The 72,089-nt window shown below is 42.1% G+C and overlaps 2 protein-coding genes across 23 annotated transcripts in view; one reads left to right on the top strand and one right to left on the bottom strand.

Moving 5' to 3' along the window:
• Positions 1-7,469, top strand: part of dlg3 (discs, large homolog 3 (Drosophila)) — a 399,427-nt gene extending 391,958 nt beyond the window's left edge. For all 15 annotated transcript variants that reach the window (XM_061930678.1, XM_072912496.1, XM_072912493.1 and 12 more), the window contains one exon: positions 6,878-7,469. In XM_061930678.1, coding sequence (XP_061786662.1) covers positions 6,878-6,984 — 107 coding nt within the window. In that variant the 3' untranslated portion in view covers positions 6,985-7,469. The remainder of the gene's footprint in view (positions 1-6,877) is intronic.
• A 12,909-nt stretch (positions 7,470-20,378) lies between these two features.
• Positions 20,379-47,683, bottom strand: tex11 (testis expressed 11). 8 transcript variants are annotated; one of them, XM_061930482.1, is made up of 29 exons: positions 47,485-47,679; positions 39,953-40,065; positions 39,790-39,874; positions 39,647-39,726; positions 39,504-39,584; positions 39,305-39,424; positions 39,061-39,141; positions 32,347-32,432; positions 32,220-32,277; positions 31,921-32,016; positions 31,704-31,785; positions 29,777-29,855; positions 29,555-29,706; positions 29,390-29,475; positions 28,198-28,335; positions 28,028-28,130; positions 27,830-27,945; positions 27,238-27,323; positions 26,411-26,464; positions 26,309-26,349; positions 26,148-26,225; positions 25,986-26,056; positions 25,597-25,710; positions 22,765-22,837; positions 22,539-22,688; positions 22,371-22,479; positions 22,188-22,293; positions 21,643-21,810; positions 20,379-21,101 (listed from the first exon to the last, which is right to left on the bottom strand). In XM_061930482.1, exons 1-29 carry the CDS (start codon positions 47,510-47,512, stop codon positions 21,030-21,032), a joined length of 2,706 nt encoding a protein of 901 aa, XP_061786466.1. In that variant the 5' UTR covers positions 47,513-47,679; the 3' UTR covers positions 20,379-21,029. The 8 variants fall into 8 exon arrangements, 5 of the variants coding, with proteins under 5 accessions (XP_061786466.1, XP_061786467.1, XP_061786465.1 ...); XM_061930483.1 differs by having other exon boundaries at positions 22,188-22,308; positions 32,374-32,432; XM_061930481.1 differs by having other exon boundaries at positions 22,188-22,308; positions 47,485-47,677.
• Between the last annotated feature and the right edge of the window lie 24,406 nt (positions 47,684-72,089).

The raw sequence follows: 72,089 nt of genomic DNA, 5'->3' as shown, positions 1-72,089 counted from the left end.
TGTCCGTGTTGCACTCGTGCTGTTTATGTCCGTGTTGCACTCATGCTGTTTGTCCATGTTGCACTCATGCTGTTTATGTCCATGTTGCACTCATGCTGTTTGTCCATGTTGCACTCATGCTGTTTATGTCCATGTTGCACTCATGCTGTTTGTCCATGTTGCACTCATGCTGTTTATGTCCATGTTGCACTCATGCTGTTTGTCTATGTTGCACTCATGCTGTTTATGTCCATGTTGCACTCATGCTGTTTATGTCCATGTTGCACTCATGCTGTTTGTCCATGTTGCACTCATGCTGTTTATGTCCATGTTGCACTCATGCTGTTTGTCCATGTTGCACTCATGCTGTTTATGTCCATGTTGCACTCATGCTGTTTGTCTATGTTGCACTCATGCTGTTTATGTCCAGGTTGCACCCGTGCTGTTTATGTCCGTGTTGCACTCGTGCTGTTTATGTCCGTGTTGCACTCATGCTGTTTATGTCCGTGTTGCACACGTGCTGTTTATGTCCGTGTTGCACTCGTGCTGTTTATGTCCATGTTGCACCCGTGCTGTTTATGTCCGTGTTGCACTCGTGCTGTTTATGTCCAAAACTTAAATGATTAGTGATAAATAATTGTATTGCCATTATTTCAATGACACCAAATGAATGACTGATGTAATAATCCACATTAGTCATGTATTTGTATCCTTTGAAATGCAATAAACTAGTATTTCTCGTGTAATGTAGCAGTGAAATTGGAATACAAACTTTTAAATCCATCCATCCATCCATTTTCTACCGCTTATTCCCTTCGGGGTCGCGGGGGGCGCTGGAGCCTATCTCAGCTACAATCTCTAGGTTAAATAAAACAGACAATAACAATTTCTTAGCAAAATGTTGCACTTCAATAAAAATCACAACCCAAAACAATCACATATGTTGCTCAAAGATACTCCACTAAATCAATAAATAAAGTCTCGACAAAGTTGCACTTCAATAGGCAGATGTAGACTTGAACAGTACAAGTTAGACCTTTTTTTATAACAAAAGTGCAAAAGAGTAACAATATAAACATTACAGTACAAGAAGATGGATTAACAACTCATATTAAAATGAAATCTAACATATTTTGAGTGAAGAAACACTTGGCAAATGTTTGCAGTGTTTTTAGAAATACTAGTTTTTAACAAGTGCCCTGCCTTCGGATGCCGCCCAGCTCACAATGCACCCAACCTCTATGATCCCTCCTATGAGTGGTGACCCCATTGGAGGGGGCACCCACGTTGCCTCTTCGGGCTGAGCCCGGGCCGGGCCCTATGGGGACAGGACGGCCACCAGGCGCTCGCCATCGTGCCCCACCTCCGGAGGGGGGCCCCGGTGACTCGCGTCCGGAAATCGAGTTGTACTTTTCATAAAGGTCTTTGAGCTGCTCTTTGTCTGATCCCTCACCTAGGACCTGTTTGTCTTGGTAGACCCTACCAGGGGGCATAGAAGCCCCCGGACAACATAGCTCCTAGGATCATTGGGACACGCAAACTCCTCTACCACGATAAGTTGGCAGCTCAGAAAGGAGCAGGGCACTTGGCGGTCTGATCCTTGGCTACATAAGCTAGCTCTTGGGACGTGGAACGTCACCTCGCTGGGGTGGAAGGAGCCTGAGCTGGTGCGCGAGGTGGAGAAGTTCCGGCTGGATATAATTGGACTCACTTCGACGCACAGCAAGGGCTCTGGAACCAGTTCTCTTGAGAGGGGCTGGACTCTCTTCCACTCTGGCGTTGCAAGCAGTGTGAGGCGACGGGCTTGGGTGGCAATTCTTGTTCCCCCCCCCGGCTCAAAACCTACATGTTGGAGTTCAACCCAGTAGACGAGAGGGTAGCTTCCTTCCGCCTTTGGGTGGGGGGGACGGGTCCTGACTGTTGTTTGTGCTTTCGCACCAAACAGCAGCTCAGACTACCCGTCCTTTTTGGATTCCCTTGAGGGAGTACTGGAGAGTGCTCCCTCAGGTGATTCCCTCGTTCTACTGGGAGACTTCAACGCTCATGTTGGCAATGGATCTGAACCCACGTGGTGTTTTGTTATTGGACTTTTGTGCCCGTCACGGATTGTCCATAACAACCCCCATGTTCAAACATAAGGGTGTCCATATGTGCACTTGGTACCAAGACACCCTAGGCCGCAGTTCCATGATCTACTTTGTAGTTGTGTCATCGGATTTGCAGCGTCATGTTTTGGACACTCGGGTGAAGAGAGGGGCGGAGCTTTCTACCGATCACCACCTGGTGGTGAGTTGGCTGCGATGGTGACAGGCCCAAACGCATTGTGAGGGTCTGCTGGGAACGTCTGGCAGAGTCTCCTGTCAGAGTTTCAATTCCCACCTCCGAAAGAACTGTGAACATGTCATGAGAGAGGTGCTGGACATTGAGTCCGAGTGGACCATGTTCCGCACCTCTATTGTCGAGGTGGCTGATTGGAGCTGTGGCCGCAAGGTAGTTGGTGGCTGTCGTGGCGGTAGTCCTAGGACCGGCTGGTGGACATCAGCGGTGAGGGATGCTGTCAAGCTGAAGAAAGAGTCCTATCGGTTTTTTTTGGCTCATAGGACTCCTGAGGCAGTGGACAGGTACCGACAGGCCAAGCGGTGTGCGGCTTCAGCGGTCGCAAAGGCAAAAACTCGGACATGGGAGGAGTTCGGGGAAGCCATGGAAAACGACTTCCGGATGGCTTCGAAGGGATTCTGGTCCACCATCCGCCGCCTCAGGGGGGTGAAGCAGTGCACTGTCAACACCATGTATAGTGGGGATGGTGTAATGCTGACCTCTACTGCGGCTGTTGTGGATCGGTGGAGGGAATACTTCGAAGACCTCCTCAATCCTACCAACACATCTTCCTATGAGGAAGCAGTGCCTGGGGAATCTGTGGTGGTCTCCCCTAATTCTGGGGCTGAGGTTGCCAAGGTAGTTAAAACTCCGGGTTAGTTCCTTAAGGCTCTGGATGCTGTAGGGCTGTCTTGATTGACAAGACTCTGCAACATTGCGTGGACATCGGGGGCGGTACCTCTGGATTCTACAACAAACAGGAAGTCATAATCGCTCTCTTTTTTTGCTTCCTGTTAAAAGTTATGCTGCAGACTTCTGGACTAAATACTTGTTGGAATTGTGCTTGTTGTTAGCATAAAATTGGCAATAAAATCTAAAAAGAGTGTCTGACATATTACCGTATTTTTCGGACTATAAGTCGCAGTTTTTTTCATAGTTTGGCCGGGGGTGCGACTTATTCTCAGGAGCGACTTATGTGTGGAATTATTAGCACATTAGCGTAAAATATCAAATATTATTGATGTCATTCACGTAAGAGACTAGACGTATAAGATTTCATGGGATTTAGCGATTAGGAGTGACAGATTGTATAGCATGTTCTATATGTTATAGTTATTTGAATGACTCTTACCATAATATGTTACGTTAACATACCAGTTGGTTATTTATGCCTCATATAACGTACACTTATTCAGCCTGTTGTTCACTATTCTTTATTTATTTTAAATTGCCTTTCAAATGTCTATTCTTGGTGTTGGCTTTTATCAAATACATTTCCCCAAAAAATGCGACTTATACTCCAGTGTGACTTATGTTTTGTTTTCCTTCTTTATTATGCATTTTCGGCCGGTGCGACTTATACTCCGAAAAATACGGTACTTCATTTTGTTTTCATGTAAAAAAAAAAAAAAGCCTCACTTTAAGGTGTGGCCATGGTGCATCTCCACTATCAAATACTATTGCTGGAAACCCCAATGATCATTTTAGTGATTGATCTTCTAGACCACACTTCTACTACAGGCCAGCTACTTTTCAACTGACCTCATTCATATTTATCATTTATATTGATTGATTTATGAAAGAGAGGTTAACAAGTTAAAGGTGTTTAATGATAATGTTTAACATTCCTTTCTTTCATGAAGACAAGAATATAAGTTGATTGTGATGACTTGCATTGATTGGAATCAGGCAGTAGTGATGACAATGTCCACATTTTCAAATGAAGGAGAAAAAAAGTCCTCCTTTCTGTCCAACACCGCATGAAAGTCCAGCTTCCATACACTTTATAAGAAATATATTGGCGGCAAAACTCCGTCGCTTGCCAACTTGTGTGTGCCAGCTTTCTTAGACTCGTATTTTGTTAGCGCAGGTAGGATGAAGCAGGGCTTTTATTGTGAAGACAGGAAATGTGCAGTCGGTTTTAGGCTTTTGACGGCAGGTACGGTTGAAAAAAAAACAACTTTCTCGCCCTTCCTGTCGGTCATTTTTTCTTAATGATCTGGCAGCAGCCGGCGTCATCTCACAAGTCAATCAAGTGACGTTTTGGTGAAGATTGATCGATCATTTTTAGCTCTATTTTTTTAATGCCTGGCTGGCGATGGACTGACACACCTCCACCATCTACCGCTAGCTCGCCATCCACGTACGTAATGTTCTAAAACAGGGGTGTCAAAGTCAAGGCCCGTGAATGAATGATATTTGATTAGTATTAGAACACAGCCGCCTGCTGCTGTTTTGCACGCACCAATCAGTGTTGGAGCTAGGAATTTTCAAAATGGGCTCCCAGGGGCCCCATCAAGTCATAAAAATGGGGTCCCACAGTACATTTTTGGTTACTTAGTGGCAGTGTTGGGTTAGTTACTGAAAACCAGTAACTAGTTACAGTTACCAGTTACTTTATTTCAAAAGTAACTCAGTTACTTACACCAAAAAGTAATGCGTTACTGTGAAAAGTAACTAGTTCTTTTTTTCCCCTTTTTTTTTTAAAGGCTCCCATTTATGCCCTTTTAGCCTTCATTTCAGTACTGTTATTGCACTGGAGAATGATACATTGTGTTGATCAACTTGACATGCATTTGCATCACTCAACTCAGACAGCAATGTGGTCTACATACAACACACAAACAATGTGGTCTACATACAACACACAAAGACAAAGATATGTTTCAAAGGGCCAATTTATTTCAGGCCAGAACAAATTGACAAAACTATTTTAAATAGCTGCAACATAATGGCACTTTAACTTTAACTAGATAGGATCTTTGATCCAAGACACAACTTACATTTAACTAAAATGTTATTTTCTTTGTGCTCGACAAAAGAAAAGTATTGAGAATGTCTCCATGTTAAGAAACTCGACTTCTGGCTTCACCATGATGTCTTGTTAGTTATGTGAGTAGCGTATGTGTGTGTGTGTTTGGCCCTTTAAGATATGACAGCATGTGAGGTGAGTGACGTCAGTGGTCAGTGAGTGAGTGGGCGAGAGAGGTGAGGGAGCGGCAACCATGAGTGCGTGCAGGTGCTCTAGCTTGGTGGATGGCTGCGTCCAATAAAGTCACAAAGTAGCAACAAACCGCCGGCCTCATCATTCACCCTCAGCTGTAAAGACCCATTCCGGGTAAAGTGAAGGTTGTTAGCACCGAAGTACATTACTCCCCTGCGCCCCTCAACTACGGTCCGGGAGCCCCCCACCCGCCCCCACCCACACAAAGCACGCCTCTTCTTTTTCTTGTGACACAGAAGGAAGACACAGCAGCGCTGCAATAAAACACACTCAGATCTGTTTCTAGCTGATACTACATAAAAAATAACGCAGTAACGCATCATGTAGTAACGGTAACTGAGTTACTGAATATAAAAAATAACGCGTTAGATTACTAGTTACCGCGGAAACTAACGGTGTTACAGTAACGCGTTACTTTGTGATGCGTTAGTCCCAACACTGCTTAGTGGTTAGAGTGTCCGCCCTGAGATCGGTAGGTTGTGAGTTCAAACCCCGGCCGAGTCATACCAAAGACTATAAAAATGGGAGCCATTACCTCCCTGCTTGGCACTCAGCATCAAGGGTTGGAATTGGGGGTTAAATCACCAAAAACTGCTCACTGCTCCCCTCACCTCCCAGGAGGGGATCAAGGGAGATGATCTAATTTCACCTATTTGGGTTAAAAATATATTTTGCAAACCAGTAATTATAGTCTGAAAATTATCACCAAAAATGATTCCCGGACCGCTGCTGCCCACTGCTCCCCTCACCTCCCAGGGGGTGAACAAGGGTGATGGGTCAAATGCAGAGAATAATTTCGCCACACCTAGTGTGTGTGTGTGTGTGTGTGTGTGTGACAATCATTGGTACTTTAACTTAATTTGTGGTGTCCCACCTTTTTGTAAAAAAATAAATGTATGCATTATGCTGTTATATCTCACATTCTATATTGTTTTTTGGAAGAAGGTTGTCAAACGTTACTTGATTCATTTAAAAAAAAGCACAATTTTTATGCATATGTAAATGTATTCAGATATAAACATTCATTCACTTTCTTCTTTCCTTCAAGGATCTAAACTTTACCACTGCCACTAGTTTTTTTTCTATATTTTTATTGTAATATTTTCAGAATGTGTTTTTTTTTTTTTTGTCTTACTTTGGCCAAAAATAGAACAATCTGAATTTGTCTTTATTTGATAGTTTTAATGCCACGATTTGAATAGTCCGTGTGCACACATTTTCCTCCATGCTGAGCCAAAATGACTTTGACACCCCTGTTGGTAAATGAGAATATAATAAAAGCACATTGCAAGAAATGTTGCTTTTATTTTCAAAAGATTTATTTCGGGGGTTGCGTGGCAACATTCCGGAATGTGCCGTTCTATTTCTACATGTTAGCTTTTCAGTGCATAAAAACATTGCTATTTTAGAGACTTGTGTCCAACTGTGAACTAATTGTGTGTGTGTGTGTGTGTGTGTGTGTGTGTGTGTGTGTGTGTGTGTGTGTGTGTGTGTGTGTGTGTGTGTGTGTGTGTGTGTGTGTGTGTGTGTGTGTGTGTGTGTGTGTGTGTGTGTGTGTGTGTGTGTGTGTGTGTGTAGCTATTGTACAGGGTGACTCACTAGAGGAGATCTACAACAAAATCAAGCTCATCATTGAGGAGCAGTCTGGTCCTTACATCTGGATCCCCTCCCCTGAGAAGCTCTGAGCTGACCCACCATCGGTGCACCAGTTCCCCACCTGCCTCCTGGAGATCACACCCCACCCAGCCCTCACCAACACGCCCCAACGAGCCCCCCTTACCCCCACCACATCCTCGCCTCTTTTTACAGCTATGTTTCATCTAAAGTGTCATCATTATGTTATCTCAATGAAAAGAAGCCCCCTGCATGACTTGACTCAGACCCATCATCCAAGACTGGAGGAGGAGATAATAATATTAATAATAATAATCATGAAAGAAACTAAAGGAAAACGCTCCTTTTTGTGACTGACTGAAGATCAGAATGTTTCCACAGCCAGCAGGAAGAGGGGGGGAACAGAGACAAATCACACCGAGTGGGAACACTTTGTAAATGTTCATCCAATCACGTTTAAAGACAGAATGAAGATCGTTATGGAGTTTTTTTTTGTTTTTTTTTTGCTTTTCTTTTTCCAAAAGTGACTGGATGAAATAAAATGGAGCCCTGCTGACGGTACTGTTGTTTCTAACGGCTGAGGAAATAGAATTATTTATCTGCTGACAGGAACTAATGATTTATATTATCAGATCACAAGATGAGGAAAATCCTACTGAGATTTTACTACCATATATTATAAATATATATATATATATATATATTGAAAAAAGTAAAGTAGACTTTTACTAGACACGTCCATTTGGAGGGCTGTTTGATTTCACCTTAGTTTTTCATCTGTTGTTTGGGTTGTGCTCTGTGTGGAGAGGGGGTCCGGGGGTAGAGACGTGTAGGTGGGCTCTGCCAAACACCAAACTGCCTTACATCAAATACTCGCCACAACACAACCAAGACTTTTCTTTTTCCCAAAGCAGAACAAGAATCCATCCAATTAGCATTTGACTGGCTGCAGACCACCCCCTTACACGCTCTGCCTTCCTTCCAGGGGGGTTTATTTCTTCTGCTTGTACGCTAGAAGCAGACATTGTATTGGATGTCATGACCATTAAAACCAGGGGAAAAAAGAGCTGATCTAAGGACTTGTCCCTAACCCTCCTTACCAAAAAAAACACCCTAACTTAAAAGCTGAGGCCAGTGTATTTATAAATGACTGAGTGGGCCCTGAATGCAGCACGACAACCTTTTATTTGGTTTTGTTTTTGTCTTCCTTCGAGCCAACAGGAAGTGCCAACACGGACCTTTAGGTCTTACCCCCTTTCCCTCAGAGGACCGTTTTTTTTTTGGTTTTTTTGTCCAAGCCCCCATTGCCCCTCCCCTGCTAAACCAGCTGTCATCACCTGTGTCAACCCCGCCGCCCCCACACCCCCGAGTTCAGGGAAAAACCGAAGGGAACACAGCCATTAAAAAAAAACCTGTTTTCAGACTGTTTCAAAGGGTGTGGTAGCTGTACAATGTAAATAAGCCCCGCCCCCTTCTTTCTCCAGCAGATATACCACCGCTGCCCCCTCCCCACCCCCCTCTTACCTATGCTTCATGCATGTGTGATTCAAACTGGGACAAAAATCTGTTTTGTAGACCACAAATGTCAGGTAAGTGGAGTTGAAGACTTCAAAGATGTGCTGTATTCTTGCTATTTCTCTAAACACGCCCAGGGGAATTAGTCAGTGCAGGGGAGGGGGAGGAGCCAACCGGAGCCCCGCCCCAATTGATGGGGCTTGTCTACATGTGATGACTTGTGGAAAGTGTGTGGGTGTATAGATTGTGATGGAAGAGTTGCTGACTGTTAAAAAGAAATGTGCGGTACTCACACCTCAGTCAGCCATGTCCCAGCCCAAAGACTTCACTCTGCTCTTAACAGCACCTGTGCATCATGATGACATCATTATGTGTATCATGATGACATCATTATGTGTATCATGATGACATCATTATGTGTATCATGATGACAAGTGGTGACATCATTGTGTATCGTGATGGCAGAAGTGGTGACATCATTGTGTATCGTGATGACAGAAGTGGTGACGTGTATCACGATGACATCATTATGTGTATCATGATGACATCGTTATGTGTATCATGACAGAAGTGGTGACATCATTATGTGTATCGTGATGGCAGAAGTGGTGACATCATTATGTGTATCGTGATGGCATGTGTATCATGATGACATCATTATGTGTATCGTGATGACCAAAGTGGTGACTTCATTATGTGTATCATGATGACAGAAGTGGTGACATCATTATGTGTATCGTGATGACAGAAGTGGTGACATCATTATGTGTATCGTGATGACAGAAGTGGTGACATCATTATGCGTATCATGATGACAGGAGTGGTGACATGTGCATCGTGGTGACATCATTATGTGTATCATGATGACAGAAGTGGTGACATCATTATGTGTATCATGATGACAGAAGTGGTGACATGTGCATCGTGGTGACATCATTATGTGCATCATGATAACAGAAGTGGTGACATCATTATGTGTATCATGATGACAGAAGTGGTGACATCATTATGCGTATCATGATGACAGGAGTGGTGACATCATTATGTGTATCATGATGACAGAAGTGGTGACATTATGTGCATCGTGGTGACATCATTATGTGCATCATGATAACAGAAGTGGTGACATCATTATGTGTATCATGATGACAGAAGTGGTGACATCATTATGTGTATCATGATGACAGAAGTGGTGACATCATTATGTGTATCATGATGACAGAAGTGGTGACATCATTATGTGTATCATGATGACAGAAGTGGTGACATCATTATGTGTATCATGATGACAGAAGTGGTGACATCATTATGTGTATCAAGATGACACAAGTGGTGACATGTGTATAGTGGTGACATCATTGTGTATCATGATGACAAAAGTGGTGACATCATTAATTGTATCGTGATGACAGAAGTGGTGACATTATGTGTATCATGATGACAGAAGTGGTGACATTATGTGCATCGTGGTGACATCATTGTGTATCGTGATGACAGAAGTGGTGACATCATTATGTGTATCATGATGACAGAAGTGGTGACATCATTATGTGTATCAAGATGACACAAGTGGTGACATCATTATGTGTATCATGATGACAGAAGTGGTGACATCATTATGTGTATCATGACAGAAGTGGTGACATCATTATGTGTATCGTGATGACAGAAGTGGTGACATCATTATGTGTATCATGATGACACAAGTGGTGACATCATTATGAGTTTTTTCTGTTGCTATTCCAGTATTTATATTTTTCTGGTGAGGGAGGGGTCGAGGGCACACTTGTGCAGTAAGTGCTTGCAAACCCTTTTGATTGTACAGTAGTTTCCTTCCTGTCGCCGCAGGTGGTTCAGCCTATCAGGACGCTCGGCCTCCTTGGTCTTCCCTGTCCTAGTCATGAGCGCAATGCGGTCCTGCAAAACTTTTTTTTTCTTCTCGGGCTTTTATTTTGGGGGACTTGACAAGAGTTTTATTTGTTTGGAAATAAAATGTGACTCAGTTACTACTTTGGCACACTCGTTATTGCACCCGAACACCGCGCGGCTACCTTTGGTGGTGTTTTTTGTTGGGACTTAGTACAAATGAAAGGAAAAATAGAGAAGAAAAAAAAGGCTGATGTTGATACTAATAACAGATTTGTTTAGCCTTTTACAAAATAAAATATATAATTAAAATGTTTTAAAAAGTAAGTTCTCTATGTTGATTGCGCCACACAGTAGGGCACAGGTGCCAAACTCAAAGCCCAGGTGCCAAATCTGGCCTGCCACATTATTCCGGGTCCGCAAAAGCCTGGAAATAATATGCGTTAAAAAAATAGCCTATTATTTGGAGCAACATATAGAATACAATGGACTTTATTGTCATTATATTTGCATATAACGAGATTAAGGACTCCAACTGTTGCCGTCCAAGCAACGTTATAGACGCCCCTGCTTATTTCAGCAAGACCATGCCAAGCCACGTGTTAGAACAGCGTGGCTTCATAGTAAAAGAGTGCGGGTACTAGACTGGTCTGCCTGTAGTCCAGACCTGTCTCCCATTATTATTCTTACTGAATATATTTCCCTTTTGACATTAAAAATCATGTACTGCATGCAATTGCATATCTTTTAAAATTAGTATCAAAATAAGTATTCCAAAAATATTTTTTGTTAAAGATAGATACTGTACTTAAATATCTGCTTGACTTATGATTTCAAAACAAATTAATGAAATTGTAGACTCTAAAATTAACAATAGATTTTACGGTTAAATTCGTTTTTACCGTAAAATCAACTTTGGTATAGTTTTTTTCCTTATACCGGTACAGTAAGACACTAAAACATTAAAAAACAAAACTGTCAGCTCTGTTGCTTGAATTGTACCGCTAAAACAGTGCTATTGTTTCTCCATTCCATTTATTACATTTTTGTAAACCACTGCTTTTACTGTCAAAATCTGGTGACTGAGCTGCCAGTTTTAAAAGTAAAATTACTTTTTTTTTTTGCAGCTAATGTAAAAATATATAAAATATTATACACTATATTGCAAGAAGTATTTGGCCACCCATCCAAATGATGAGAATCAGGTGTCCTAATCACTTGGCCTGGCCACAGGTGTATAAAATCAAGCACTTAGGCATGGAGACTGGTTCTACAAACATTTGTGAAAGAATGGGCCGCTTTCAGTGATTTCCAGCGTGGAACTGTCATAGGAAGCCACCTGTGCAACAAATCCAGTCGTGAAATCTCCTCGCTCCTAAATATTCCAAAGTCAACTGTCGGCTTTATTATAAGAAAAGTGAAGAGTTTGGGAACAACAGCAACTCAGCACCAAGTGGTAGGCCACGTAAACTGACGCATAGTGCAAAGACTTTCTGTACAGTCAGTTGCTACAGAGCTCCAAACTTCATGTGACCTTCCAATTAACCCACGTACAGTACGCAGAGAGCTTTATGGAATGGGTCTCCATGGCTGAGCAGCTGCATCTAAGCCATACATCACCAAGTCCAATGCAAAGCGTGGAATGCAGTGGTGTAAAGCACGTCGCCACTGGACTCTAGAGCAGTGGAGACGCCTTCTCTGGAGTGATGAATCACGCTTTTCCATCTGGCAATCTGATGGACGAGTCTGGGTTTGGAGGTTGTCAGGAGAACGCTACATTTCGAACTGCATTGTGCAGAGTGTGAAATTTGGTGGAGGAGGAATTATGGTGTGGGGTTGTTTTTCAGGAGTTGGGCTTGCCCCCTTTAGTTCCAGTGAAAGGAACTTTGAATGCTCCAGGATAGACAATTCCATGCTCCCAACCTTGTGGGAACAGTTTGGAGCGGGCCCCTTCCTCTTCCAACATGACTGTGCACCGGTGCACAAAGCAAGGATCCATAAAGACATAGAAGACAGAGTCTGGTGTGGATGAACTTGACTGGCCTGCACAGAGTCCTGACCTGAACCCGATAGAACCCCTTTGGGATGAATTAGAACGCAGACCGAGAGCCATGCCTTCTCCACCAACATCAGTGTGTGACCTCACCAATGCGCTTTTGGAGGAATGGTGAAAAATTCCTATAAACACACTCCACAACCTTGTGTACAGCCTTCCCAGAAGAGTTGAAGCTGTAATAGCTGCAAAAGGTGGACGCACATCATATTGAACCCTATGGATTAGGAATGGTATGGCACTTCAAGTTCATAAACGCAGGTGGCCTAATACTTTTGGCAATATAGTGTATGTATACATGTATATGCATATATTACTCATTGTTATAAGCGGCCCTCTGAGGGCAACCATAACTGCGATGTGGCCCTCAATGAAAACCAGTTGGACACCCCTGCAGTAGCGGGTCTCAAACCAGCAGCTTGTGGGATTTAGGGAACTGACATAAAAACACATTCGAGCAAAAAGTGTTTATATAATATTTTATCAAATCATATTTTTTAAATATATTTTACAACATTTTTGCCATGAGTTAGGCATTTCCAAGCATAACAATGGCTAACCAAACTAAAAGTATCAATACTACAGTAGTATTGGCCATGAGAGGAGACCAAACCCTTGTTCAGTATTGTGGCCTCTGATTGGCTCAGGCTCAAGCAGCATGACTAGATTGGATTAAAAAAGATGTAAAGGTGGCTAAAGGATGTTTTTCCATGTCAGAGGTAGGGATGTCCCGATCCAGGTTTTTGCACTTCCGATCCGATACCGATATTGTTTTTGCATTTCCGATCCGATACTGACCGATACCGATACTGGCCTATCCGAGCATGTATTAAAGTTTAAAGTTATTTAGCCTACTTAGTTGTCAGAATCATGTTGAAAAGGGTTTTAGTACTCTTGATAACAACTAGCCAGCTGAATTAGGGGAGTTTGAATAATACACAATGGTTGGTAACAAGAAACTGACCTGTTTATTCAAGGATAAACACAAAATAGACAAAATTATACATGACAAACAGAAATGGCATCATTGAACTAGGGCTGGGCGATATGGCCTTTTTTTAATATTGCCATATTTTAAGGCCATATTGCGATACACAATATCCATCCATCCATCCATCTTCTTCCGCTTATCCGAGGTCGGGTCGCGGGGGCAGCAGCTTAAGCAGGGAAGCCCAGACTTCCCTCTCCCCAGCCACTTCGTCCAGCTCCTCCCGGGGGATCCCGAGGCGTTCCCAGGCCAGCCGGGAGAGATAGTCTTCCCAGCGTGTCCTGGGTCTTCCCTGTGGCCTCCTACCGGTCGGACGTGCCCGAAACACCTTCCTAGGGAGGCGTTCGGGTGGCATCCTGACCAGATGCCCGAACCACCTCATCTGGCTCCTCTCCATGTGGAGGAGCAGCGGCTTTACTTTGAGCTCCCCCCGAATGACAGAGCTTCTCACCCTATCTCTAAGGGAGAGCCCCGCCACCCGGCGGAGGAAACTCATTTCGGCCGCTTGTACCCGTGATCTTGTCCTTTCGGTCATGACCCAAAGCTCATGACCATAGGTGAGGATAGGAACGTAGATCGACCGGTAAATCGAGAGCTTTGCCTTCCGGCTCAGCTCCTTCTTCACCACAACGGATCGATACAGCGTCTGCATTACTGAAGATGCCGCACCGATCCGCCTGTCAATCTCACGATCCACTCTTCCCCCACTCGTGAACAAGACTCCGAGGTACTTGAACTCCTCCACTTGGGGCAAGATCTCCTCCCCAACCCGGAGATGGCACTCCACCCTTTTCCGGGAAAGAACCATGGACTCGGACTTGGAGGTGCTGATTCCCATCCCAGTCGCTTCACACTCGGCTGCGAACCGATCCAGCGAGAGCTGAAGATCTTGGCCAGAGGAAGCCATCAGGACCACATCATCTGCAAATAGCAGAGACCTAATCCTGCAGCCACCAAACCAGATCCCCTCAACGCCCTGACTGCGTTTAGAAATTCTGTCCATAAAGGTTATGAACAGAATCGGTGACAAAGGGCAGCCTTGGCGGAGTCCAACCCTCACTGGAAACGTGTCCGACTTACTGCCGGCAATGCGGACCAAGCTCTGGCACTGATTATACAGGGAGCGAACTGCCACAATAAGACAGTCCGTTACCCCATACTCTCTGAGCACTCACCACAGGACTTCCCGGGGTACACGGTCGAATGCCTTCTCCAAGTCCACAAAGCACATGTAGACTGGTTGGGCAAACTCCCATGCACCCTCAAGGACCCTGCCGAGAGTATAGAGCTGGTCCACAGTTCCACGACCAGGACGAAAACCACACTGTTCCTCCTGAATCCGAGGTTCGACTATCCGGCGTAGCCTTCTCTCCAGTACACCTGAATAGACCTTAGGCTGAGGAGTGTGATCCCACGATAGTTGGAACACACCCTCCGGTTCCCCTTTTTAAAGAGAGGAACCACCACCCCGGTCTGCCAATCCAGAGGTACCGCCCCCGATGTCCACGCGATGTTGCAGAGTCTTGTCAACCAAGACAGCCCCACAACATCCAGAGCCTTAAAGAACTCCGGGCGGATCTCATCCACCCCCGGGGCCTTGCCACCGAGGAGCTTTTTAACAACCTCGGCAACCTCAGCCCCAGAAATAGGAGAGCCCACCACAGATTCCCCAGGCCCTGCTTCCTCATAGGAAGACGTGCTGGTAGGATTGAGGAGGTCTTCGAAGTATTCCCTCCACCGATCCACAACATCCGCAGTCGAGGTCAGCAGAGCACCATCCCCACCATACACGGTGTTGACACTGCACTGCTTCCCCTTCCTGAGGCGGCGGATGGTGGTCCAGAATTGCTTCGAAGCCGTCCGGAAGTCTTTTTCCATGGCCTCCCCGAACTCCTCCCATGTCCGAGTTTTTGCCTCCGCCACCGCTGAAGCCGCACACCGCTTGGCCTGTCGGTACCTGTCTGCTGCCTCAGGAGTCCCATGAGCCAAAAGAACCCAATAGGACTCCTTCTTCAGCCTGACGGCATCCCTCACCGCCGGCGTCCACCAACGGGTTCTAGGATTACCGCCACGGTAGGCACCAACTACCTTGCGGCCACAGCTCCAATCGGCCGCCTCGACAACAGAGGTACGGAACATCGTCCACTCGGACTCAATGTCCAGCACCTCCCTCGTGACATGTTCAAAGTTCTTCCGGAGGTGGGAATTGAAACTCTCTCTGACAGGAGACTCTGCCAGGCGTTCCCAGCAAACCCTCACAATGCGTTTGGGCCTGCCAGGTCTGTCCGGCATCCTCCCCCACCATCGCAGCCAACTCACCACCAGGTGGTGATCGGTAGGAAGCTCCGCCCCTCTCTTCACCCGAGTGTCCAAAACATGAGGCCGCAAATCCGATGACACAACTACAAAGTCGATCATGGAACTGCGGCCTAGGGTGTCCTGGTGCCAAGTGCACATATGGACACCCTTATGTTTGAACATGGTGTTTGTTATCGACAATCTGTGACGAGCACAAAAGTCCAATAACAGAACACCACTCGGGTTCAGATCCGGGCGGCCATTCTTCCCAATCACACCTCTCCAGGTTTCACTGTCGCTGCCAACATGAGCGTTGAAGTCCCCCAGTAGAACGAGGGAATCACCCGGGGGAGCACTCTCCAGTACTCCCTCGAGTGAATCCAAAAAGGGTGGGTACTCTGAGCTGCCGTTTGGCGCGTAAACGCAAACAACAGTCAGGACCCGTCCCCCCACCCGAAGGCGGAGGGAAGCTACCCTCTCGTCCACCGGGTTGAACTCCAACGTGCAGGCTTTGAGCCGAGGGGCAACAAGAATTGCCACCCCAGCCCGTCGCCTCTCACTGCCGGCAACGCCAGAGTGGAAGAGAGTCCATCCCCTCTCAAGAGAAGTGGTTCCAGAGCCCTTGCTGTGCGTCGAAGTTAGTCCGACTATATCTAGCCGGAACTTCTCCACCTCACGCACTAGCTCAGGCTCCTTCCCCCCCAGCGAAGTGACGTTCCATGTCCCAAGAGCCAGCTTATGTAGCCGAGGATCGGACCGCCAAGCGCCCTGCCCTCGGCTGCCGCCCAGCTCACACTGCACCCGACCTCTATGGCCCCTGCTATGGGTGGTGAGCCCATTGGAGGGGGGACCCACGTTGCCTCTTCGGGCTGTGCCCGGCCGGGCCCCATGGGGACAGGCCCGGCCACCAGGCGCTCGCCATCGTGCCCCACCTCCGGGCCTGGCTCCAGAAGGGGGCCCCGGTGACCCGCGTCCGGGCGAGGGAAATCTGGGTCCTTTGTGTTTGTTCTTCATCGAGGTCTTCGAGCTGCTCTTTGTCTGATCCCTCACCTAGGACCAGTTTGCCTTGGGAGACCCTACCAGGGGGCATAGAAACCCCCGGACAACATAGCTCCTAGGATCATTGGGACACGCAAACTCCTCTACCACGGTAAGGTGGCAGCTCAGAGAGGAGCGATACACAATATATATCTCGATATTTTGCCTCAGCCTTGAATGAACACTTGATGCATATAATCACAGCAGTATGATGATTCTATGTGTTTTGATTGATTGATTGAGACTTTTATTAGTAGGTTGCACAGTGAAGTACATATTCCGTACAATTGACCACTAAATGGTAACACCCCAATAAGTTTTTCAACTTGTTTAAGTCGGGGTCCACTTAAATTGATTTATGATACAGATATATACTATCATCATAATACAGTCATCACACAAGATAATCACATTGAATTATTTACATTATTTATAATCCAGGGTGTGGAGGGGGGCGCCGGATGTAAGTGTCAAAAAGACAGCCAAAAGAGTTTGATATGAGAATAAATCTAAAGTTAAAATATAGGGTAGAAATGCACCCATTTGCAGGAAATGTAGTCTTGATTTTCAAAATTTTCTTTCAAGGCTTGCATGTCTACATTAAAACATTCTTCTTCATACTGCATTAATAAATGCTACTTTTAAACTTTCATGCAGAGAAGGAAATCACAACTAAAAAAATCACACATTTTTTCATACGGTGTTGATCTGGAAATGTTTGCCTCGCATTTTGATGGTGTGGGCGTGTGGCACCGAACGGAGATAAGCGTCTCGACAGATGTCACAATATTTGAACAATGATGACGAAAACTGTTTTCTCTGTCGTGTCCGTGTGTCGAAAATTGTTATGCGCTTATTTTTTTTATTTGATTTTGTGCGTGGCATAGATTTGCTATGCGCAGAGGACGCTTAAACAGTGCGCAATTGCACAGGCGAGCACCTTAGAGGGAGCGTTGCTCGCACGGCTGCGCTAGCATCACAGCTAACGTTAGCCATGCTGCTACCTCTCTGCTCGGGGAGGACGTATACGTATGTGACGTATGACGTGACACTATGTGACGTATGACGTGACAGTATGTGACGTGTGTAAGAAGGTGCGCTTGCTGTCTGTGAGAGGGAGACACAGGAAAGAGTGAGAAGAGCCTGTCGTGTAATGCTAGCAGCTAAAAGCAACTGCGTGAGAATTCACAGACCTGTGGATGTGTTGAAGGTGTGCTGGAAAATGCAAAACGGAAATTACGGAGCAGCAGAAAAGTGGAATGTATTATTTAAATCGGTGCGTTGGAAAACACTGACCGGAGTTTTTTTTTAAACTGGATCTGGATCGGCATTTTCCCATGCCTTGCCGATACGCAATTTTTGGCAAATATCGGCAGCCGATCCGATCCAAATATCGGATCGGGACATCCCTAGTCAGAGGGCTCTCATAGTGTTGAAAAAAGTATTTAGAAAGTCTTAAACAGTTTTTTTTTATGCTCTAGCTCTGAAAATATTAATTTGTAATTTAAGGGGAACTGCACTTTTGGGGGGAATTTAGCCTATTAATCACAATCCTTATGTAAGTATTTTTTAATGCATTCCAACTAGTAAATAAAGTCTGCTTACAATGTTGATAAAGCACTTAAAAAAACCTCCAAACACTTCCATCAAGGTTTTATATACATGCTGTAATGTAGAAATAGATACTTTCATAACATTTAATATTGACATATTTTCCTTGTTTTAAGCATTGATTTCAAAAACGCATCAGAACGTTCGCTTTATCCTACGAAAACATCACTGATTATTACTCACTGCAGACTTCAAACAAATACATCTCTTACTGTACGAGGTCTGCTGTCACTAGGACGCCGACTCATAATCCTTGCGAACAAAAAAGGGGGTGCAACCAAGCGTCTTTTTGTGTCTTTCTCGCCATTTCCGGGTGTATATTGGGTGTCAAAGTTGACCAACTTGTCAGATTATGTCCTCATCCTTCTACTATCCAGGTGAGAGGCATTGTTTATGATCTAGAATAAACTTTTACGAACACCAAGGCAAAGCAGCAGCTCGCCAGCCGATGATGTCATCATAGCCACACAAACTCGTTAGCTCTCTGTGATCAATATGTCGCTATAAATAGTTTGTCTGCGTTAGCGCTTATAATAACAATATCACTAATACTTAATATTAATTATAATATTAAATATAAATATAATATTAATATTGAAGTCACAAAATGTAAATTGAGTATTGTTGGCGCTTTTTTATGGGCGGAATAAAAGATCCCCCTATCGGCTCCGTTGAAAGATTACTTTTATTTACGTTGTATTTTTATTTATTAGAACTAATAAATAATCTGTCTTCTTGTCTCATATCATGATTGTCAACGTCACCTACTCAGTGGCCTAGTGGTTAGTGTCCGCCCCGAGATCGGTAGGTCGTGAGTTCAAACCAAAGACTATAAAAATGGGACACATTACCTACCTGCTTGGCACTCAGCATCAAGGGTTGGAATTGGGGGTTAAATCACCAAAAATGATTCCCGGGCGTGGCCACCGCTGCTGCTCACTGCTCCCCTCACCTCCCAGGGGGTGAACAACGGGATGGGTCAAATGCAAGGACACATTTCACCACACTTAGTGTGTGTGCGACAATCATTGGTACTTTAACTTTAACTTTAATAAGCAAAATTCCCCAAAAAGTGCAGTTCCCCTCAATTCATACTTTGTGGAAATTCATAAATCCCGTCTGGAACCAATTAACAGCGATAAACGAGGGATTACAGTAAACCAAACAACTGTTGTATGAGGTTTCAAAGTGGGATGAGCCAGAAGACTTTAGGAGTGCGGCAGCTTGACAAAAATAAAGAAAAAGCACTTTGGTCTAACCTTCTCACTGAAATTATGTCAAAAGGGGGAAAATATTTTGTCCTCCACTGAGAGGGTAAGGAAAATGTTTTGTCATAAGGAATAGTGTAGAGCTGAAACGATTCCTCGAGCAATTCGATTACAAAATATATCCGAGGAATTTTTGCCGCCTTGAGTTGTCAATTTTTTTTTACGGCATTTTGCCTTGAAACAGTAGTCAAAGCTCACGTTTCGCACGGACTGTTTAGGCGTTGCACAGCGTGTTTATGTCACAGATCATACGCCCCTGCACTGCACAACACCGCTCTTTTAAATACGCTTGAGTTTAGAAAACTTTTTCGCCGACATAGCTCGCAATGGCAGACGCCGCAGAAAGCAGTGGACAAGAGCCATAGCAAAACGAGGGAATTAAGAAGCCACAAAAGTTGTCTAAGTTGTGCGAACACGTCACACTAAAATGGAAGGAAAACACAGGAGTATGCAAACATTGCAAAGTGGAGCTCGCATTAGCACAAGTTCGATGCTGTAGCACCTGTCGAGAAAGCATCCGATTGAGTGACGTCCGGTGGCGACGTAAGTCATCTATTATCAAATGTAAACGCGAAAGTTGTGTTAGTAAAATAAATGTTATTCATGATGATAACCAGGACGTGTTCTATCACTCCTGCGAAGTCATCAAATGCCGCCAAAAGGTGTTGAAAACTAACAACGCTATCCGAGCTGTCGTGTTCAATTAGCCTTTCATTAGTAACCACACGAAAGTAGGGCTGCAACTAACGATTAATTTGATAATCAATTAATCTGTCGATTTTTACTTCGATTAATTGATTAATAATCGGATAAAAGAGACAAACTACATTTCTATCCTTTCCAGTATTTTATTGGAAAAAAAACAGCATACATAAATAGTATCTAATTAATTCTTTATTTTGTAGCGCTGCACAAAAAAAAGTATCTTTTGAGCTTTGGAGAACTCGATGAGTATAACCATGTGGAACAATACATACTGTAAATACAACTAGATGACTATAACCACGTGGAACAATACATACTGTATATACAACTAGATGACTATAACCACGTGGAACAATACATACTGTATATACAACTAGATGACTATAACCACGTGGAACAATACATACTGTAAATACAACTAGATGACTATAACCACGTGGAACAATACATACTGTAAATACAACTAGATGACTATAACCACGAGGAACAATACATACTGTATATACAACTAGATGACTATAACCACGTGGAACAATACATACTGTAAATACAACTAGATGACTATAACCACGAGGAACAATACATACTGTAAATACAACTACCGGTAGATGAGTATAACCACGTGGAACAATACATACTGTAAATACAACTACATGACTATAACCACGTGGAACAATACATACTGTAAATACAACTGCAATAAACATTAATAAAGGTGATTATGAGTGCTAAACATGAGGGTTACGTTACCAACAAAGAACTGCATAGGTGCGGTTATTGTTCCATCAAGATGTTCCTCTTTGCTTTATCCAGTCGATCCAGGATTTGAGTGTAGAGCCCTGACATCTGCAGGGCAGAGGATCACATTGACATGGACCAGTGTTTCTTAACCATAGGGCACATTGTTGGGTCGCCAGCACCCCCTAGAGGGCCGCCAAAAAATATCTGTTCCTCAGCTGTGGTAATGACAATCTCAAACAAACAGAAGAAGTCTGGTGCAAAAATCAAATAAGTTTCTTAAGAGCACAAATTATGACTTAAGTAGTGAAGCTGTATTTTCATTTAGACTTTAATTATATTGACAGTTTAGTTGAACATATTTATTATTAATTGAGTTTACTTTGGCAGAACACAATTGTAAGTAAAAGTCATTTATTAATGAGTTGCTTCTAACACAGTATATTTGGTCAGCAATTATATTTCTAATCATCTTTACCTAAGCCTATAAGTAATCATCTTTGTGATCTATCGTATCGTAGGTTAGAGATAATTTTTGAATACAATTAAAATAGGGAGTAAAATGACTAATTCCATGTTAATATATCAGTGGGCCCCGGGACCCTCTGTAGTGGAAAAGTTGGGCCCTGAGGTGAAAAAGGTAACCTGCCTGCGTCTTGTAGCTGTCTTGCAGAGACCCCAGGTGGCGGATGAAGCTCATGGCCAGACCGCACCACTTCTCGGCCTGGGCATAGCGAGCCAGGCTGTACAGCAGGATTCCTGTGTTCCAGGCCCGGGTCAGCAGCCACAGGATCTCCGTCTCTGGGAAGTCATCAGGCTAACGACGACAGAAAGCGGCAAGCGTCATAAAAGGCCAGATGGAGAAATCAACTTTGTAGTATGTTAACCTTTACTGATGCTTTTGGAATCTTTCTAAAGTCTCATTCATCTTGTTTGCTCTAATGCCGGCCTTTCAACGCTATCTCACAGAATCTCTGCGAACTCCTTCAATTGGTGAAACGAAATGGGGAAATGTGCAATCCCAGTGAAGCAGCAGTGATCATGTGCTGTCTTTCAGAGATTGAAATTGGCAGGAAGAGGATGGTGAATGGAAGCTTCCGCTAATTGCCGTGCGGCTGGAAGCTCATTGAGAAATACAAAAAGGCTTCCTCGGAAGCTCTTCTATGGGGAGGGGCGGCGGTGTTGCTGACTCACGGACAAGGCGATGACGGCCAGCGCCTCCTCGTAGTAGTCCCAGGCCTCCTCCAGCACGCGGGCCTCCACGTCGGACACGCCGCTGGGCAGGGAGAGCTTGATGAGGCTGTGGATGCACTTGCTGAGGTGAGAGACAAACAATGAACATTCGTTGTGTGCGCGGCCGCTAGAAAGGCGCCATGCCTGCGCTGTGCCGGGTCAGCCGGCGGTTGCTTCTTGTGCACGGACAGCGCCACCCTCAGGGCCTTTTTGCATAGCAAGGGGAAGTGTGCTGGAGGCTCCATGGCTAACGCTGCATGACATCAAGACTGCAACATCGGCAAATAAAAGCTGATTATTACGATTTTTTACCTGCAATGGTCTCCAGCACTTTGGCCTCCACGTGTTCAAGCTCCAAGATGGACTCCAGCACACTTTCAACCTTGGGGTCGTTCAGTTTGGAGCGAGCCTCAAACTCGTACAAGAGCAGCAGAGTGTCTGTTGGGTCTTTTGGAAAGCTTCCTTTGGATTCACCCCCGCCAAATTATATTTGACATATAAAAAGGTAAACAGTCAGGTGAAAGTGGAGGCAATGTACCTGTTGCTTTGAGAGTCCTGCAGACTTCTGCACATGACTGAATGAGCTCCAGAGTTTGAACCAGATCTTGAGTCTGAAAACCAAATGGAAACACTTTCAGAGCTCATCACCGCCATCTAGTGTTCAATCTTACACATTATGCTTGGATGGAAAATGGTTAAATGTTTATTATGATGGCTGCTGTGCTGTACAACTGCACGATAATAAACATTTTGTTCAATTCATGCCTCTGACACTGACAATCCAAACTGAGCATTATTATAAAACAAATGTATGTCTGATAGATTATCCTAGATTGTGTGGGTGGTTTTAATAAGGGGTGTCATGATGAACCTTTTCACTTCCAATACCACACCAGTTTACAACCTCAGAGAAAAATGTAATTTAAAACATTTGCATGCACGTACAATACTTAAAACCTTTAGTAAATCTTGTATGTGGAATTACATTATGGAATGGATTTAGTAAAGAAATCAAACAATGTACTAACATGATCCAGTTTAAGAAACTGTTCACACTCAAAGTGTTTACAAAGTACAAATAATCATGATGAACATGTTTTACTTATTGATAGTCTTATTCATCTCACTTATGAAATACAACTTCAGTATTTATTATTGTATTGTGTAAAGAGTAAATTGTGTAGTAATTGAGAACAGGAAGTTAATACAAGTGCTAGCAATTGCTATGAAATGGAAAAGAGGTAGGATTTGATAAGGTCTGCTTATTCTTACTCTTTTTTGAACTTGTTGAAAAGAGAAACTAGAAATTGTGATATGTTGTATTTGTATGCATGTTTGAAATATTCCTAAGCCATAATATTGCAGCATTCAGTATTGGCCGACGCTGATATTGATATGAATCATACTTACTTTTATTTTTTTGTCGAGTGGAATTTTAGAAAAGCCTTGATCAAGTTAATTTACTCAGAAAACAATGGTAGGTTAAAAAATATTAAATATTTGTTATTAACCATCTGGAATGGACTTTTGCTGTTTTTTAGGTTAGGTGAAGTAGTAATTATGTTTTGGCGACACCTGGTAGCCACAGTAATTCATTTAGTTAAGTTCATGACCCAGTAAGTTGAATGATGCGAACACGTTTGTTACTGGGTACAAACTTGGAGACTTTGTATGTGTAATTAACATGCAACTATAATTATTTGATACTTATTTATATTGACAAATGTCATGTTTTGGACTGCAATATTGTCTAACTAAGGACACGTATTATGTATGTGTAGTTTTTGTGCTATTTTTTGCTAAGCTGTTGTGTAGCTACGAGTTCCTAGTGGCCTATCGCCTACGTGTTAACCTTTTGTCAATCACTTTGCTGAAACACAAGCAAAGACCATCCTACACTAGGAAAGGTGTTGCAGGAATGCGTGTATCAGAGCGCTTACATCAGAGATTTTACAAAACCCAAAAGCAGTGAAGTTGGCATGTTGTGTAAATGGTAAATAAAAAGAGAATACAATGATTTGCAAATCCTTTTCAACGTATATTCAATTGAATAGACTGCAAAGACAAAATATTTAATGTCCGAACTGAGAAACTCATTTTTTTGTAAGTAATCATTAAATTTAGTGGCAGCAACACATTGCAAAAAAGTTGGCACAGGAGCATTTTTACCACTGTGTTACCTTTTAACAACACTCAGTAAACGTTTGGGAACTGAGGAGACACATTTTTGAAGCTTTTCAAGTGGAATTATTTCCCATTCTTGCTTGATGTACAGCTTAAGTTGTTCAACAGTCAGTAGTCTCCGTTGTGGTATTTTAAGCTTCATAATGCGCCACACATTTTCAATGGGAGACAGGTCTGAACTACAGGCAGGCCAGTCTAGTACCCGCACTCTTTCACTATGAAGCCACGCTGTTGTAACACATGGCTTGGCATTGTCTTGCTGAAATAAGCAGGGGCGTCCATGAAAAAGACCTTGCTTGGATGGCAACATATGTTTTAAACACTGATGTCGCTTTTTGATGCAGTGCCGCCTGAGGGATCGAAGGTCACAGGCATTCAAGGTTGGGTTCCAGCCTTGCTGCTTACGTGCAGTGATTTCTCCAGATTCTCTGAACCTTTTGATGATATTACGGACCATAGATGGTGAAATCCCTAAATTCCTTGCAGTAGCTGGTAGAGAAATGTTGTTCTTAAACTGTTGGACAATTTGCTTACGCATTTGTTCACAAAGTAGTGACCCTCGCCCCATCCTTGTTTGTGAATGACTGAGCATTTCATGGAAGCTGCCTTTATACCCAATCATGGCACCCACCTGTTCCCAATTAACCTGTTCACCTGTGGGATGTTCCAAATAAGTGTTTGATGAGCATTCCTCAACTTTCTGTCTTTTTTGCCACTTGTGCCAGCTTTTTTGAAACATGTTGCAGGCATCAAATTCCAAATGAGCTAATATTTGCAAAAGATTAAGTTTACCAGTCCGAACGTTAAATATCTTGTCTTTGCAATTTATTCTCAACCCATTGTGTTAAGTTTTTTTTTTTACCCTGATGTGGGATCTGAGACGAGGATGTCGTTGTGGACATCTCCCATGTACAGCCCTTTGAGACACTCGTGATTTAGGGCTATATAAATAAACTTTTTTTGATTGATTCATATTCAATTGAATATAGGTTGAAAAGGATTTGCAAATAATTGTATTCTGTTTTTATTTATCATTTACACAACGTGACAACTTCACTGGTTTTAGGTTTTCTAATCGGATACATAATTTATTTTTTTGTTGATATTGGACCGAAATCCAATATCAAAATCGGAGGGGAACACCCCGAGTTTCAATGTTGTGGCTGAGGAACGGGGCGACACACACCCTGCCCTCGTGAGGAGACCTCCTGTAGAACTCCAGAGAGGCAGCAGCCGCCATGAGCAAACACGTCTTCTGGGCCAGAAGGAGTGATTGATCGGCACGGCACATCTGAGAGAGCTAGACGAGAGGAGACTACACATTGTTTATCTGTTCTGAGTTGCGTTTATGTTGTACTTGTGTAGAAACGACAGGTTTTTACTGCCTTCTGAGGATCACTACCAGTATTTGTTGTGACATGATGGAGAGTAGGATTACATAAAGGACATGTTGAATTGTGCAAGTGTAAACATGTGACGCATGTCAATGTAACCTTGACAATACACCAAAACAATTATCACTGCCCTTGTGGTTTTGCAATAGTTACACTTCAAAATCTAAATAAGAGCACTTGCCTGGTAAGAGTGCACAAAAAAATCCCTCATTCGGTCAGGGCAGCTCTCACACTGCAGTGCTGAGTTCCAAGCTGTAACACAGCGACACACACAACCATGTGACTTTTCTACCAGAGAGCGTTGCACAGATTGCGATAAGGAGTAAAGAGTGTTTTTTAGTACCAATTTTCCTAAACCAGTTGGCTTCCTCCGTGCACTGCTCTACAGTCATGCTCCGCCGCTGTGAAATTTTCTGCAGCGCTGCAGTGATGGCAAGCAAACACATTTGTGGGTTAGGTGCACAGATACGGATTCGCCTCCACTCTCTCGCCCTGTCTACATACCCATTTTTAAATATGGCAGCAGCACGTCCAGACTCACACCCCTACACAGTGTCACGCAGACTGTGAATTTGGTTCAAACATTACACAATTAAGGCACCTCACCTTTTTTCGTCACTCATTTTTTCTATTGTGGAGAGCACAAGTCGGACAAGACACCTGTAAAAGGATGCACAGTTGCATTTTGTTTGCATGCAATTGATACCGTGTCTGTCTCAGGTTATTAAAGTATTGACTACAGTACAGGCCAAAAGTTTGGACACACCTTCTCATTCACAACACAACTGATGGTCCCAACCCCATTGATAAAGCAAGAAATTCCACTAATCAACCCTGATAAGGTAAATGGGTTGTACTTGTATAGCGCTTTTCTACCTTCAAGGTACTCAAAGCGCTTTGACACTACTTCCACATTTACCCATTCACACACACATTCACACACTGATGGAGCGAGCTGCCATGCAAGGCGCTAACCAGCACCCATCAGGAGCAAGGGTGAAGTGTCTTGCTCAGGACACAACGGACATGACGAGGTTGGTACTAGGTGGGGATTGAACCAGGGACCCTCGGGTCGCGCACGGCCATTCTTCCACTGCGCCACGCCGTCCCTAAGGTACACCTGTGAAGTGAAAACTATTTTAGGTGACTACCTCTTGAAGCTCATGGAGAGAATGCCAAGAGTGTGCAAAGCCGTAATCAGGGCAGAGGGTGGCTATTTTGAAGAAACTAGAATATAAAACATGTTTTCAGTTATTTCACCTTTTTTTGTTAAGTACATAACCCCACATGTGTTCATTCATAGTTTTGATGCCTTCAGTGACAATCTACAATGTAAATAGTCATGAAAAAGAGAAGGTGTGTCCAAACTTTTGGCCTGTACTGTATATGACTAATTTAATGTGGAAATTTGAAATGTTCCAAATGTCACAGACCTGAGAGCCCTCAGAACCAGAGCTTCGTCTTTGGAGCTTTCACACAAACTTTCCAGTGCTTTCATGGCAGTGTCCTGCTGGTTGTTCTGTTACAAGCATCAACACATCCTCAAACCATACACTACTGGGTTAAAACCTACAACAATAATAGACATATTGTTCAGCTGCTGCCTGGTGACATCTCTCATGTTCCCCTCGTGTCTTAAAGTTAAAATTTAAAGTACTAATGATTGTCACACACACACTAGGTGTGGTGAAATTAACCTCTGTATTTGACCCATCCCCTTGTTTACCCCCTGGGTGAACTGCGGGTAGTGCAGCTTCCTCCCACATTCCAAAAATGCTAGGTTCATTGTCGATTTAATAGTCCATAGGTGTGATTAATCATTGTGAATGTACCCTGTCTTTTGTCTGATGTCAGCTGGGATAGGCTCTATCTTACCCTAATCAGAACGAGCAGTATAGAAAGTGGATGGATATTGTTGAAATAATACCTCTCTGACAGTGTTTGTGATTGTTGTGCAGAACTTACTCCTAGTTATGATTACAAAGTTGGCGGACAAGGCATTTAGGTGTAATGTGACCGTCTTACCTCCAAGGCTATCTGAGCAGCCAGACTGAGGAGTTTAGACGTGGCGTTCTCAGGCACGGGACCGTTGGCTTCAGGATTCTGGGACATAAGTGCCATCATGCTCACTGCCTTCGCAGCTAGGACAAAAAATACGATTGATTCGAGTCTGACCACACCGACTGAACGTGAGCTTTTTGGTGTGTATGAAGATGGAGGTACCTCTCGCCACATCATTCTCCAGCACTGCTATCTTATAAATGCTGAACTGTGTGAAAATGCTGTCAGGATCACACCGCTCTGCCTCTTTAATGGCTTCTTTGGCCTGATAGACAGTGAGAAAAGGTCACATGCATGAGTAGCACTTGTTGTCAGAGGACTATCTATGGTACCTTTTCCATTTGCTTCAGGTGCAAGAAACAGGAAGCTCTGTTTCTCTGCAGTTTGGACAAGTTGGTGTCCATCTCTCCCGCCTTAAAGAAACTCAAGGAGTAGTTGTACCACTGCAGAGCCTCAGCATAGTCTGTGGACTAGGAAGATCAAACGTAATAATAATCGCTATTCTCCCATGTGCTGAAGTGGGATAAGCTGTGTTATGCGGGTTCTGGCACAAGGAATCTTTTTCTTCTTCTTCGTTTGGATAAAGATGTTGATTAGAGGTGTAACCACTAAACACCTGGGCAAGTGTTTAACAGCCAACTGACCAAGCTCTCGTCCACAGCCGCCACACCACGATTCCCATTAGAATGGCGGTATATGGGACAGGATGTTATGATGTGGTCTGCAGTCTCACTCACATGCCGCAGATGAAGCCATACCCCATATGCACATAGTTGAGCAGAAGAGGCCTAAACCAGTACAAAGGCAATTAAGCCAGACCCAAGCAGGCCTGGGAAAGCATATTCCAGGTGGTGATGTACTGGCCTCAGGGATGTAATCATGGATGGCAATGGCACAAGGAAGTCTCCCCCTTTAACCGAAGTCTGTCACTGCGTGGAGCAACCCTAGTTTGTAAAATCTGGCCTGCACGTATTCTCCCATTGACTTGAATACTTTCGCTCCTACCTGCTTTTAAGGCTGCAATAAGTCCAGCGTCCCGGGAAGGTTAGACATTATATTGCACTTGAAGTTGAAATTATTTGTACACAGCACATAACAAAATAATCAAAGATGCTTTAAGAAAGCTATCAAATGTATATCCATACACACAACCACCATGACGACACACAGATACAGATTTATCAAATTTGAAGTGTTCTCTCTTTCACGGATTAGAATGACATCCACAAGTTTTTTGTAAATGATTTTCAAAAAAAGGCGTCGCCTTAACACGGGGTGGGCGTGTCCACATATTGGATGAGAGAATACGAATAAGAAAAACGTGCGTAACTCAAAGGGTGTAGAAAAACACTTAAGCGCAAACTGGAGAATACAGGCCTATGTGCGCGCTTCTTGCATGAGTTGAAAGCTATGACTTCATGTTCACTTGCCACAACATGGCATTATACCTGCACAGTATGTTCAGATCCATATTTTGAGCCTCTCACATTTTTATGGCAAAACGGAGAACTTAAAGAAGCATACCTCAAAGTTTTTTGATGCTTTATCCCACAATATAGCATGTAGACTTGAGAGCTCCTGTTGTGCCAGCTGTTTGCCCGTGTAGTGTCCTGGCATGATACAAACCATAGCACACATGTTACAAACTTGTCATGAGGTGCCGTCGAGGACCCTTAACAATGTCCACACCGGTGATGATGTCCTCTATCTTCTGTTTGCCCAGCAGCTCTTTGCCTCTCTGCAGCAGCAGCTCGATATGCAGGACAAGAGCAGTTCCCAGGTCGGGCGACGACTCAAACTGCTGACTCACACGTTTCAACAGCTCAAAGGCCAGCGCTTCTCTAGAAAAATTCAAAGTATAATTCAGGGCCCATTTGCAGGAAACAATATGTCCTCTACAGTGGTGTTTACCTATCTTCGGATATGAGAAGCTTGACTGTACTGAGACACACCTCAAGAGAAACCTCCGACTTCAGCATCTCGTTCAGACCTGAGAACACGATTTAAGATCTGATTATAACAACTTTATATATATATATATATATATATATATATATATATATATGTGTGTGTGTGTGTGTGTGTGTATGTATGTATGTATGTACACATACACTGTGTTCCAAATTATTATACAAAGTACATTTTACTAAAATTTTTATAAATAATTTATGCAAATGTCAGTCAGTATACTTTTTAAGTCATCAGCCATTAGTTTAATTAAAATTTCATTGAACAAATCTCGAAATGATAACAGTATTTTTACAATAAATAAATACTATAACTCAAAGTCCACGGTTCCAAATTATTAAGCACAAAAGCGTTTCAATATATTTTATAGGCTGTAAAGAACTCAAATTGGTCACATGTTAAATTTGTAGCATATCAATTAAAATACTTTTGATTGAAATAACTTTTGATTAAACAGGCTGAGTTACATGTTAATATAGGACCCCTTGCTTGATATCACTTTCATAAGCCTTGCATCCATTGAACTTGTGAGTTCTTGGACAGTTTCAGCTTTAATTTCTTTGCAGGATGTTAGAATAGCGTCCCAGAGCTGCTGCTTGGATATGACCTGTCTCCCACCCTCATAGATCTTTTGCTTGATGATGCTCCATAGGTTCTCAACAGGGTTGAGGTCAGGAGAGGATGGTGGCCAAACCATCAGTTTCTCTCCTCTTATGCCCATAGCAGCCAGTGACTCAGTGGTGTTCTTTGCAGCATGAGATGGGACATTGTCATGCATGAAGATTATTTTTTGTCGGAAGGTACGGTTTTTCTTTTTGTACCATGGAAAGAAGTGGTCAGTCAGAAACTCTACATACTTTGCAGAGGTCATTTTCACACCCTAAGGGACCCTTAAGGGACCTAACTGCTCTTTCCCCATGATTCCAGCCCAAAACATGACACCCCCACCCCATTGCTGCCGTCTCAGCCTTGTTGGGACATTGCGGCCATTCACCAACCATCCGCTGCTTCAGCCATCTGGGCCATCTAGAGTTGCACGGCACTCATCGCTAAACAAAACTGTTTGAAATTTAGTCTTCATGTATTCCTGAGCCCACTGCAACCGTTTCTGCTTGTGAGCATTGTTTAGGGGTGGCCGAATATTAGCTTTAAGCAAACTTGCAAACTTCTTGAGGATCCTACACCTTGAGGTTCATGGGACTCCAGAGGCACCAGCGGATTCAAATATATATTTGCTGCTTTGCATTGGCCTTTTAGCAGCTTCTCTCTTAATCCAATGAAGTTGTCTGGCAGAGACTTTTTTTTATTTTGCCTTTATCTGCGCGAACTCGCCTGTGCTCTGAATTAGCAACAAATTTCTTTACAGTTCGATGATCGCGCATACGTTTTTTGGATATATCTAATGTTTTCATACCCTGAGCAAGGTAGTGTACTATCTTACGCTTTTCCGCAGCAGAGAGATCGTTTTTCTTTCTCATATCGCTTGAAACCTGTGGCCTGCTTAGTAATGTGGAACATCACTTTTAAGCAGTTTTCCTTTGATTGTGCTGACATGGGAGACTATTTATCACAGGTGTCTGAGATTGATGTCAATGATCTACAGAGCCTTGAGACACAATACTATCCATGAGTTTAATGGAAAAACAAAAAAAGCAAAAATGTTTTGACTCTTAAATCCAATTTGCATAATAATTTGGAACACAGGGTAAAATGTTGTCTCTTCATATACACTAACTAACATAAGACATACATTCAAACATCATGCAAAAATTTGATATTCTGCATCTCCTACTAACACATCTTTTTGAAAGCCCTGCAGCGAACTATGATAATCAGGTTCTTAATGGATGCTTTGTGTCTAATAACTAACCTGCTCTGACGCTTTCATCGGAGGCCCCACATCTCAAGAGTATTGTGATCTTTAAGTACAGCCCCTGGGCGCTCACACACTCCTGACAACATTGGCACAGAGTTGCTGGTTACAGGGAATCCCAGATTTTGGTATTTGTTTTTGCAGATGCTGCAAAATGCATTTACTCGCGTATGACTGAGACCACGAGCAGGACTGTTTCATTTTCGTATTTCACCTTGTTGGCCAAGTCGACAGCAATAAGAGTCTCTTCGCGAAACCTTTGAGCGTCCCACTCGAAAAGAACTGTGGCCAAGAGACGCAAAACCTTTGCCTGAAGTTGGGTAAACACAACACAATAAACTGAGTAATTTCAAGTTTGTATAGATAAACTATACACTTACTGGACACTTTTATTAGGTACAAAACAATGAGATTTAGCTTGTGTTTTTAGTATAAATGGGGGAATGGTAAAAATCTCAGTATGATGCAATACTAAATAAATTGTGTCCAGAGAACTATGCAGTGTTATCTTACCTGGACCTTTGCTTCAGGAGCATACTTCACATTTATCTTTCCTATGTCATAGCTTTGCCTGAAATATACAAATATGCAAACCCCTTTACTGTATCTACAGTATGGTGTAATGACATATTATATTTACCGTAACCAGAATGCGCTGTCTTCATACTTTTGTTGGTTGTAAGTGTCTATTCCGAAGTTGTAGCACATCAGGGAAAGGTACGTAGTCTGCAACAGTCAGAAAATACATTAAGAGCCTGATCTACAAATATCACACACAAAGATGATCCACTAAACTTGTGGGCAGAGAATTGTCTCTTATGTGAGCAGAATGAACAGAACTTTCCTCCAAAAGGTCTTATCTCTGTCCATGTGATAACAGATTAATGTTGTCCAGAGGAGTGGTCAAAAATTCAGTCAGAAGCTTATGGATGGCTACCAAAAGCGCCTTATTGCAGTGAAACTTGCCAAGGGACATGTAACCAAATGTTAACATTGCTGTATGTATACTTTTGATGCAGCACATTTGGTCACATTTTCAATAAACCCATAATAAATTCATAAAAGAAGCAAACTTCATGAATGTTTTTTGTGACCAACAAGTATGTGCTCCAATCACTCTATCACAAAAAAATACCAGTTGTAGAAATTATTGGAAACTCAAGACAGCCATGACATTATGTTCTTTACAAGTGTATATAAACTTTTGATCGTGACTGTATGTACACATATATGTATGTGTACATATACTGTATATATCAGTGACGTGCAGTCACTAGAGGCAGGTGAGGCGGGGCCTCACCTGCCATCATGGAAAGAAAAAAAATGTAAAAAGAAAACATTTGTATTAAATTGTTATATGTATCCAGTGATTATACTATAAAGTTATTTTCCATTTAACTTCACCAGTTTTAGATTATTTTTATTCAAAATCGCTGAATTTTCACATTTGCCGTTCAAATACTGAGAAGAGACGGTGCAGTGAACAGCAGCCAGTTGAGGCACGTCACTCAGTTGTGCCTCACCATGGATTGCGGACTCGGCTAACTGCTGGCCTGCTGTGCAGTGAGACCGTATTGCTATATGAACTATGTTGTACATTTCCATAGTTTAGTTAGCTGAGGTATATAATGTACAGTGTATTTTGTCAACAACTGTATGTGTGTAACGTATTTCTTGTGCTGAGCGATCATAAAACGGCTGCAAAAGACGCACTGGCCTGAGGCTCCAGTAATCCCGCCTCCTGCACCCCCGCAGTAGATTGCAACCCCTGACTGGAGTGTTGTATCAACTAAAGCCCACACTTAAACTTTCCACGTGCAAGATTGAATCTATTTAAAAAAGTTATTTCATAAGAAGCCAAAAAGTGCAAAAACAATCATGTTCGTGTTGGAGGAGTTGTGAATGACTGCAGGGCCACAACATTAGGTACACCTGCAGACTGCAGGTGTACCTAATTCACAACTCCTCCAACACGAACATTATTGTTTTTGCACTTTTTGGCTTCTTATGAAATAACTTTTTTAAATAGATTCAATCTTGCACGTGGAAAGTTTAAGTGTGGGCTTTTGTAACCTATTTTTATGGGCTTTCCTCTTTGTAATGTTAAGTTCCTGTTATGCGCTGTTATACAGTATATGCCTTGAGCTCTTATTTTGAAGGCGCTAAGAGCGGAAGTGATGACACGTTGGAGTGGAGCGGAAGTTTTTGAAAGAAGGTAAATAAAGTGGTCCTCGTGTAAACTGGAGCCTCCGTGTTTGTTATTTTGTAGTTTCATGCAGTATAGGCGACATTTATAAACCCTCGGTTACACTTTTTTAAATAGATTCAATCTTGCACGTGGAAAGTTTAAGTGAGGGCTTTAGTTGATATAACACTCCCGTCAGGGGGTGCATTAATCCAGCACAACAGCGGCGAATGGACTTCATTTATAAGTAAAGGTCTCATTTATAAGTCAGTGCCTCACCAGCCATGAACCTCACCGCACGTCACTGGTATATATATATATATATATATGTATATGTGCACATATATGTACGTATATATATCTATGTGTTCATTAATATGTGATGTCCCTATTTTAAAGAAAGTATCTTAAACAATTTTAAAAAAATATAAGGAATGTGTGGCGGTCATCAGAATACCCGCAATACTGGATGCAAATATAAACATTCAGCACGCGGAATGTGATTTATCAAGGGTAATCACTGTTCTGCAGGCGCTATTTTGCGTCTTTATCTGGCACGTCTGAAAAGTATGTGCAAACTCTGAAAAGGTAGACACACGGCTGAGAAAAGGGGTACTCGTGCTGTAAAGATGGAGAGATAATCCTCCGTCCACGTGTGTGTGTGTCAACATATTTGGACTGTCATAAATTTAATATTTTGGACATATTGTCTACTCAGTAATATCATTTTATAATTGTATAGCTGCTGGTTGACTTAAGGGGCTGAATAAAACATTTAATTGAGGCGTTTTGATGTCTACTGGCTATTTTTTAATGCCATTTTTTCATATAGGAAATATAATATTATAATACATCTTTCAATAAGCAATTTCTTGTGTTTAGATCCTTCCAGACGCACAAAAGTGCTGCAGTTGTGATGGTCCAGCGCCTCCCTGCAGCCCGAAAGTGTGCCTAAAATAGTTTCTGGTGTTTATACATATTAATTCTAGATTGCAGAAAGGTGTTTTGAGATTATAGATGTGTGCTGTTAGCTCAACAACTTTGCACACAGGTTGGAGAGCATAATACCATGAATGTGGAGGGTACATAATGCCAGTAGTCCATGCAAAAACCTAGTTATAAGAATTTAAAATTGCATGCAAAAACTTTATTTAAATAGGGCCGTATTTACTGCCCTTTAGTACACGCAGTATTAAAGTTTGCACATGCTGTTTAGTGTGTGTTATTGAGACCTTAGTACAAACCCTGTTTCCATATGAGTTGGGAAATTGTGTTAGATGTAAATATAAATGGAATACAATGATTTGCGAATCCTTTTCAACCCATATTCAATTGAATGCACTACAAAGACAAGATTTTTGATGTTCAAACTCATAACCTTTTTTTTTTTTTTTGCAAATAATAATTAACTTAGAATTTAATGACTGCAACACGTGCCAAAGTAGTTGGGAAAGGGCATGTTAACCACTGTGTTACATGGCCTTTCCTTTTAACAACACTCAGTAAACGTTTGGGAACTGAGGAGACACATTTTGAAGCTTCTCAGGTGGAATTCTTTCCCATTCTTGCTTGATGTACAGCTTAAGTTGTTCAACAGTCGGGGGGTTTCCGTTGTGGTATTTTAGGCTTCATAATGCGCCACACATTTTCAATGGGAGACAGGTCTGGACTACAGGCAGGCCAGTCTAGTACCCGCACTCTTTTACTATGAAGCCACGTTGATGTAACACGTGGCTTGGCATTGTCTTGCTGAAATAAGCAGGGGCGTCCATGGTAACGTTGCTTGGATGGCAACATATGTTGCTTCAAAACCTGTATGTACCTTTCAGCATTAATGGCGCCTTCACAGATGTGTAAGTTACCCATGTCTTGGGCACTAATACACCCCCATACCATCACACATGCTGGCTTTTCAACTTTGCGCCTATAACAATACGGATGGTTCTTTTCCTCTTTGGTCCGGAGGATACGACGTCCACAGTTTCCAAAAACAATTTGAAATGTGGACTCATCAGACCACAGAACACTTTTCCACTTTGTATCAGTCCATCTTAGATGAGCTCAGGCCCAGCGAAGCCGAAGGCGTTTCTGGGTGTTGTTGATAAACGGTTTTCGCCTTGCAGTTTTAACTTGCACTTACAGATGTAGCAACCAACTGTAGTTACTGACAGTGGGTTTCTGAAGTGTTCCTGAGCCCATGTGGTGATATCCTTTACACGCTGATATCGCTTGTTGATGCAGTACCGCCTGAGGGATCGAAGGTCACGGGCTTAGCTGCTTACGTGCTGTGATTTCTCCAGATTCTCTGAACCATTTGATGATATTATGGACCGTAGATGGTGAAATCCCTAAATTCCTTGCAATAGCTGGTTGAGAAAGGTTTTTCTTAAACTGTTCAACAATTTGCTCACGCATTTGTTGACAAAGTGGTGACCCTCGCCCCATCCTTGTTTGTGAATGACTGAGCATTTTATGGAATCTACTTTTATACCCAATCATGGCACCCACCTGTTCCCAATTTGCCTGTTCACCTGTGGGATGTTCCAAATAAGTGTTTGATGAGCATTCCTCAACTTTATCAGTATTTATTGCTACCATTCCCAACTTCTTTGTCACGTGTTGTTGGCATCAAATTCTAAAGTTAATGATTATTTGCAAAAAAATTTTTTTTTATCAAATTGAACATCAAATATGTTGTCTTTGTAGCATATTCAACTGAATATAGGTTGAAAATGATTTGCAAATCATTGTATTCCGTTTAAATTTACATCTAACACAATTTTCATATGGAAACGGGGTTTGTAGATTAGGCCCAAAAAGTACAATTGCTTTAATTGCACAGTCTTACAATTTTAGACTGAAATAATAGTTTGATGCTGCAGTGAAGAAAAAATTAATCAAAAATGTGATGTGTTGGCCCTGCGATGAAGTGGCGACTCGTCCAAGGTGTACCCCGCCTACCGCCGGAATGCAGCTGAGATAGGCTCCAGCGGGGTCAAAGGGAGAAGCGGTAGAAAATGGATGGATGGATAACCATAGAACCATACATTTTAAAACCAAAACGTGTCTTGGCTGCTTAGTACAATATGGCTATTGCGATAAAAATAATCAATTAAAAAAAATTGCTGCAGCTGTTACATATACTGTAATTTTGTACATGGTATTTGTTATATATTGTATAGAAATATAATATAATGTAATAATATATCAGTATATATTATATACTGTATATATAATCTGTACATATTACATGTATCTTATATTTAACATTGCTACAATGGTACATTTTTGTAGGTGTCCTGGGCATGACGTTAAAGTGCATCCGGCAGTGGAGGCTCCTCTATGGGGTCTTGGGGCACTAGGAGGTTAACCCCTTTACTACTGTTACCCCAGGTGGCCCTTGGCAAAGGCCTAGTACCTGACTGCACCCTAGCCAGGGATATGGGTGAAGACCTCAACGGCGGAGCAGGCGGAAGACGGTAGACGTAAGAACTACCACAACGGCTGCGAGGGCGGATGAAGGCTGCAGCAGAAAAGGGTCCCCAATCGTCTTGGACTCCATGCCACTGGACCCTGACCCGGATCTGTCAAGGATCGTGTGGTGACTGTCTGTGCACCAGTCTCCCCACGTTAAACAAATTCACGCACAGGCATCCTCCATAAAGGGATACCCCCCTATCAGGAGGATCGTCATACTCGCTTCGAGTGACCGCCGATGATGATGATGGTACATTTTTAAACTAATTTATACCTTTTGTTTTCGCTCTCTTTTAGTGCCCTTGCGTGCATTATCCTTTCCATCCTACTGTGTGGAACAATTTATATTTTCTGTAGGAAAACAAACATGACACAAACCTTCATAATTGTCAGAAATCCCACTGTTTATGTTGTACATGCTTCACTGATGAGAGTATTTGGCGAGCACCGTTTTGTCCTACTAATTTAAGCGATCCTTAAACTCATCGTAGTTTGTTCACATGTACAACTTTCTCCGATGCTGCCACAGAAAGACGTGTTTTATGTCACTCCTTTGTCTCATTTTGTCCACCAAACATTTTATGCTGTGCGTGAATGCACAAAGGTGAGCTTCGTTGATTTTATTTATTTTCTGGAGTGCTTGCTTATCAGGCATATTTGGTCAATCCATGACTGCAAGCTAATCGATGCTAACATGTTATTTAGGCTAGCAGTATGTACATATTGCATCATTATGTCTCGTTTGTACGTATATTTGAGCTCATTTAACTTCCTTTACTTATGTCCTCTGTGTTTTTAATTTATATTTGCATGTTCATGACACATTATCTGTATGTAATATTGGCTGCTTTTCTCAGAGTTGTTTGTGTGCCGTGTTGTTCCAGACCACAGCAAACGTTACCCAGCTTGCAAAGATTGTAATAAATCCATTAGAAGACAGCCTGCCGTTTCCTTTTAACTTGGACACACACATCTATACCTTTGGCCATTCTGAGCCAGTAACCTACTCAGTGGCCTAGTGGTTAGAGTGTCCGTCCTGAGATCGGTAGGTTGGGAGTTCAAATCCCGGCCGAGTCATACCAAAGACTATAAAAATGGGACCCATTACCTCCCTGCTTGGCACTCAGCATCAAGGGTTGGAATTGGGGGTTAAATCACCAAAATGATTCCCGGGCGCAGCCACCGCTGCTGCCCACTGCTCCCCTCACCTCCCAGGGGGTGATCAAGGGTGATGGGTCAAATGCAGAGAATAATTTCGCCACACCTAGTGTGTGTGTGACAATCATTGGTACTTTAACTTTTAATTTCCAGAAGTTATCTCATCCTGTGAGAAGCCTCCATTTTACTAATGATTTCCAATGTTGCAAAAATGTGTAGAATAAAAAGTCAACGAAGATTTGCGTCAGCCTTTGATAATAGGCTAGTATAGCTAAAATAGACACTTACATAATGTGTTGCCTTCATTATATCACTTATATAAGACTTTACATTTTTTGCGGCTCCAGACAGATTTAATTCTTTTATTTTTGGTCCATCCATCCATCCATTTTCTACCACTTGTCCCTTTCGGGGTTGCTGGATCCTTTCCAATATGGCTATTTCAACTTTTTGGGTTGCCGACCCCTGCTATAACTGAATGTATTGAACTGTGCAGTGTAAAAGGCTGTGTAGATTCGAGCGGGTTGTGTGTACTTGTGCTGGTAGGCGCTGTAAGATGTCTTTACAACGCTGCACATAGCCAACAGCCTCTTGGTGACTCCCTTGGATTAAAGCCTGCAAGCAAGAAAGATGCATTAACTTCCGATTTCGCTCGTTCATTGTTTCTCACTTCACATTTTAACTGTCTCACGCGGCAAATCTGTCAGAATAGCACTTGCTCAGCTGCCAAACCTCACAAGAACAAACATTCACGTCGCAGGTGTCGTGACAGCCCCACCGATTCTGCCTGATAGGAGATGACTCGGAGCAGGTCCTTCTCCACATCCATTTTGCACGAGCTGAGGTCAGATGCACCGTCACCTCTGGATGTGAGCTGGTTGTAGAGAGTTTCCACGCTCTGGAGACAGACATCAGAAAGAATGTGAGGACGTCGGATCAATGCGCTCTCAATTTAAGAGTTTATTGTCTTTCGTCACCTTGACACAAAGCCTGAGGAAGTGATCTGCCATCTGGGGATTCTTGCAGTCCAGCCAGGTCCTTCCAGTTCTGCTGGCCATCTGTAAAGAATAAAGTCGGGCAAATCCAGTTTATCCTCTTGAGAGTTTTATTAAGCACTCACTAGGATCTTTTTGCGGATGATGCCCTCTGTTGGATGATCAGGCTCACTGCAGTACAGTAGGCGGCATGCAGCATGGCGCACTGCAAAAATAACAAGCCACCTTTAATTATACACACAGTATTTTCAAAAATGTGCTCTTCTACCTTTAGCTTTCTGACTTTTACTCAAGGAGGCACCTACATTCTTACTAACAGCCCAGTTCCACAGCTGGATGGCACACTCCTCAAGCTGTGACACAGAAAGAGATTAGTTTTACATCACTGTCATGCAGATGACATCTGTCACATTTCCAATGGTCGAATCAACCTGAGGATCCACGATTTTCAAGTTATCCTCCAGACCAGAAATTTCAGAGAAGATCTTCTCTATGACATCACTGGAATCGGTTTGCTGATTCTGTAGAAGGCTCTCTGTGAGGCCTGAACAAAGAAGCGCCTCACTTTTTACATTGAAAGATGGAATCGTGAATTACAAAATGGCAACAATTCTAGTATTATTCAGTTTAAGAGACTTACTATAATCCTTTATTGAAATCAAATGCAAAAGAAGGATGTATGTTTTTGTCTAGACTCTTAGAGTGACCATATTTTGATTACCGATAACTTAGGGTGTAACAGTACACAAAAATTTCGGTTCGGTACGTACCTCGGTTTAGAGGTCACGGTTCAGTTCATTTTCGGTACAGTAAGAAAACAACAAAATATACATTTTTTGGTTATTTATTTACCAAATTTGTAAACAATGGCTTTATCCTTTTAACATTGCTTTAAAATAGCTGTGTGTGATGGATGTGAGCCACCACTAGGCTGATCAGTGCAACAGCAGGCAGTCATGAATGCTAAGCATAACAATAACACAGTACATATACACACAGGGTCCATTGCCAGGGTTAATGTGGTCAACAAATATAAAATAAAAACTAAATAAGATAAGGCTCAGAATGGTTTCTTAACAAAACCTTTCTACATTAAAAGTGCTTTTTTTGACTGATTGATCGAGACTTTTATTAGTAGATTGCACAGTACAGTACATATTCCGTACAATTGACCACTATATGGTAACACCCCAATAAGTTGTTCAACTTGTTTAAGTCAGGGTCCACGTTAATCAACATTAAACTGCCTCAAGTTGTTGCTCAGATTAAATAAAATGACAAAACTTTTCTTCTACATATAAAAAGTGCAACATTAAACAGTTTCAAGTCAACTCATCCTCAGATTAACTTTTCTTTAACCCTGGTGACTTTCACTCAATCTTCATGTTTTTTGCCAGAAAAATCAGTTCATCCACATTGTCTGCAGAAAGAGCAGACCTGCTTGCAGTTACAATGTCTTAGTGGGTCAAAATCTAGTTTTTAATGCAATATGGTCTTAAATCTGCTGCTATAAAAACACCAACGGAATTTGTTATTGCTTTAGCCCTGCCTGACTCGCCGAGGAGAGGCTGCTTGAATGCGGTGTTTGCACAACGCTTGTCTTTATCTTCGTTGAAGCGATGTTCACTTGGGGGTGGTGACGCTTCAAATGGGTTAGCATGTCTGACGTGTTGTCGGAAGCATACCCTACTACTGTTGAACAATGTCGGCAAACCTCCGTCTTCCATTGTTGCCGAAGTGTTCTCAAACGGGAGATCTTAACGAGGCAGGAGGGTCTTCCAGCTCTGGCTTTTGCATGTAATAGTAGCCCGGTCGCTGCTAGCATGCCGTGTGTTGTGCCTCGGTGCGCATTGTTTACACAACGTGCGGTACGCTACTTAATATGTCCGTGTGGAAACTCGTTCGGTACACCTCCGAACCGAACCGAAACCCCCGTACCGAAACGGTTCAATACAAATACACGTACCGCTACACCCTTACCGATAACCAGGACACTTGACCAACTCGGCAAAGTGATACTCAAATGATAGTCAAAGTTTGGGTTTAGTATTTTCTTGCCCTGATGTGGGATCAGAGTCGTTGTGGTTTGTGCAGCCCTTTAAGGCATTTGTTAATCAGGGCTCTTTAAATAAACTTTGATTGATTGATTACTCAAAGACGCCTTCTTATCAGGGTTTTATGCTGCCGATTCCGATCATCCATGAGTGAGATGGGCTGATATCAATCCTGATACGGATCACATGTATTAACTGTAAATGTTTCCAGTTTTTTAAGGTGAGTGCTATTGACACTGTAACAACAATATCAACGCAATATTCAAACTATTTTCTTTTATTCCACACAATTGTCTTAGCAAAACCATGTCAGAAGTACACAATAACTAAACACAACTGAACATTATTCTCTATTACCTGTTTAAATAATGTGGTTTTGGCCCTTACAGTCCTCTTTTGTCCATCTGGACTTCTCAAAGTTTACTATGCACTTACTTTTTGGTGTTGTTTCAAGCTATCTTAGCAGTTGGCTTACCTATTAGCAAGCCTGCTCCTGGCTCGGTGTGTAACATGTTTAGTCTTATCATACAGTGATAATGCTACTTGATAATGCTACTTAAGAAACTAGAAAATGCCGTTTACGTGTCATAATGCAGGCGATTATTATTATCAATTTATGGGAGCAGCTCCACACAGTGCATGGAGATACATAATTGTCAACAGGGGGACCAAAAATAAAGTGTTAGTCAGACAGGATTGGTGTTTGTGATTGACATTAAAATAAATAAATCAGCAATGGTCGATCATATACTTTTTCACGATTGATTGGGACGTCCTTAATTTAAAATATGCCTACGCTGTAGACTACAAAAAACTATCAACAATAAAATATACAAATTCAGATAAGCTCAACATGTTAAGCATATCTCTTTAATGACATTCAAAGCTGAATAAATAACTTTATTATCTCTAAAATGAAATAATCATACAAAAAATGTGTTCAGTTGCATTGAGTTTGGGTTTATTTAGAACATGCATGCATAAAACATGATGCATCACAATTTCCAGTTTCTCTTTTCAACATGTTTGAAAAGGACCAAGAAGAAGCAGAGCTTATTTAATTCACCCCTTTTCAGTAATCCAAAGAGGTTCATACGGTCTTCAAAAAATGATGCGATCTTGTTATCCTTATAGCCAGATCTGTGTTTATTTCCATACCTGACAGTTTTGGCCACAACTGTTGCCTTCCTCAGAGGTTGTCACAAAATGTTGCTGTGACGTGTCTGGTCAGCTGATTTAAACAGTTTCTGCTTTCTATTGAGTTGTTTTTATGGAGGGCAGCACGGTGAAACAGGGGTTAGTGTGTGCGCTTCACAATAAGAGGGTCCTGGGTTCGATCCTCGGGATCGGGGTCTTTCTGTGTGAAGTTTGCATGTTCTCACCGTGACTGCGCGGGTTCCCTCAGGGACGGCGTGGCGCAGTGGAAGAGTGGCCGTGCGCGACCCGAGGGTCCCTGGTTCAATCCCCACCTAGTACCAACCTCGTCATGTCCGTTGTGTCCTGAGCAAGACACTTCACCCTTGCTCCTGATGGGTGCTGGTTAGCGCCTTGCATGGCAGCTCCCTCCATCAGTGTGTGAATGTGTGTGTGAATGGGTAAATGTGGAAGTAGTGTCAAAGCGCTTTGAGTACCTTGAAGGTAGAAAAGCGCTATACAAGTACAACCCATTTATCATTTATTTACTCCGGCTTCCTCCCACCTCCAAAGATATGCACCTGGGGATAGGTTGATTGGCAGCACTAATTTGGCCCGAGTGTGTGAATGTGAGTGTGAATGTTGTCTCTCTATCTGTGTTGGCCCTTCGCTGAGGTGGCGACTTGACCAGAATGCAGGTGGGGTAGACTACAGCACCACCGCGATCCCGAGAGGGACAAGCGGTACAAAATGGATGGATGTTTGTCATGAAGTATAATGACATGTTTAAAAATGTACCATATGCTTCATCGACTTCATTTTCGTTGTAGGCATTGTGCCAATTTTGCTTTTCTAGCTAATTTTTTTAACGCATTTACACTCTTCTCTGTGCACAGTCTTCGAAATGTCTTTTTGTCGTCCATGTAGACCACTTGTAGTGTTATCAAAATCATTGGTAAATGTATTATCAATAAGTGTGGCACAGTGTCCTGTGATTCTGCTTGGCTTTGTGACTTTAGGATATAAACTGATGCTATACATTTTATCAATGGAGTCATCAATGGACTTTTGCTTGTTAGGGTTCAATAAGTCAATAGTAAAGTCAAAGAAAACCATTTTTTGACCAGTTTCCATAAAATTTGCCTTGATCCAGTCTTCAAATGTTTCAATACTTGACTTAGGTGATCTATATTTACAACTGATGAATATGTTTTTGCTTTTTTCTTGACATATTTCTATGCTTATGCATTCTAAGATATTATCTATAGCAAATGACATGTTTTATTGTAGTTCAGGTACTTCATCACGTACACAGCTACTCCTCCTCCATTTTTGTTGGTTTTGTTGATGTAATTTAGTTCATATCCTTCCAGGTCAAAATATATTCCTTTTTTAATATCATGTTTCTGTGACAGCGATCACTTTGAAAGGTTTGTTGAATTGTTCTAAAAAGTGCTTCATGTTGTTATAATTTGCGTACAAGCTTCTGCTAATAAAATTAATAATTGACAATTTGTTAAAGCATTTAATGTTACTGTTATATTGTTCACATGTATAATAAAAACAACTATTACTGATGTGGGAGAAAAAATGTGTATCTGGATATAAACCATTGTCCAAATCCTGGTTTTTGTGGTCTTTGTTGCAGAAGTTTTTCAGTTCCATATTTTCTTGCTCAACAATCTTTGATGTTGTTTCAATAATTTCTACAAGTGTAGGTGGATGCGCTTCTGAATCTAGGTCTTCTTGTTTAGCGGTCCCTTGGAAAATAGTAGTGTTGGTGCTGAATTTAGGTGTTTGGTTTTCCGTCAGACTCCATTATCATCGTCGTTGTGGAAGCAGTGTCAACGTTAATATTTGTCCAGGTCCTTGATGTCACGGACAACAAGGACTCTTGCTTCTGGACCTCCGTTCAGCTCGATGTAGATTTTACAGTTGGTGCGCCAAGTTCCCTGAATTTTCCTCTGCTTTCTCAAGTCGCGTGCTTTCTTGGCGATTTCAGCATTACATTTTGTGAGATGCTCAATCATGAACACATTTGTTCCCTTCAGCTTCTTTACCTGTTTCAGCAGTGCCATTTTAGATTTTCTGTTAACAAGTTTCACACGGATGACTGGAGTGATGTTGTTGTTTCTTCCATTTAGTGGGACGCATGTTTCGATGGTATTAATGTCGATTTCAATTTCCTTTGAATGCAGGAAGTTGACCACTTGCTGTTCCGCTGAGGCAACATCCATTTCATCTGGTTGGCCTCCATTATTCACAGCTTTTGTAGGTTTGATTCGGTGCCCTGTCACGATGATATCAATCATTCGTTTATCCTGATCCATTTCATCGAAGATATTACTCATGTTGTTTCGTTTCACTGCAATAACTTCCAGAAGAATCCTAATTTCTTGACGCATTTCCTGAAAGTCCTTTCTTATGTTGTTATTCTGACTCTGCGGACTTTCTATATTTTCCCGCAGACTGTTCTGTTGATGATTTTCTCAGATCCTCTTTAAGCTCTCTTGTTAATCTTTCCAGGTCTGCTTTGTGTTCTATACTTACTCTTTCTATGTCAGCAACTATTTTTTTTTAGCATCAAGCCTTGCTTCTCATCATGTCCTGTGTTCAACATCAAATCTTGCTTCCCCTCGTCTCTTGTGTTCAGAGAATCATTTGATTCAATCATGACACCGAAGGTTTCAGGATTTGAGATTTTCTTTTTAATTTTGACATCACAGCAGCTTGCTGACATCAACGTATCAGCTCCCTAACGGAGTTGCTTCTTTAGCTACTTGCGGCACTTTAACTTGTTTATTTCAACAATTTCGTACCTTGCGCCGTTCAGAGACCAACTTGAGGTGTCAGCCTGTCAACTTATCTCACTCTGTGTCGTCGGAAGCACTTAAAAACGGCTTCAAACTTTTGTGTAGCTTCTGGTTGCTTGGCAACCGCTTTGAAATTTATCCCCAAAAAAAACCCTGGTACCAAAAGCGGAGCTTCCTCCGTATATTTGAAAAAAAAATCACCCTTTAAGAAAATATCACTCTTTACAAGTCTAACTGGACAAATAAGTAAGTGTACAGCTCTGTTAATGGGTACATTCGCACCCACCTGCACAAATGTACTTCAAAATGTAACAATCAAAATAAATATAACTTTTTTTTGTTTACTAGGGCATCCATATATAATATGCATTATTTTGACCATTTAAAATCAACGATAATAAAAAGGAGATGCTTGGAAATTGCATAAAAATGCCCCCAAAACTTGGAAAAACGAGATTCATAGCGTTACTTTTTGGTGTAACCATCATGAGCGTTCTGTTCAGGTATATTTATTTTATATTTTGATAAATCATCATAAATAGCTACTGATCAATCTTCAAGCTGTGTGTATTTGATTTCAGTTTGCTTTTGACATCTCATTTAGAATTGTACTTGAAACTTTTACAACCTTGTGTTGCGCTCATGATGGCGTAACCAAACCAGATTATTTTGAATATTTATTCCCTTTTTTACATTTAGTATATTTAAATATACTGTGTTTTATGCTTTTTTCTTTTTGGAACATGTACTATACATATAATACAATAAAGTCCCACATAAAATTATGTTTCTAGCAATACTTTAATTTTACTTTTGAAAGTAACACTCCAATGTCCATTAGTGGAGCTGTACACGTAAAATATATGAAATAATAATATTGTTTATTGAGGATCCCCATTAGCCGACGTACAAACGCCAGGCTAGTCTTCCTGGGGTCCTTTTCAAAAAGTTAAAAGTAAAATAATAATACACAGATTCCAGTTACAAAACATACACAAATCCAATTACAAATAAAAGAAAGGAAAAAGGAACAGAAAAATACAATTCTCAAAATAATAAAATAAAATAACAGTACACAGATCCAGTTACAGAACATACGCAAATCCAGTTACAATAAAAGAAAGTAAAAAGGGAAAGAGAAAAAAATAAAAATAAAAATTCTCAAACTGATAACATGAAAGATTACTTCTTAAGTCTAAAAAGTGACTTTATATGTTTCCTAATGTAATAGTATTGGCTATATCAGCAATATCTACATGTATTTTTTTTACCTCTAACTATACGGACGAATATTTACGCCAATCAATGCATTGACCCAAAAAAACAAACAAAAAAAAACTAAGAATTTCTTCACTTAAAAAAAAAAAAAGAACATCAAGTGAGAACAGGACATGTCCTGGGAAAACAGGGCGTTTTCACCCCATTGGGTTGAGTTTTTCCTTGCCCTGATGTGGGATCTGAGCCGAGGATGTCGTTGTGGCCTGTGCAGCCCTTTGAGACACTCGTGGTTTAGGGCTATATAAATAAATTTTGATTGATTGATTGAAAATTGTTTCAATACTTGGACCAGATTATTCAATTCTAAGACATAATTAGAGACTTTATTGTGTCTTGATATTCCAGCTTTTATGACATATGAGCAACAAACACATGACAGTGCACATTAGCCTAAATCTTGTTACAATGTACCTACCAAGTGAGTTCACTGACTACTATTTATCAAGTTTAAAATAGTATTGGATACTTGTAAACACAGACAATAAACGTTTATAAACATTGGAAACTGAAATATTGCAAACAAAAGTAATATAGAGTTCCAGTTAGCATCACGAGCTAACCGATTAGCATTAGCTTTGTTAGCCTACCTACCTGATGACGCTCATTTAATAGCCGATTTAACCGCCAAGCTGTATTATAAACAATAGTAAAAAAATAACTAACTGTGTGTCATCAGATACTTACTCGTGACAGAGGAAACAAACCGCTCCATTTTGCATGTTTCACCGACGAAAAACACCTCTAATGGTCCTGTTGAGCTAGCTTAGCCCTCGGCCGGCAGCCTTGAAGTTTGCCGCGAAGGTCCTTGAAGGTAAGTATCGTTTCAAGTCTTTCAGCAATTTAGAAGGTCCTTGAAGGTAAGTATCCTTTCAAGTATTATTTCAGCAACTTAGGTCATTGAAGGTATGTACCGTCTCAAGTCTTCCAGCAACTTAGAATGTCCTTGAAGGTATGTACCATTTCAAGTCTTTCAGCAACTTAAAAGGTCCTTAAAGGTATGTGGTAGGTCCTTAAAGGTTTGTGAAATGTACCGTTTCAAGTATTTTATCAACTTAGAAGGTCCTTGAAGGTATGTAGCGTTTCAAGTATTTCAGCAATTTAGAAGGTCCTTGAAGGTATGTGCCGTTTCGAGTCTTTCAGCAACTTAGGAGGTCCTTGAAGGTATGTGCCTGTGGAAGTCCCTTACTTCCGGGTTCTTCTGGACCCCAATCATGGACATGACAGCTCCTTTTCAGGGTTGAACACTCTTTTATTTTCAGTCTTTCTTGTCGTTTCGTTCATCTGTCTCACTCTCGCTCTCGCTCGTGCTCCCCCCCCCTCTCTTCTTCCCGACTGCTGCTTTTAACAGAGCGACAGGTGATCAGACAAACACACTCAGCTGTGTCATCCACTCACCTGTCGCTAATCTCGAAGCCGGTCCCGACACATCCCGCCTCGCTGCAGGTCCGCAGGCCACGCCCCTCACATACCTCCACCGCCAGACTCAGGCCGGCCCCCCCCCCAGTGAGGTAGCGGGAAAGGAAGTCGGCCACAGCCATCTGTGCCCCCGGTCTGTGAATCACTCTGATGTTGTAGGGTTGCAAAGCTAGATACCAACGGGTGATCCGCGCGTTGTCATCTTTCATGCGGTGGAGCCACTGGAGGGGTTTGTGGTCCGAGCAGAGGCTGAATGAGCGCCCCAGGAGGTAGTATCGGAGGGCCCCGACCGCCCACCTGATGGCGAGGCACTCCCTCTCCACTGTGCTGTACCTTGCCTCCCTTTCGGACAGCTTCTGGCTGATGTAGAGAATGGGTCGGTCAACGCCCTCCACCTGCTGGTACAAAACCGCTCCCAGTCCTCTGCCCGACGCGTCAGCCTGCAGACAAAACGGGAGAGAAAAATCAGGCATGTGCAGGACAGGCTCCTCGCAGAGGGCCTTCTTAACCTTCTCAAACGCCTGCTGGCACTGCTCCGTCCACTGGACCAGATCTGGAGCACCCTTTCGGGTGAGGTCAGTTATTGGGCTGGTAAGGTCCGCAAACCGGGGGATAAACCTCCGGTAGTAACCCGCCAGACCCAAAAACTGCCTCACCTCTTTTTTCGTCTTGGGGTTTGGGCAGGTCGCAATTGCCGCTGTTTTATCTACCTGCGGCCGCACCTGCCCCCCTCCCAAGTGGTACCCCAGATACTGTACTTCCCTCCGGCCAACTGCACACTTCGCCGGGTTGGCGGTGAGCCCTGCCTGTCTCAGGGACTCGAGCACTGCCCCCACCCGCTGCATGTGTTCATCCCAGCCGCTACTCTGGATGATGACATCATCCAGGTAGGCCGCAGCGTATGCAGCGTGGGGTCGCAGCACCCGGTCCATGAGGCGCTGGAACATGGCGGGCGCACCGAACAAGCCAAACGGAAGTGTCACAAATTGGTACAAACCTTCCGGAGTGGAAAAGGCCGTTTTTTCCCTGGACTCTGGTGACAAGGGAATCTGCCAGTAGCCCTTGGTTAAATCCAGTGTCGTGAAGAAACGAGCAGCGCCCAGCCGATCCAGGAGCTCGTCGACCCGAGGCATTGGGTACGCGTCAAAACGTGAAATTTCATTCACCTTGCGGTAATCCACACAGAACCGCACAGACCCATCCTTCTTCCCTACCAGAACAATGGGGCTGCACCACGCACTGTGGGATTCTTCTATTACCCCCAACTCCAGCATGGATTTTAATTCCTCCCGAACTACTTTGCGTTTGTGTTCGGGGAGTCTGTAGGGCCGAGACCGCACCGTAACACCCGGGCTGGTCTCAATATGATGCTGGATGAGGTTCGTGCGCCCGGGCCGAGGGGAGAACACATCAGAGAAGCGCTGCTGCAGTTTAGCAACATCCGCTCTCTGCGCTAACGTGAGCTGATCGTCACAGAGGAGGGGAAAGGGCGGACCAGTGCGCGGGACCTCCGGCCCGAACTCCCCCTCCTCCTTAACCACCGTTACCATGGAAACAGGCTCCGCCTCCTTCCATGCTTTCAGGAGGTTAATATGATAAATTTGGGTGGCTCCGCCCCGGTCCGAGCGCCGGACCTCGTAGTCCACATCACCCACTTGCCGTGTGACCTCGAAGGGTCCTTGCCAGCGCGCAAGTAATTTCGAGCTGGATGTGGGGAGTAATATAAGCACTTTTTCTCCCGGTGAAAATTTTCTTAGCTGAGTCCCCCTGTTATACGTGCGCTGCTGACGTTCCTGGGCACGGAGCAAATTCTCGCGTGACAAGTGCCCCACCGTGTGGAGTTTTGCTCGCATGTCCATGACGTATTGAATTTCGTTTTTACTGGAGCTTGGCCCCACCTCCCAGCTTTCCTTAATTACGTCCAACACTCCGCGCGGCTTCCTGCCGTATAATAACTCAAAAGGCACAAAGCCTGTGGAGGCCTGAGGTACCTCCCGCATCGCAAACAGTAGGGGATCCAGCCATTTATCCCAATTTGGTTTGTCCTTATGTGTAAACTTACGGATCATGGTTTTCAGCGTTTTATTCAATCTCTCCACCAGCCCATCTGTTTGTGGATGGTATACGCTGGTGCGGATCGCTTTAATTCCCAATAATCCGTACAGTTCCTTTATCGTGCGTGACATAAAGGACGTGCCTTGGTCAGTCAGAATCTCTTTCGGGATTCCAACTCGGGAGATGACCTGAAACAGGGCCTGCGCTACACTCTTTGCAGAGATGGAGCGCAGGGGCACTGCTTCGGGATAGCGTGTTGTGTAATCCACTAGGACTAACACAAAGCGATATCCCCGTGTGCTCGGGTGGAATGGTCCGATGAGGTCCATACCCATTCTTTCGAAGGGGACCTCCATGAGCGGCAATGGGCGCAAAGGCGCCTTTGGGGTGTCCGCCGGGTTCACCAGCTGACAGTCCGGGCAGGCAGCGCACCAGCGGCGCACGTCTGCCCGGATGCCCGGCCAATAGAACCGGACTATGACCCGATTTAGTGTTTTATTATACCCCATGTGGCCAGCCATGGGATTGTAATGCGCCGCCTGGAAAACCATTTCCCTGCGGCGTTTTGGCACCAACAATTGGGTGGATTCCTCTCCGGTCTGAGTGTCACGGCTCACTCGGTATAATCTATCTCTAATAATCAAGAAGTGAGGGAACACCCGTGCTGCTCCCGGGCGCACCAGCTGACCGTCGATGTAATCCACCTGGTCCCAGGCCGCACGCAAAGTTTCATCGCGAAACTGCTCGAGCGGAAAATCCTCCATAGGGTGCCAGTGGGGGGCCGGGGGGGCTTCCCGCGAAGACCCCAACGGTTCCCGCTCGGCAGTATCGGACGGACCCGCATCACCACTGAGAACCGCGCGGATGCTCCCCTTTCCTACGGTCCGTGAACGCACCCCCACACATTGTGTCAGTAAATGGTTAAACCCCGGCCAATTTGTGCCCAAGATTACGGGGTGCGAGAGGTGCGTACTTACAGCTACCTCGACCCTATGCTTTTGGCCCTCATACCAAATTTCTACTGGCACCATAGGGTACTCGTGCACATCCCCATGAACACACCTGATTTTTAGCCGTGTTGCCTGCCTCAAAGCCCCGGGTCGAACGAGGTTCTGGCGGATCATGGTCTGCCCGCAGCCCGAATCCACCATAGCCTGGTATGTACTCCCTTGTATCGTTACCTTCATACCGTACGTCTCACCCGGGCCGGGGGAGGGCACTGAAGGAGCGGCCACCCGGGTCACGCGCCCCACCTCCACCCGCGGAGGTCCGTGACGCGCGCGACCGGGCCGCCCACGCCTCCAGCACGCCTGCCCAAGCGTTTGAGGGGCCGTCTGCGCGGGAGATGTTCTGGAAGCAGCAGCCGGGACCTGCGGAGACAGAGTAGAGGGAGGGTCACGTGGGTTAAAGTGGAGAATGTGTCGTTCTCTCTCCTTCTCATGTCGCACGCTCGGTCCGTGCGCCGCTGGTGTCGGTTGCTCCTCGCGGTGGACAGCCAGGTGGTTCTTCGCGAGGGTCACCGCTGCTGCGAGGTCCCGAGGCCAGTGGTACCGGATCCAGTTCGCCGTCCGCGTCGGGATCGCCTCCACAAACTGTTCCAGTAAGATCTGGTCCAGCAGTCGGCCATCTCCCTCTCCCGGCTGCAGCCAGCGCGTCGCCGCCTCTTGGAGCCGCTGGCCAAAGGCGAATGGCCGGTCCTCCTTCCCCAGACGCATGGACCGGAACCGTCGTCGGTAATCTTCGGTGGTGCCTACCGTCCGGTCCAGCACCGCCCTCCTCAGGTCCTCAAAGCGCACTTTGGAGGGCGCCGGCAGGCTGAGCGCCGCACGCTGCGCCTCCCCCGTCAGGAGCGGCAAGAGCCGCACCCCCCACTCTTCTTCCGGCCACGCGTATGCTCTCGCCGTGGCCGCAAAAATGTCCAAAAAGGCATGGGGATCCTCTTTTTCCCCCATGCGGGGGATGGTGACGGCCGTCGGCATTGGCAGTGCCCCGCCCCCCTGGTCCGCTAACGGCCGCAGGACCTGACACTGTTGGCGGGTGGTCGCTGCCAGCTCAGAGAGCGCGCCCGCGAGAGCCGTCAGGGTGTCGTCTTCCCTTGCCTCCGGTGGTCCAGCCGAGTTGGGCGCCAAATTGTGGAAGTCCCTTACTTCCGGGTTCTTCTGGACCCCAATCATGGACATGACAGCTCCTTTTCAGGGTTGAACACTCTTTTATTTTCAGTCTTTCTTGTGCTTTTCAGCAAATGTCGTTTCGTTCGTCTGTCTCGCTCTCGCTCTCGCTCTCGCTCGTGCTCCCCCCCTCTCTTCTTCCCGACTGCTGCTTTTAACAGAGCGACAGGTGATCAGACAAACACACTCAGCTGTGTCATCCACTCACCTGTCGCTAATCTCGAAGCCGGTCCCGACACATCCCGCCTCGCTGCAGGTCCGCAGGCCACGCCACTCACAGTGCCGTTTAGAGTCTTTCAGCAATTTAGAAAGTCCTTGAAGGTATGTACAGTTTCAAGTCTTTCAGCAACTTAGAAGGTCCTTGAAGGTATTTACCGTTTCGAGTCTTTCAGCAACTTAGAAGGTATTTGAAGGCATTAGAAGGTCCTTGAAGGTATGTACCGTTTCAAGTCTTTCAGCAATTTAGAAGGTCCTTGAAGGTATGTGAAGTTTCAAGTCTTTCAGCCACTTAGAAGGTCCTTGAAGGTATGTACCGTTTCAAGTATTTCAGCAACTTAGAAGGTCCTTGAAGGTATGTACCGTTTCAAGTCTTTCTATCATAACTAACTGACACTTACATCATGCATTGCTTTCATTAGAACACTTATATAAGACATTTAAAGTAATTTTAATAGTAGGCTAATATAGCTATAGCTATATTAGCCTACTATTAAAATTACATAGACACTTACTGTTGGAATAATTGTTTGTAAGTTATCACAAAAGAAACGTTGTATTATGAATGCTGTCTTTCGAGGCCTAACAAGAGGAAGAATGCTCGTGAAACGCCACTGTGATTTCAACACGGACAGATGGCAGGATCTGCTCAACTTCCAGAGGAACTCTCTTTGAAGTGTTAAACGAACTCTCTCTGAAGTATTTCACAAACTCTCTTCCAACTATTTGGTAACCGAGGTCAACGCTATTTACGACCCGCTGCCCTCTTGAAGTTGCTGTGGTCAGGAGACGGGAGGGGTTATCCATTGTCCTCCAACACCTGCCCCAGCTGGATCCAGGAAGAGCCCAAGCCCGAGAAATCCTCTTCTTAGTCTTCAAAGCGACCGAAAACAATGACTGTTTTACATACTTCCCATTGCTGCTGTGACATGTGTTGGTGCGTGAACATTGAACATCTGAATAAAGGAGGAGACGAAAACCTTCTTCGTCAGAGCGTGGTGCAGGACTGTACAGAGAGTGCAGTGGCCATGTCTCTCCTCAATATTGAGTCCAAATTGAATTCTGTCTCTGTTTGATTCCTTGCCTTTTGTCTTGTTTAATAGATGTCCTCAGTGTTTGAACGTGACATCTTATTGGTCCTTCGAGCCGGATTCCAACACGTCTGACGATTCCAGCAAGAATGAGTGAAACCAGAAAGACCATGGCATCCAAATCCTGATTGAGGAACTGCTTTTTCTTCATTTCGGGCTGGAATGGAAAGACTGACGGAAAATCCGAGGACAACAGGAAGGAAGGCAGAGAGCAGTGAGTACGTTTTAAATTGACGAAGAAAGAAACGACTAAGAAAAAGCGTGTGACGAGGGTTACGACGCATAGACAAACCCTGTAAATCCTAGGCTCTAACAGGTAAAAAGGCCAAATTACTGCAGGACGTCGGTGTCCGCGAAAACTGAAATACCCGAAATAAGCTAAAAACTAAAATTCTAAAACTGAAGAGGCCAATATAGTGCAGGTACACGGAACCGCGAAAACTGAAATCCGTAATATCTGTAAACAAATATACTAGGGGGAGGCGGAGCCCACAATAATTTGAAATATCCGTAAGCCATTATCCTGGGGACGACGGCGTCCAATGCAGACCTAAAATGGTCTATTCAGAATAAAAACTGAATTTTGTTCGTAAAAAACAATAACCTGGAGAGCGACGGGGTCCTCATGAAATATTGAAATTTCCGTAGATCAATATACTGAAAGGTGTGAATGTGAGAGTGTGTGGGAGTAATTGCCATTAGGCTATCACTCCATATTAAAGTTGTGAGAAGTAAATAGTGGGTTATTGTGGATGCTCTAGGCAAGACACCTCCACTGGGGAACCATCTCCAGTAGAAGCGACGTGTACCACAATAATAAATTAAACCACTATCTTACAACAAAGACAAAAGTAATCCTTATAAGTTCGGCTCTGTAGGAGACGACGGATTACTCCAAATTCTCAAAATGGAAAGAGGGACACAAAGAAACGCAGATCTAATATGGTCTATTACAATCTATTTAAACCAAAATAGAAGACAACAACCACAACGTCAGCGGTTACACCCGACTGCATGTTGGCGTTGTAGCAGAGAAGGGCATTTTGCAAGAAACTGTCCTGAAAAAAAAAAAAATTAACAATCAAAGTAACTCAGCATGACTGTTAAAAGACAACACCAATTAGTCATGTTGTCAGCGTATGCCATTGGTGGTAAGATCGCTGCAAACGTGTTTGTTTGTTTGTTTGTTTGTTTGTTAGTGTGTGTTTAAGTGTGCATCTTTCCAGGTACAAATTGTGTAAAAACCCCGGAGGTTCAAATAAAAATAAAAATAGGTTAAAAGAAAAAGCAAATAGGAGAAAAATCTCAAAGTGCTAAAATGAGATAAAAGTAAAAATAGATGAAAAAATGGGAAGAAATCAATAAGAAGAATTAATGCAAAATGGAATAAACTAATGTGTACGACAGAGATAATGGGGGTATTGAAATAAGAGATGAAGAAAAGGTAGACTGAAGATATACATGTATGTTTGGATATATAAAGAGCGCTTTTATATATACAAATATATATATATGTATAATTAAATAATGGAACAAATAAAAACCTAGATTAATAACTATAATAAGAGTTGAGAGGTATAGTATGATAAAATGATAAAGTGGGTTACATGGTTATTAGCTGAGGAAAGAAGAGAGAAAAAAGAAAAAAGAAGATAAATCTCTTCAAGTGTTGCTGACCTTTGCCCTTAAGAGTGCACTCACGCACTTACACACCACCGTGTGTGTGTGTGTGTGTGTGCGTGGCGCAGTGGGGGAGGTGTGGAAGTGAATTTATTACATGTAAATTTAAAGTAGGTTTAACTTTGAAGTGTAGTATAACATTCTTAAGTTAGATTATGTTTTAGACATTTGCAACACCATACATCTGAGTGTTGAGCTAAGATAAGATAAGGACATAACATAGAATAAATAAGGAGGTATGGCAATCAGGAAAACTATCAGCTAGTGATAGACAACTGTTTGTTTTGAATATTGTTGAATAATAATTGCAAATAAAAAATATAAACAATGGGAAGAATGTAAATTCAGAGTTTAAAAGTATAGATTAAGTGGCGTATAGACAGTTAAGTGAGTTTAAAACATTACTTAAAAAATACATAAAGTAATATGTATAACATTTGAATTAGGAGGAAAAATAACATTAGCGTTATTAAATCATCTACATAGTGAAAGACACAAAATAAGCAAAATAAAAGTACAATCATGCAAAGAGAAGTAAATAATCTAGGACGTTCTCTAAACAAAAATGGACGCACTATTGTGGAAAATAGAAAAACTAAGTACGGCAAGTACAAAAACCACAAATAAAGAAGCAAATGAGGTAATTTCTAGGATTAACGAATTATTGTAGAAGTTGGATACCAAATTATGCTGAAATAGTAGCTCCTTTAAGTAAATTAATGAAAAATGTAATCATCTGTAGAGTGGAATTCAGAAGCTAAAGCAGCATTCTGTGAAATAAAAATAGAACAGAATGTGCGATTGTTACAGTAACGAAAATTTTGAAAGCTATCAAATGACCATCAAATTGCTCAATGCAAGCGGCAGAACTAGAAGCACTAATAGAAGCATGTAAAGTAATGAAAGATCAAAAGGTCACAATATATATAAAGATAGCCAAAATATAGGAATGATAAAGTCAACAGGAAAACCTGTAACACATGGAGAACTATTAAAAGAATTAGTAGAAGCAGTACAGCTACCAGCTAAAATAGTAATATGCAAATGTGCGACACACACCAAAGGAACAGACACAGTATCAATAGGAAATGTGTTTGCTGACAAAACAGCAAAACAAGCAACAGAAAAGGAAATACATATTTCAAACTACAAACTAGCGCATGATATACTAAAAGACATGCAACAACAAAGTACTCCAAAAGAAAAAGATAAATGGATTTAAAAACGGAGTCACGTTGAACAAAGAAGACATTTATGTATGTCCAGACAATAAACCAATCTTACAAAGAAAAATCGGTATAAGTGAGCAGCAATATTGAGCCATGGTTGAACTCATGGCTCAACAGGAGGGATATGAATACCCTTATACAGAAGTACTATACTTCCTATAGTTTAATTCTTATAAAAAAAAATTGTATAAAACATCTATGCAATTAACTAAATAAGAGTGAAGGAAAACATAATTGTCTGGTCATAGTAGATGCATTTTCAAAGTAGGTAGAAATATTTCCTAAAGGAAAAGCAGATGTGCTGACAGTAGCAAAAGCATTATGCAAATATTTAGTAAAAATGTACATTAACATTACAAGTACAACAGGACTAACACCATTTGAAAGATAGTGGAAAGACCAAGCTGAGTACACTTGGCACATAGTAAAAAGGTCATATAATGGGAAAAAAAAAAAAAAATGTATTTGGAATTGTATTTGTGTTATCAAAGGGACATGTTAACTAGCACACTGCAAATTGCAATGTGACAAAGTTGTAAGCATACCATTTGATGGTGTGTCAAAGTTTGATAATAATTGGTTCCTGTTTTGGTAATTAATTTGTTCCTTATGGCGGAGCAAGTGGAAAAGGCTACAAAAACTGATTGTGTTGTATGTATAAGCCCAGACAATTACTCAAGATGAGTCAAAAAAAAGTTGAATTGAAGTAATGAGCAAAACAAAATTGACCCTGTAGCTAAAGAGACAAAACAGAAACCAATATTTGATAAATATGTGAAAAAGCTAATTATACCTGCATTAACATGCAAGGCTCTGTACAACAGTTAGGAAACGTATCATCAGATAACTGCATACACATAGTAAATGTGTCAATATTTGTACAAGAATAGTTAACACGCCTGAACAGTTTGATATCTGAACATTGGAAAATAATTAGACATGATGTAAACTGGCAAAGTGTTGTAGATCCAACTTATATTGATGGGTGTCCAAAGAAGTATATCTGACGACTATAAATTGGTAAATCAAGTTGCAGCTGGATTTGAATCATACGTCTACTGGTGGTGTACGATTAACAAGAATGTTGACAGAATAAACAATGTCCACTACAACGTACAGAGATTGGGAAATTGGACACAGGCCGGACTTGAAGCAGTCGCTGATCAACTCGCCGCCACCTCCCTTATGGCCTTTCAAAACCGTATGGCGCTAGACATGTTGTTAGCGGAAAGAGGGGGTGTGTGCGCAATATTTGGTGAACAGTGTTGCACGTTCATACCAAACAACACCGATGCAGAAGGTAGCCTGACCAAAGCACTGGAAGGCCTTCGCACCCTCAACGGTAAAATGAAAGAGCACTCAGGCATAGATACATCTATGTGGGATGGGTGGATGGACGGTTTCGGCAAATACAAGTCTTTGGTATCTAGTATCTATGGCCGTGTTCAGCAATACTGACGTTGTGTGGATGTTGTTGTATTCCCTGTCTGTTCTCTGTTTAACCGTCTGATTACCACAGCGATTAGCCCAGCAGATGATAAAGCTGTTCAGATGTACTTCCTGGTGGACGACAAGGAAGATGAATCTGAAGACGAGGATACCTACCAGGATGGTGTTCCTGATTTATTTCCAGAAATGTCATAAATATGAGGAAAAATGTATGTTCAATTCTGAGTGTAAACATAACTTTGTCGTAAGGAAATTAACCATTAACTGAAAATTGCAAGAAGAAGTTATTAGGGATAAGGAGATAATGGGAACGTTTTTGCGATAAACAGGAGGGAATTGTTGGAATAATTGTTTGTAAGTTATCACAAAAGAAACGTTGTATTATGAATGCTGTCTTTCGAGGCCTAACAAGAGGAAGAAGGCTCGTGAAACGCCACTGTGATTTCAACACGGACAGATGGCAGGATCTGCTCAACTTCCAGAGGAACTCTCTTTGAAGTGTTAAACGAACTCTCTCTGAAGTATTTCACAAACTCTCTTCCAACTATTTGGTAACCGAGGTCAACGCTATTTACGACCCGCTGCCCTCTTGAAGTTGCTGTGGTCAGGAGACGGGAGGGGTTATCCATTGTCCTCCAACACCTGCCCCAGCTGGATCCAGGAAGAGCCCAAGCCCGAGAAATCCTCTTCTTAGTCTTCAAAGCGACCGAAAACAATGACTGTTTTACATACTTCCCATTGCTGCTGTGACATGTGTTGGTGCGTGAACATTGAACATCAATCAATCAATCAATCAATCAATGTTTATTTATATAGCCCTAAATCACAAGTGTCTCAAAGGGCTGCACAAGCCACAACGACATCCTCGGTATAGCCCACATAAGGGCAAGGAAAAACTCACCCCAGTGGGACGTCGATGTGAATGACTATGAGAAACCTTGGAGAGGACCGCATATGTGGGTAACCCCCCCCCTCTAGGGAGACCGAATGCAATGGATGTCGAGTGGGTCTAACATAATATTGTGAGAGTCCAGTCCATAGTGGATCCAGCATAACAGTAAGAGTCCAGTCCACAGTGGGGTCAGCAGGAAACCATCCCGAGCGGAGACGGGTCAGCAGCGCAGAGATATTCCCAACCAATATACAGGCGAGCGGTCCACCCCGGGTCCCGACCCCGGACAGCCAGCACCCCATCCATGGCCACCGGATCTGTGTGTCTTCCCCTCCACAAGGGATAGGGGGGAGCAGAGGAGAAAAGAAAAGAAACGGCAGATCAACTGGTCTAAAAAAAGGGGGGCTATTCAAAGGCTAGAGTATACAAATGAGTTTTGAGATGGGACTTAAATGTTTCTACTGAGGTAGCATCGCTAATTGTTACCGGGAGGGCATTCCATAGTGCTGGAGCCCGAATAGAAAACCCTCTACAGCCCACAGACTTTTTTTGGGCTCTGGGAATCACTAATAAGCCGGAGTTCTTTGAACGCAGATTTCTTGCCGGGACATATGGTACAATACAATCGGTAAGATAGGCTGGAGCTAGACCGTGTAGTATTTTATACGTAAGTAGTAAAACCTTAAAGTCACATCTTAAGTGCACAGGAAGCCAGTGCAGGTGAGCCAGTATAGGCGTAATATGATCAAACTTTCTTGTTCTTGTCAAAAGTCTAGCAGCCGCATTTTGTACCAACTGTAATCTTTTAATGCTAGACATAGGGAGACCCGAAAATAATACGTTACAGTAATCGAGACGAGACGTAACGAACGCATGAATAATGATCTCAGCGTCGCTAGTGGACAAAATGGAACGAATTTTAGCGATATTACGGAGATGAAAGAAGGCCGTTTTAGTAACACTCTTAATGTGTGACTCAAAGGAGAGAGTTGGGTCGAAGATAATACCCAGATTCTTTACTGAGTCGCCTTGTGTAATTGTTTGGTTGTCAAATGTTAAGGTGGTATTATCAAATAAATGTCGGTGTTTAGCAGGACCGATAATCAGCATTTCCGTTTTCTTAGTGTTGAGTTGCAAGAAGTTAGCGGACATCCATTGTTTAATTTCATTAAGACACGCCTCCAGCTGACTACAATCCGGCGTGTTGGTCAGCTTTAGGGGCATGTAGAGTTGGCTGTCATCAGCATAACAATGAAAGCTAACACCGTATTTGCGTATGATGTCGCCTAGCGGCAGCATGTAAATACTAAAGAGTGCAGGGCCAAGAACCGAACCTTGGGGGACTCCGCACGTTACCTTAACATAGTCCGAGGTCACATTGTTATGGGAGACGCATTGCATCCTGTCAGTAAGATAGGAGTTAAACCACGACAAGGCTAAGTCTGACATACCAATACGTGTTTTGATACGCTCTAATAAAATATTATGATCGACGGTATCGAAAGCAGCGCTAAGATCAAGAAGCAGCAACATAGATGACGCATCAGAATCCATCGTTAGCAGTAGATCATTAGTCATTTTTGCGAGGGCTGTCTCCGTAGAGTGATTTGCCCTGAAACCGGATTGAAAAGGTTCACAGAGATTGTTAGACACCAAGTGTTCATTTAGCTGCTGTGCGACAATTTTTTCGAGGCTTTTCGAGATAAACGGAAGGTGGGACACTGGCCGGTAGTTTACCATGAGGTCAGGATCGAGGTTAGGTCTTTTGAGCAGAGGATGAATAACCGCTTTCTTGAATGCTAGTGGAACAGTGCCAGAGGAGAGTGATAAGTTTATAATATTTAGCACTGATGGACCTAATAATACAAAAAGCTCCTTAATAAGTTTCCCAGGAAATGGGTCAAGTAAACATGTTGTTTGTTTTGTCCCATTGACACATCTTAACAATTCCTCTAATGTTATTTCATCAAAGAGAGAGAAACTATTTTGGAGGGCGGTATCCTTCGTAGATACAGTCGTATCTGTGTTAATAGAACCCAGTTGTAGCTGCGATGCATTGTCTTTAATCTCCTTTCTAATGAGTTCAATTTTCTTATTAAAGAAATTCATAAAATCATCTGCTGAGTGGGTGGAGCTACTGGGAGGAGTCCCTTGTTGGGTTAGCGATGCTACTGTACTAAACAAAAATTTCGGATCATTTTTGTTGAGGTGGATGAGATTTGAGTAATATTTAGCTTTAGCTAGGGTAAGCATGTGTTTATAAGTTGTTAAACTATCACTCCATGCTTGATGGAAAACCTCAAGTTTAGTAGCGCGCCATTTGCGTTCCAGCTTTCTACATGATAATTTATGGGCTCTAGTTTCTTCTGTAAACCATGGGGTGCGCCTTTTAGGGGCACTTTTAAGCTTTAGCGGTGCTATACTATCAATGGTGTCGCGCAGGGCGTCGTTAAAGTTGTTAGTGAGGTTATCAATAGAGCCGACATAGTTTGGGAATGGTGCCATTACCGAAGGCAGTAGGCCAGCAAGAGTCATCGTTGTGGCAGCATTAATGTTGCGGCTGCTATAGTAGTTATTATTATTAGTTTGTTGACAATGAGTCAGAACTTCGAATTTTATAAGGTAATGATCGGACATTACTTTAGTATACGGGAGTATCGTAACTTTGGAGGTGGTGACACCCCTGACCAGCACTAGATCTATCGTATTTCCGTTGCGATGCGTAGGTTCATTTATTATTTGTGTAAGACCACAGCTATCAATTATAGTCTGGAGCGCCATGCACTGAGGGTCCGATGGGGTATTCATATGGATATTAAAGTCCCCCATTATGATTATATTGTCGGCGTGCATCACTAAATCAGCAACGAACTCTGAAAATTCACTGATGAAGTCCGAATTGGGTCCTGGGGGGCGGTAGATAACAGCCAGGTGGAGAGGCAGCGGTGTGACAAACCTCATAGTAAGCATCTCAAACGAGTTATATTTATTATTTAGGTTCGGGGTAAGATTAAAGTTTTTATTGTGGATGAGTGCAACTCCCCCACCCCTTTTAATGGGACGGGCAATATGCGCTCCCGCATAGCCAGGAGGAGACGCCTCACCCAGCGCAAAGAAATCGTCTGGTTTGAACCAGGTCTCGGCGAGACCAATGACGTCAAGATTATTGTCTCTAATGACCTCATTAACTAATAACGTTTTGGAAGATAATGAATCTTATGTTTAAGAAGCCCATATTATAGGTAGTGGGCTGTTTTGAGGAGTTTTTGTTGAAATTATCCGTAGTAGCAATATTAATAATGTTGTGTTTATTATGTGTATTGCACTTTAAATAATTTCGACCATATCTAGGAATTGATATGACGGGAATTTTCCGATTGTTTGCTTGATGTTGTGATAAACCGAACGCATCATAACTTGCCACCTCAGTAGAGTGCATGTCTACTTCTGACACAGAAAAAACATTTTTTGAGTTGTGTATTGTTCTAAAATAGTTGCTATGTGTGCAGGTATTATCCAGCCTGGCGCTGGCTAGTTCTATTTTAAGAAACTTCTCACCCGGACTAGCGCTTCTTTGAGGATTAGCCTTTCGCTTTGTTGTTAGCCCCGCTCGGCATCCCCGCTTCTGCTTCAGACAGATTTGTTTTTTTGTATTTTTGGTCCAATATGGCTCTTTCAACGTTTTGGGTTGCCGACCCCTGGTATGGGCAAATAAGTTGAGTTCATGTGCTGAACCCGTCGATCCTTCAGCATATATTTGTAGCACCGGAATAATGGGAAAATAGAAAGCCTCCCATCTCAGCCAGCGACTTCCACCAATTGTTTCCGAGGCGACTTATCTGCAAAGAACGTGAGGACTTTCAAGTCGTCCCACGCTGAGTGTTCACAATCGTTTAGAATGTGTGTTTAAATGGACTGCACCTCCAAAATGTCACCTCAGTGTTCAAAGCGTCTTGTGTGGGTGATTATCTTGTCTCTAAGTCACACATGGTAATAGTTTATAGGCTTTTGAACGTGCTTATGTAAGATATTCCAGCTAGTATGTCTGTGCGTGTAAACCTCACTTAAAGAGGTCATTTGTTTTTTCTACTTTTAAAACACTTCCTTGTGGTCCACATAACATGTCATTCTGGTTCCTTTGTCAAAATTTTGCATCGATTATGGTTAACAGACCGAGACATTTCTTCAGAATGTGGCGTTTTGTAGGCGGTCTCCCCCCCGTGCCTACAGGCCAAGCCCCCTTTGAAGGGTGTCCCCGTTATAGATTTGAACACTTCCATATCAAATCTAATGCCAGATAATAAGCTACAACTATTCGCTACTTTTTTATTAGAAAAAAGCAACAGCAAAGGATTTTAGCGTGCATGGGCATGTACGAGCCAGTCGGCCCCACAGCGAGGTGATTATTGGTAACAACTTTAGACTGCAACTGACTAAAAAGGGTGAACTCGCACGCAAGCTCTTTGGATAAACCTCGACCATCTACGGCAGAGCTGGGCAAATATTTTGAGTCGGGGCCATATTGAGAGAAAAAATGTGTCTGGGGGGCCTATAGAATAGAATAAAAAGTACTTTATTGATCCCTGGGGGAAATTCAGCACCACAGTTCGCTCACAATAGACAATAAACACTTAGGTATTTTTTTACATGTGAATAATATAAATACAGTCTATCATACAGCATTATTCACATGTGAATAACATAAATACAGTCTATTATACAGCATTATTCACATGTGAGTAGTATAAATACAGTCTATTATACAGCATTATTCACATGTGAATAATGTAAATACAGTCTATTATACAGCATTATTCACATGTGAATAATATAAATACAGTCTATTAAACAGCATTATTCACATGTGAATAACATAAATACAGTCTATTACACAACATTATTCACATGTTAATAGTATAAATACGGTCTATTATACAGCATTATTCACATGTGAATAACATAAATACAGTCTATTATACAGCATTCATCACATGTGAATAACATAATTACAGTCTATTATACAGCAAAATTCACATGTGAATATTATAAATAGTCTATTATACAGCATTATTCACATGTGAATAATATAAATACAGTCTATTATACAGCATTATTCACATGTGAATAATGTAAATACAGTCTATTATACAGTATAATTCACATGTGAATAATATAAATACAGTCTATTATACAGCATTATTCACATGTGAATAACATAAATACAGTCTATTATACAGCATTATTCACATGTGAATAGTATAAATACAGTCTATTATACAGCATTATTCACATGTGAATAATATAAATACGGTCTATTATACGGCATTATTCTCATGTGAATAATATAAATACAGTCTATTATACAGTATTATTCACATGTGAATAACATAAATACAGTCTATTATACAGCATTATTCACATGTGAATAACATAAATACAGTCTATTATACAGCATTATTCACATGTGAATAATATAAATACAGTATATTATACAGCATTATTCACATGTGAATAATGTAAATACAGTCTATTATACAGCATAATTCACATGTGAATAATATAAATACAGTCTATTATACAGCATAATTCACATGTGACTAACATAAATACAGTCTATTATACAGCATTATTCACATGTGAATAGTATAAATACGGCCTATTATACAGCATTATTCACATGTGAATAACATAAATACAGTCTATTATACAGCATAATTCACATGTGAATAACATAAATACAGTCTATTATACAGCATTATTCACATGTGAATAACATAAACACAGTCTATTATACAGCATCATTCACATGTGAAGAATATAAATACAATCTATTATACATTCAAGTACAGTCAAAAAGGAACATATGCATTATACAGCCTGATGGCTGTCGGTATGAAGGACTTCCTGTGTCGTTCCGTGTTGCATTTTGATGTGTGTATAAATGATATGTACACATTTAGCTGTAAAAATCTGCTGTACAGTATGTGTGTTTGGCTCCCTTTTTTCAGGGACACTAATACCAAAAGTCACAATGTCCGATAGAATTCTAAAAAAGTTATGACAGACCACTTAAAAAAAAAAGGAATGGAATTTTACATTTTGTTAGTGAATGGGACACCCAAAATGTACATGGAAATAAAGAAATTTGCAATATTAAGTACGAACAATAAAACACTGAATATTAACAACATATGAACATCACTTCTGTTTTACATGGGATTTACAATATTAACTATGAACAATAAAACACTGAATATTAACAACATATGAACATCACTCCTCTTTGACTTCTCAGACCAGCTTCTCGAAAGACTTCTTTTACATCCATCCATCCATTTTCTATCGCTTGTCCCTTTCGGGTCACGGGCAGGGGTGCTGGAGCCTTTTACATCCATCCATCCATCCATCCATTTTCTACCGCTTGTCCCTTTTTGGAATGAAGCAAAATATGAATGCAAAATGTAATAAACACCTACAATATGATATAGTATCACTATTATCCAGAACTTTGTTGTAAAAATCTGCTTCCGCATCTGTTCCTGACACATGCGTTCTAAAAACAAACCCCGCCCACTCTGCTTTGTTCCTGGTCTGAGCTGCTTGTGACGTAGATTACCGTAATAACTCGTATAAAAGCGCAGATTTCAATCATTGAAATACTTTCTATAGTTCAAGACTTACGGTCATTTAAAAAACAGCACTGCACATCATAATGGCGGCGACAGTTTTGATGTTAAAGGTCTAAAAAAAAAAATTATGTACAACGTCCGGGGAGCGGGATTGAAAATCTTAATGGGCCGCATGTGGTCCGCGGGCCGTATTTTGCCCAGATTTGTTGTAGGCAGATTAATCATGCAGATTATTTTGAGCATGCATGCTTCTTTACCTTAACCATACACTGCAAAAAGTCGGTGTTCAAAAACAAGAAAAAAAATACAAAAATGAGGGGTATTTTACTTGAACTAAGCAAAATCATCTGCCAATAGAACAAGAAAATTTGGCTTGTCAAGACTTTCCAAAACAAGTAAAATTAGCTAACCTCAATGAACCCAAAAATACCTTAAAATAAGTATATTCTCACTAATAACAGCTGTACTACTATATGAGCAGTGTTGGGTTAGTTACTGAAAACCAGTAACTAGTTACAGTTACTAGTTACTTTATTTCAAAAGTAACTCAGTTACTAACTCAGTTACTTACACCAAAAAGTAATGCGTTACTGTGAAAAGTAACTATTTAGTTACTTCTTTTTTTCTTCTTTTTTTTTTAAAGCTCCCATTAATGCCCTTTTTGCCTTCATTTCAGTACTGTTATTGCACTGGAGAATAATACAATCTGTTGATCAACTTGACATGCATTTTTATTTTCCTTTTAACATAATGAATGAAAAACAGTGCAACATAAAAAGGCATTCCTCCTTTCTTTAAACTTGGACCAATGACCATTAATAAAAAAACAAGTTTAAGTGCAACATAAGAAGAAACATCATCTTCCTTGAAACATAGGTAGTGAAATAAAGCCTGACATCTGGAGTGATGCTGCTGTCTTCCACACTTGGAGCCATGGATTGTAGAATCCTTGTTTTCAGTGGCAGGATCATTGACACAGATGGTGAAGTTTCAGTGCTCAGTAGAGATGGAACACTTTTAAGCACCTGGAGGACCTCACCTGCCACTCTCACATCATCATCAGACAGGGTGACATTTGTCTTCAGGGTGTTGTGGGTCAATGCAGAGTATATAGCTGCCTGCTGCTCCAACATATCATAAGTGGAGTTCCACCTCGTTGGGACATCATGTATGAGCAGGCAGCTTTAGCATTTCTTGCTTTGTCTTAAGCACATGAGCAGCTGTTGTGCTTGGGTGGAAGTAAGAAACCTTCCTGATCCTCCCAAAGAGGCGCTCCATCCTATTGACTGAGATTCCCTTCTGTGATGCCAAATTCACTACATGTGCAAAGCACCTATCTGTGGTCCCAGTCCTGCCTCATTCTCTGTCATTATTTGATTTTTGGCATTATCACGTGTGACTGGGATATCTTTATCTTCCATTCCTCCACTGCTTGTGTCAGTACCTGCGCAAGGTGACTCTCGTAGAGGGGGCGTGTCTTCTCATCTCCCAGTCTGCTGTGATGAAGTGAGCGCTTATAGTTCCGCTGGACGTCCACCCGTCTGTCATGAGCGCAACAGATGATGCTCGGGATAGTTCATCCACAACTTTTTTCTTCTCCTGCTCATAAAGATCTGGCACAATCTTATTGCTGAAGTGGGTGCGCGACGGGATGTCGTGACGTGGTTCAAGCACGTTCAGCATGTGTTTAAAACCCTCGTTTTGCACAACCGAGTCTGCACTTATAAACACACCGATTCAATGGCGGGGGCGTTCAAGCTCCTCCGTTACTCCGCTCGCCATGACCACGCTGTGTGTGGACTGAACGTGACAACAACTTTGTTTTGTTTGTTTCATATATCAAACCGCGGATCACCTCCCCCCACACACAAACACAGACCGCGCCTCTTTTCTTCTCTCCGGCTTGTGACAGAGGAAGATTCAGAAGAACGACACCGCAGCGCTTCTGTTTCTAGCCGATACTACATCAAAAGTAACGTAAAATAACGCAGTAACGCATCATGTAGTAACGGTAACTAAATTACTGAATAAAAAAAAAATAACGCGTTAGATTACTAGTTACCGCCGAAACTAACGGCGTTACAGTAACGCGTTAGTCCCAACACTGTATATGAGTACGTATTTTCTATTGTTTCATTGAAAATAAAACAGCAAAGTCCATTTGGCTGTCATCTGTTTTAATTATGAGACACAATTGTGTCAAAGTCATGATTTTTTTGTTCATGCTTGAAGTAAGAAATGATTACTTTAAAAAAGCAGTTTTATACTTGTGAGTGTTGATGACACAGCTTTGCAACACTTGATATTCTAGTTTCAAGCATGTTTTACTCAATATAGGTCATCAAATCTCAGCAACAAGCTGTAATATCTTACTGAGATCATTTAGGACCAAAGCACTTAAAACTGAGATCGGTAGGTTGTGGGTTCAAACCCCGGCCGAGTCATACCAAAGACTATAAAAAATGGGACCCATTGCCTCCCTGCTTGGCACTCAGCATCAAGGGTTGGAATTGGGGGTTAAATCCCCAAAAAATGATTCCCGGGCACGGCACCGCTGCTGCCCACTGCTCCCCTCACCTCCCAGGGGGTGATCAAGGGGATGGGTCAAATGCAGAGGACAAATTTCACCACACCTAGTGTGTGTGTGACAATCATTGGTACTTTAACTTTAACTTTAACAAGTAAAACACTCTAACATAAAATCTGCTTAGTGAGAAGAATTATCTTATCAGACAGAAAATAAGCAAATATCACCCTTATTTGAGATATTTCATCTTACTTAGATTCATACTTGCCAACCTTGAGACCTCCGATTTCGGGGCGTGGGGGGTGGGGGGTGAAGGCGTGGTCGGGGGTGGGCGGGGCGTGGTTAAGAGGGGAGGAGTATATTGACAGCTAGAATTCACCAAGTCAAGTAATTCTCATATATATATATATATATATATATATATATATATATATATATATATACATCCTGAAAATATGCAAACAAAACTGTGTTTAGATAATTGATACTTCAAACTTGCATAAATAAATCTTAAGGAATATAACATAACTTGGCTTCTGAGAGCTTCAAAATGTAATGAATAAAATGTTAAAATTGTTGATAAACAAGCAATTATTTTAGTAATTAAATATGGTCATTTTAAATTAATTATTATGATAATTTAAAATTAATTATTTCAAATATGTTTATTTTAATGTATAATTCTAATGCCTGGATGTAATAAGGAGTCAGAAAAAATGCAAATAAAAATATAATAAACATTTATTTAGTTTTTTGTTTTTTTTAATTAATAAATATATTTATTTTTAGTTGTTTTTTTAAATTAATAAATATATTTATTTTTAGGTAAGATAAACATAATAATAAAATGTATCTCTCGTATGGATGATTTAGCACTTGTCACCCTGTTGTCCTCGCGTCGTGAAAAAAAGGCTGTCCTCACTCAGGTCCGGCTGAAAATCGGGAGATTTTCGGGAGAATATTTGTCCCGGGATGTTTTCGGGAGAGGCGCTGAATTTCGGAAGTCTCCCGGAAAATTCGGGAGGGTTGGCAAGTATGCTTAGATTTCAGTTTTGCAGTGGAGATGGTTACCTATGATCAATGATCATTTCATTGATCATTGATACCATACGGATGGCTGAGGATACTCTGACTGGCATGGTCACAAAATAAACTCAATAATATATCAAATAAAGTTACAAGTTTTGAGCAAATAAGTGACGTACATTTAAAAGATGTTGCTAAATAACATTCTGACAATAAAGTTGCATTTGTGTCCGAATTTTGTAAGTTAGTTGAAATCAGGCGTTCTTAACCTTTTTAGACTTAGACTTAGACAAACTTTAATGATCCACAAGGGAAATTGTTCCACACAGTAGGTCGTGTAAGGATGGAAAGGACAATGCAGGTATAAATACACTAAATATAGCGATATAAAATATAACATATATACGTAATATTTACATAATATATGTACAGTGGGGCCCGGGGGCCCACTCAAATATTAACAATGAATTTGTCGCCTCCATGGCGACAAATAAAGTAAGTTTCTTACAAGTATCATTATCACTGGAGGACGAGGAATAGCTAAACATGTTTCACTACACACCGTAGGAGGATACAATAGCTCACTGGCGTCACCGCTAACAAAAGCTAGCTCTCCTGAATGTAAACAAATGCCATGGGTGGATCTACACCCGACATCCACTATAATGATACCAAGTACAAGGGCGTATCTAATCGATACTACTATAATTACATCGATATTTTGACAAAATATTTTTTTCCTTTTTTAAAAATTGATATTACGTTTTGAAACTCAGGAAATACGTCCCTGGACACATGAGGACTTTGAATATGATCCTGTAACTACTTGGTATCGGATCGTGACCTAAATTTGTGGTATCATCCAAAACTAATGTAAAGTATCAAAGAAGAGAAGAATAAGTGATTATTACATTTTAACAGAAGTGTAGATAGAACATGTTAAAAGAGAAAATAAGCAGATATTAACGGTAAATGAACAAGTGGATTAATAATCTATTTTTACAGTTTGTCCTTAATAATGTAGACAAAATAATAGGTATATAAATGACACAATATGTTACTGCATACGTCAGCAGACTAATTAGGAGTCTTTGTTTGTTTACTTACTACTAAAAGACAAGTTGTCTAGTATGTTCACTATTTTATTTAAGGACTAAATTGCAATAAGAAACATATGTTTAATGTACCGAAATATTTTTTGTTAAAATAAAGCCAATAATGCCATTTTTTGTGGTTCCCTTTATTTAGAAAAGTATCGAAATACATTTTGGGACCGGTACCAAAATATTGGTACCGGTCCCAAACTGTGTGTAGTGGCCAAAAATATGAAAATATACTTGTTAAATAAACCTTGTTTTTAATGCATATTTAGGCCTACTACATTACTGTAATTAAGTGTTGGTGATTCTGGTGGTACTTGGAGAGCCAAGTCTTTTCTGAGGCAGTACTAGGTGGAAAAAAAAAACACTGACCTAGAATAATTGCGATTAATCCACATTCAAAAGTGTGATTAATCTGATTTTTTTTTTTTTTAATATCAGTTTGAAAGCACTAGTAAAAAAATAAAAAAAAAAAATGTTTTCATCCGTTTTAACAGCGTCAGGAATGGCGAGCTGTTTTTTTCCGGACCCGCAGAACAGATCGCATGGACCCATGAGTCGGGCGGAAAGGTGAGGGCAGGATGTTCTTATTTATACGCTATTTTGACCCACAGCATCTACGTGATTGTTGGAGTAATAAAAGAAAAGATGTCTGCGGCACATCCACACTCTGCGGGGTAGTTCTGGACAAAAGAAGATTATTTACATTGATATAAAAAGTCTCGCGTCCTGTTTTTTAAGTTAAAAATAAAAGCAGCCAAATATTTACCTTTGGGGCAGAAGGGTGGTGATTGTTATTGAGTTTCCTCCTGAGGACACGATAACTGCTGCTACCTTTAACCTCGGCAACACAGTAGAGCCTTGATTTTATCAGAGTGCTGCGTAAAGGTCAGTTCAACAACAAACAATCTAAATTAAATGCAACTTTAATTATAGATTGCTCAAAGCCCAACTTGCTTAGATGAATATTTGCTACGACCAAGGATGTAGTCGTTACTATTTGTTGGTGTGTTACTTAGTCCAGTAGGGTTACGCAGAAAACCGGCAAACACTCTTAATTTGAACAGCATACCTCTAAAGCACAGGTGTCAAGCTCAAGGCCCGAGGGCCAGTTCTGGCCCGCAACATCATTTTATGTGGCCCGCGAAAGCCTGGAAAAAATGGGCTTCAATAAAATACTTTGTGGAGGGGGGCGTGGTCTGCGGGCCTGCCGCGGAGCGGGGTGTGTAAGGACCTGCCTCGAAGCCAGCGGCAGGCGAGTAGATTGCCCAGCTGGGGCTGGTTATCTAATCACCTGTCGCCCTTATTAGCAGCAACGTTGTTGGAGTTGGAGAGAGAGAGAGACACGCTGGAGACTGAGGCTGAAAAGTCGAGTGCATTTGCCGCAGAGTTGACTTAATAAAACATTATTGAATCCAGAACACCGGGCTCTCGCGCCAGTGTGTGGTGGTCAGGAGAACCCGCTAGAGGGCAACCTCGACATACTTATTGATTTATTTTCACTACCCCGCCACCCCGAACGGGACAAGCGGTTGAAAATGAATGGATGGATGGATAAATGCATTCGTTCTTTCAATTTTGACAAAAAAAAAGCATATTTTCAACTTTAATACAATAATAATAATAGATTTTATTTATAAAAGCACTTTGCATTGAACAAACAACCTCAACGTGCTACAGTGCATTTAAAAAAACCAAAAACCAAAACAAAACAACAACGCTAGAACCACAAATAGCTGCCGCCAACAAGTAAAATAAATAGTAAAAACAAATTTAAACTAGATCACCCTAATAGCTAGAACTAGCACACA

Source organism: Nerophis lumbriciformis, linkage group LG36 (assembly GCF_033978685.3).
Source record: "Nerophis lumbriciformis linkage group LG36, RoL_Nlum_v2.1, whole genome shotgun sequence".
In the NCBI taxonomy this organism is placed as follows: Eukaryota; Metazoa; Chordata; class Actinopteri; order Syngnathiformes; family Syngnathidae; genus Nerophis; species Nerophis lumbriciformis.
Note: the sequence above shows the minus strand (reverse complement) of the source record. Positions and strands in the feature narration are given on the sequence as shown.

What these genes read in the sequence shown, in the direction of transcription:
- tex11 (XM_061930481.1), bottom strand. Translation starts at nt 47,512, where the DNA reads ATGGAGCGGTTTGTTTCCTCTGTCACGA. An exon ending in TAAAAGTCAGAAAGCTAAAG is followed by an intron (nt 39,727 to 39,789) that starts GTAGAAGAGCAC and finishes TTATTTTTGCAG; the next exon opens with TGCGCCATGCTGCATGCCGC. An exon ending in GCTGACCCGGCACAGCGCAG is followed by an intron (nt 22,309 to 22,370) that starts GCATGGCGCCTT and finishes CTCTCACCTCAG; the next exon opens with CAAGTGCATCCACAGCCTCA.